The sequence below is a fragment of the Pecten maximus genome, chromosome 2 (genome assembly GCF_902652985.1).
Source record: "Pecten maximus chromosome 2, xPecMax1.1, whole genome shotgun sequence".
NCBI lineage: Eukaryota > Metazoa > Mollusca > Bivalvia > Pectinida > Pectinidae > Pecten > Pecten maximus.
The window spans coordinates 42,636,993-42,709,081 of record NC_047016.1 but is presented as its reverse complement, the minus strand read 5'-3'; the positions used below and the strand labels follow the sequence as shown (position 1 = coordinate 42,709,081).

Genomic DNA, 72,089 nt, shown 5'->3' with positions numbered 1-72,089 from the left:
GTCACATGAACACAGTTCCCTGGTAGTTATAAGCTTCTGAACTCTGACCCCTATCTGAGAGAGTGTCCTAGGCTCGGCTATAACCGGAACAAGGACATTAATCCTCGTCAATCAACCCCTATCTGATTATAATGATAATCGTTATAATTCCAACTTTTAACTTAACTCTAGAACACATGTCGTGCTATATGTTATGACCACCGGTACAGTTGAAAGATTCATTTATATTAAATTCGACTTTCCTGGAATCTGTGCTGAAACACATTAGCTCGTTCATTTATTTCACCAGCAGTTTTATATTATAAACACCAGCATTTAAACCTTGCCGTTCATCTTTTTTTAAAGATATTTCTTGTTTTAACCTGAAGTGTAAATATAAATATGACCGGGTCACTTATGGCAAATAAATATTTAATTTAATGTCAAAAAACTTTTGCTTTTACGTACAAATTGGCAAGAAAAAAATATTAACATGTTGACAAAAACTTGTTTTTTTGCCATTATATGTGACTGATTGAATTTTCATAATTAGGCTTAAGGGTACCTTTAAAGACAATTCTTTTGCCATTATGTAAAACGGCATCTTGCCGTTAAGGTCAAAACATTTGACATCAAGGACAAAAGATTTGCCATAGGTAATTTTTGTTACTTAGATAAATAAAAGATATGCCGAAAACAAAGTTTTACTAGACTGCTACCTACAGCGTGTCACTGTCTTTGCTCTACGAGTTATGTCCCCGAGGATCTGTTAAATTGACGAGGATTGGTCTATTTCTTGATTATTGACCAATCACACGCCGCGTAACATCTGTCAACGTAAAGCAGTCGCCAACATGGATAAAATGACGAAGTGTCTGATGTTGACACTTGTAATTGTTACAACACTGTTTATGCCGCTATCTCAGGGGCGAATTTTCGACCTGGATTTAAAGGTGAATATGAAGTTTAATTTCTTCAATTAAAATACAGTTAATTTATTGTTCCCCCAATGCCCCGATAAAAACAGGAGAGGGGATGAGGAGCTTATCGTGAAATGTTTATGGAAATGATCATGGTAATATTATTCAAGTTTGATACTAGGAAGGAAATTTCTTAATGACTATATTTCCTGGACTGTTTAGCCATACTGAATATATAATGTATTATTCATGAAAACCGACAAATTGCATATTTCAAGAATGTTACCTTATATAGACGGGTTATATATATACATATGAAAACTGGCATTGCCTGAAACATGGACATAGATCACGGGGCATGTCTACTGTAGTCTTTCATTAAAAATAGCCAGAAATACATGTCTTCATATATAGATATTTCTGGCTATTTTTTAATATAAGACTAGACATGTCCCTTTGCATAGATGTGGACAAGTGCACATGATAATCACAACTATAGGTATAGCTCATTTATATTTGTTTACATTTGCCCTCCCTAGACAAATCTGCTTTATATCATTATATGGCCAGATTTGCAGGTGCTCATTTCTTGTCGAATTATACACTGTTGATAACATAAAGGTATATTTGAGCTATATCAATGCTACAGACTTGGCATTTATAAGAGTACACATATATATAAACCCTAATTTTAATAAGACTGTATATTAATATAACACTCAAATATTTCAGGCAGATGATCGTCGAGAGATACCCCTGAGTACATTTGGCTTCCTCAAGAAAGGGACTCTGGCAGTCAATATGACTGCATTTGCTGTCATTAGTCCAGAAGATTTTGATTACAAAGATGCAGTGGTAATAAAGACTGAAGATAAAATATTTGCCATAGTTTCAGTCTGCTGTCATTAATTGTACACAGATTGCAAACAGTCACATGGATTGCATTTTGTATTGTCTAAGTTAAAAAAAAAATTTAATTGAAAAACAAGATTAAATAAATATTACTTTAATCATTGATTAATTGATCACAGCATTTTCATTCGAAGAAGTAAGTATTAATGGTGGTCACTGGTCAAGGTTTATATTGGTTAGAATTGACCACTTTTGAAATTAAAAAAAAGTACAATTCATGATATCTGTTGAATCTAATTAGTGAGCCCCTTGACAGATTTATTTTATTGATGAGGGGGACTGTGATATATCTAAGTGAGCCGCGGGTGGCTCAGCATTTATTTTGTTATATGATTTATTTTATCGCACAACAAGTTTTTTTTTTCTTCTGAAGTTTCCATTCAGCCACTAGATCTACTAACTAATTAATAAACCAGTAACTGTGTGATAGTCAGTTTCAATACATGTTTGAGTTCAAGGCATTCTGCTGTGCATGATAGTAAAGCATTTTAGAAAAGGTTTCACAATACTGGATCATAATACATAGTTTGGTGTCATTTTTTTTTCAGTTCGGGTTCACTCTCGACAAAAGTGGCAGCAAAGGAATTTCCAGCTATATGGTATGTATTATATATTCATATGTAGAAATGTGCTATTTTTAAAGAAAAAATAAATTGTTGGACTGAACTCAACTCTGGGCAAAATTAATACTGAGATAAAATCCTAACATTGTAACTTTTAACAGAATACATATGTACCTACACAAAGCCTTATTTCATTGTTCAATCAACTTTTTGAGGTAAGTTTTTAAAAGGTGTATTCTTACGCTTTTGAACTTGTTGCTGATTCTCCATGTTTTCTATGAACGGGATATTATTTCTACAGGAGGACAATCAGGGCAAGTGTATCCTACAGTCACCACCATCAAAACAGTACACAGACAACTCTGTCTCGATTGTGTTCTTCAAGATGAACTTCAAAAAGCTTGAGTAAGTTGACCATTATTTGATCTGGGACATAACTGCATCCAAGGTTCATTAACCTGAGCTGATGAACAGTAACTCCCTAATCCCAGCTGTTGACCCCCTTCACAAGCTATCTTCTAACCCATGCTATTGACCTCCTATATAAGCTGTCCTCTAACCCCGGGCCATTGACACCCTACACAAGCTATCCTCTAACTCCGGGCCATTGACACCCTACACAAGCTATCCTCTAACCCCAGCCATTGACACCCTACACAAGCTGTCCTCTAACCCCAGCCATTGACCCCCTTCACAAGTTGTCCTCTAACCCCGGGCCATTGACCCCCTACACAAGCTATCCTCTAACCCCGGGCCATTGACCCCCTACACAAGCTATCCTCTAACCCCAGCCATTGACCCCCTACACAAGCTATCCTCTAACCCAAGCCATTGACCCCTTCACAAGCTATCCTCTAACCCCATCTGTTAACCTCCTACACAAGCGAATGTAAAATCTCATCTGTTGATCCAATATAAAAGCTGTCCTCTATTCCAAACTGTTGACCCCCTTCAGAAGCTATTCTCTTAGCCCAGCTGTTGATCCCCTCCACAAACTGTCCTCTAACCCCAGCTGTTGACCCCTAAAACAAGCTATCTTCTAACCTCAGGTGTTGACTCCTACACAAGCTGAAAGGATTTAGCCCATATTTGGTGTGAAGCATATATAATCACTGAAATGTTCAGATGAGCGATGCAGACCCCATGGGCCTGTTGTTGATGTGTACTGAGCTAGTTTGAGACTTTGTTAATCTGTTTATTGATCTGGTAGTTAGACAAAGTTACTATTAGTTTCACATTCATGAAGAGATATCTTGATATGATTAATATTATACAATTGTGGCATTTCTTTTCTGTCTATATGAAGAATAATGGAGCAAAGATAACCAATACTGGCCGAGGCAAGAGGCTGATGTTGATATTGTTTTATTATCTGATCTCCATAAATCATCAAATTGATAGAAACCATGTACCATAACTGTTTAAGTATCAAAACCAGAGCACAGAATTGCCAACATCTGATCCCATTCCATTCAAACTGCACCAGAGTGTCATAAATACTGCATCTTGGATAAAACATTGTATTGCACTCTTCCGCAATTTTACGGAATGTGTTGACAAATCTCATAAATGCAGGAATTACATCATGAAACACTTGCAATATCATGTTTTATCACTGTCGCAGAGTGCAATTTGATAATAAATTGAATAACATATGATCAAATATTTTTTAATGCAGACCAATCAGCGTCTGAAACAAATTTGAAAAAATGTAATAAATATATTTAACTCATTGTGTATTTAAGATTAATGATATTGATTTAGAAATTTAATACTGCTTATGAGGGTGTTTGATCAGATGATATAACATTACACACTGCAGGATGACATTGATAAGAAGAGGGAAAGGCATCAAGACACTCATGATCACAGATGATCAACAGGTCATCAATAGTCGACTTGGACGTCCTGTCATGTCCAAGCCGAAGGTTCTCTTGGGAGACAAACATCTGGTCGGGGGTACTAAAACCAAACGTGAAGCTGCCAAATCGCCACAAGTCTCCACAACAACCTTAAACAGTGCAAATGTTCCCAAGCCTTCAGCCAAGCCTGATGTGAATGTTAAATCTGGTTCTACAGGAAAAAAAGAAGATGTGAAAGATACTTCTAAAGACAAACAATCAGATGTGAAAACTGGTTCAAACACCGAAAAGGATACGAAACCTGATTTAACAGATAATAAAAAAGATGCAAAATCGGCTTCAACAGACACACAAGGGTCCTTGAAACCAGCTTCAACAGACCAGACAGGAAATACTTCAGCTAAGAGTGAGCCAGTTACAAGACAAAAGATTAAGATGCAGAGGACAAAGGCTGGAGATTATTCTGCCTATGTAAGGGTTCTAATCTGCTGTTAATCATTGATAAAGTGAAAAAAAGTATATAAGAGCAACTTGGGGCTGAGTTTTTTTTTTACAACAACATATTAATGATTGGAGCTGATGACATTTTGTGTCTCTAAGGTAGCATAGTGTAATGGTTTCCAATTGCTATAAACCCTTGTCATATAAATGCAATGGGATTTCAACTAAACTTACCAACAATAATCCTTAAACGTTATAGATGTGCGTATATATAAGAGGTAGAATTTGCCTCCTTGTTTCGGAAAGCTAAATTGACCCTGACCCTGTGTTACAAGACTACAATTAATTTCATTATTCTCTAAATAACGTCACAGGTGGTGGTGGGGGAGGGGGGTATGAGTTGTACAAATAACGTCACGGGTGGTGGGGGAGGGGGTATGAGTTGGTCCCCGGACAACAGTTCTAGTTTATGTTGGTGTGTAAATTTTATGCTTTATATTTGACAGTTTGGTGTGGCTATAGATACAGACGAGGAAGAAGGTCTGTACAACCTATACTTCCATAACTGTTATAACTACCCCAAGGAGCTGACGGATATCCATCTCATGGTTAGTACCACTATCATTTATCTTCAGTTGAGTCATGCTCAAGGATCTTGAGTCCTTTTACACCAAGATAATGTTCAAATCCTCTAATCATCAATGAAACCTATCCTGCTTTTATAGTCACAAGGGTCATATGTGCAAAAATATCTAAACAACTTCTTCTCAAATAACAACAGCCCAGTGGTCATGATATCTATATTTATATACGATGAATATATTGAGCCAGTAGCATGCTGAGATGAAGAGCTGCCAAGTTTGTTGAAATGACCAAATTCAAGGTTTTGAATGTGTAGACATATATCGACAACGTTTTCTCAATTTTACGGTAGCATGCTGGATTTCTTCACCAGCATTTTGATGTACCCATCCACCTTCATGCTGTCAAATTGTAGTGAGAAATGACCCAAGTTTTAGCCCACCATCAGTGATGATGGTTTGCAGGTGGCCAACTTGGATTTTGACAGTTGAAGTACAGTACTATAATCATAAAAAGTGAAAAGTAGAGAATAGAATGATCTCCTTACATGAAAAAAATAAAGATCATTCAATGTTGGGCACTAAGATCCCTCTGGGATCTTTTGTTTGGAAAAACAGACATTTTAGTGAATTAGACAATATTACTTGTCCGAAATATAAATCTGTTGGTAATTTGACTCATTTGGAAAACATTGCTGTACTTTCTGTATCGTTATGAATTATACAGTAAATTCTTATAAGATATATATGAAGGGCAACAATTTTTGCAAATTTTTTATATACAGTGGATCTGACCCCCATCCCAGGGTCCTGATTTTATCTATATTTGGTCGGAAGAATCATTTCGTAAAGGGAAACCAGAGTTGTATAAATGGTGGGTCTGGCCCCTAGGGGCCTGAATGGCAGAGCCAAATTAGGGAAATATAGCAAATTCTTTAGAATCGGTCTTCTGCTGAAGGAATCAAAGAATTTAATCCAAATCTGGTCTGACATCCTTTGGTGAAGGGAAACCAATATTGTATGAACTTTCCCCATAATGTTACAGTTGAAACACTCATTCTTCTTTCCATGTTACAGTTGAAGATCACAGAGGCTAACGCCAACAACTACTTGTCTGCTGGGGAGATGCCTATACCTAAACTCTACTTCTGTCTCTTTGTTTTGTATGTTCTGACAGCCATCGTCTGGTCAACAATCCTGAAGAGGGGGAGGTAGGTTTATAAAGAGTCAGTTTCAGAACTTGCAGGAGACAGGTTTGTTTCATGATGAGTCTTTCAAGTACTTGTAGGAGTAACTGGGAGTTTACAGTCAGGAATGGATTTATCAGGAAATTCATTTGGGAACAAAAATGGCAATGATGTATTTGTATTTTGACTATTTTCCTATATACTTGCTCATAAAACCATGAGAAGAAGAGTACAATTTGGTTGTGGATTTCCAGTTAACAAACTTAATTATCTTGAAAGGCAGTTAATCTTTTGCTCAAATAAAAAAAAAACTCATTGCATAAGGTCACCAGAGATTAAGTCTCAAATGACCTATTGCAATTGCTTTTCGTCCGGCAGCAACCTGGGAGTGTTGTGCGCCAAAAACAACTACATTTTCAACTTCTTCTCAATAACCGAAAGTAGAATACTGGGATTAAGGGCTACTAAGTTTGTTCAAATCAATGACCTTGACCTACTTAGAAGGTCACAAACAACTTCTTCTCAGTAACCAAGAGGCACAGAACTATGATAATGGGCCAGTAGCATGCTGGGATGAATGGCTTTCAACTTAGTTCAAATGAATTATCTTAACTGTATTTCAAGGTCAGAGGGGTCAAATGTGTTAAAATCTTAAACGACTCAATTTGGACCAATATATAGCATTCTTGGATGAAGCACTACCAAGTTTGTTCAAATGAATTATCTACTTCAATGGTCATAAGATTCAAATGTTTTAAATGTTGGTTGAAAAACAAATTATATCAGTGTACATCAGATTTCTAAAAAACTTGATTTGATATAACACTTTACACATTACTCGTCCACAGTGATGATGTGTACAAGATCCACTATCTTATGCTGTCTGTGATCATGGTGAAGAGTCTCTCGTGTCTGTTCCGTTCTGTAAGTATCACCAATTCACCATCACGTGTCTGTTCCGTTCTGTAAGTATCACCAATTCACCATCACGTGTCTGTTCCGTTCTGTAAGTATCACCAATTCACCATCACATGTCTGTTCCGTTCTGTAAGTATCACCAATTTACCATCACGTGTCTGTTCCGTTCTGTAAGTATCACCAATTTACCATCACGTGTCTGTTCTGTTCTGTAAGTATCACCAATTCACCATCACGTGTCTGTTTCGTTCTGTAAGTATCACCAATTCACCATCACGTGTCTGTTCCGTTCTGTAAGTATCACCAATTCACCATCACGTGTCTGTTTCGTTCTGTAAGTATCACCAATTCACCATCACGTGTCTGTTCTGTCTGACATAAAGTATAGGTAATATATAGACTGTGCTTACCTCTACTGATATTGTAAACCTTTGATACTGACATACATTTACATATAGTTTTTTTTCCAACACCCATACTTCTTCCTGAAAAAACAAAATGGTCATATTTTCATTTTGTAGATCAATAGCCATTTCATCTCTGTGGAAGGATTTCATAGGGAAGCCTGGGCAGTCCTGTATTACATTGTATACCTGTAAGTATGAGAAGTAATTGTATTGACTTATGCAGTAAAGCATTTATTTCACAAGGCAGAGGATAAAGAAGAAACACTTTATATGATCATATTATCAAAATCGCTCTGAGCAGCCAACATTGATAGTAACAATGATAATTCTTTGTCAAAGATGAATTGTTTTTAAACGAACATACTTTTATTTTTAGGACCAAAGGGGCGCTGCTGTTCTCCACAATCCTTCTCATAGGTGCAGGCTGGGCCTTTGTCAAACACATCCTGTCTGTCAAAGAGAAGAAACTTTTCCTCATCATCTTACCACTTCAGGTAGGAATAAAGCCTGTAGCCACTGTCAAGGCAGTATATATCGACTGTAAGGTAGAACCTGTATATACTGATTATACAGTATAACCTGTCTAAACTGTACAATGAAACACCCTGTCTATACTGACTGTACAGTGGAATGTGTGGTCCACACTGACTGTACAATAAAACCTGTCCACACTGACTGTACAGTAGAACCTGTCCACACTGACTGTACAATAAAACCTGTCCACACTGACTGTACCATAAAACCTGTCCACACTGACAGTACAATAAAACCTGTCCACACTGACTACAGTAGAACCTGTCCACGCTGACTGTACAATAAAACCTGTCCACACTGACTGTACAGTAGAACCTGTCCACACTGACTGTACAGTAGAACCTGTCCACACTGACTGTACCATAAAACCTGTCCACACTGACTGTACAATAAAACCTGTCCACACTGACTGTACAGTAGAACCTGTCCACACTGACTGTACAATAAAACCTGTCCACACTGACTGTACAATAAAACCTGTCCACACTGACTGTACAATAAAACCTGTCCACATTGACTGTATAATAAAACCTGTCCACACTGACTGTACAATAAAACCTGTCCACACTGACTGTACAATAAAACCTGTCCACACTGACTGTACAATAAAACCTGTCCACACTGACTGTACAGTAGAACCTGTCCACACTGACTGTACAATAAAACCTGTCCACACTGACTGTACAATAAAACCTGTCCACACTGACTGTACAGTAAAACCTGTCCACACTGACTGTACAATAAAACCTGTCCACACTGACTGTACAATAAAACCTGTCCACACTGACTGTACAGTAGAACCTGTCCACACTGACTGTACAGTAGAACCTGTCCATACTGACTGTACAATAAAACCTGTCCACACTGACTGTACATTAGAACCTGTCCACACTGACTGTACAATAAAACCTGTCCACACTGACTGTACAATAAAACCTGTCCACACTGACTGTACAGTACAACCTGTCCACGCTGACTGTACAGTAAAACCTGTCCACACTGACTGTACAATAAAACCTGTCCACACTGACTGTATAATAGAACCTGTCCACACTGACTGTACAATAAAACCTGTCCACACTGACTGTACAGTAGAACCTGTCCACACTGACTGTACAGTAGAACCTGTCCACACTGACTGTACAATAAAACCTGTCCACACTGACTGTACAATAAAACCTGTCCACACTGACTGTACAGTAGAACCTGTCCACACTGACTGTACAATAAACCTGTCCACACTGACTGTACAATAAAACCTGTCCACACTGACTGTACAGTAGAACCTGTCCACACTGACTGTACAATAAAACCTGTCCACACTGACTGTACAATAAAACCTGTCCACACTGACTGTACAGTAGAACCTGTCCACACTGACTGTACCATAAAACCTGTCCACACTGACTGTACAATAAAACCTGTCTATACTGACTGTATAATAGAACCTGTATAATGGAATGTACTGTCCACACTGACTGTACAGTAGAACCTGTCCACACTGACTGTACAATAAAACCTGTCTATACTGACTGTATAATAGAACCTGTATAATGGAATGTACTGTCCACACTGACTGTGCAATAGAACCTGTCTATACTGAAAATACATTTATTTAAAACTTGTTTATACTGGCTATATCATGAAATGTCCTGTCTATACTTACTGTATAATAAAACCTGTCTAAAATGACCCTAAAAATTGCAAAATCTGTCTCTACTGACAATACATTAAAACCTCTCCATACTGACACTGAAATGTCCTGTCTACAGTGAATGTAAAATAAAACCTATCTATACTGAAATTTTTCCTGCAGCATTATTGGGCAAATGAGATGCGATATTGTATAAATAAAGGGCATGGCTCCCTTGGGGCCAGAGGGATGGAGCCCAGTAGAAGAAATAGAGATATATCCTATAACTCGCTACTACTTCTGAATGGCTGAATGAATTTTGATGAAATTTGGGTAAAGGAGATCCAATGTAGTATAAACAGATGTATGCTTCCCTGGGGCACACACAATAGAGGAAATATAGATAAATCATTTAAATTAGTTTACTCCTTGTCCTGAATGACTGAATGACATTTGACCTTGAGCATTATTGTGGGCAAAGGAGTTCCAACTTTGTATCAAAAGAGGACATTTGACCTTGAGCATTATTGTGGGCAAAGGAGTTCCAACTTTGTATCAAAAGAGGGAGGGACAGGGCCCAATAGGGGAAATAGAAAAAAAACCATTGAGAATCTTTAGAATGACAGGATTAGGTCAACATTTGGTTTGAACCATATTTAGCAGAGGCAGCTCAAAATTTAAAGTAGGATAATATTTGTAATATAACTTAAATGAGAGTATTTTGCCATGATGACTGTAATATCTAGGTGACCAATGCAGACCTAGGCCTCTTGTTCATGTTACATGCTTTTTTGGCTTAATTTGCTTTGAATCATCTTTGGAATCAGAAAGCTAAAGGTTTATTAGATGAAAGTGTTGACTGCAATGTATGGAACTACCAGGTGTGAGGCAGATCCTAAATGTGAAAACATTTGTATAGTATAATTTACAATGGTTTGCCATAACATTAATCCAGGTGAGTGATGCAGGCCTCATGGGTCTCTTGTATCTTTTGTAAAATCTGAATGCAACAGTCATGACTTTCTTTATCATAGTTTCTGGTCAATGTGGCTATGGTTGTCTTTTGTAGGTTATCAACCAATTTGACCATAATATCAATGTTTTGTAGGTTATCGACCAATTTGACCATAATATCATGGTTTGTAGGTTATCGACCAATTTGACCATAATATCAATGTTTTGTAGGTTATCGACCAATTTGACCATAATGTCATGTTTCGTAGGTTATCGACCAATTTGACCATATATAATATCCTGTGTTTTAGGTTCTGGACTTGTAGGTTTTCGACCAATTCGACCATAATATCCTGTTTTGTAGGTTCTGGACAATGTAGCCTTCATCATAGTGGAGGAGAGCCAGGAGGGCCAGTCTGTGTACACCATGTGGAAGGAAGTGTTCATCATCATTGACCTTCTGTGTTGTGGTGCTATCCTCTTCCCAGTTGTCTGGTGAGTGTGTGCTTTACAAAAGTGTGCTGCAAAACTGTGCAAGATAACTAAACAAAACTTTCTACATATTAATCAAGTGGTCTGATAGTGCCTTCTGCTATGTAGGAGTTTTGAATTTTGATTTTTTTTTTCATGGAAGGGATTTGTATCGCCTGGGTTGAAAAGTTTCTGTGCAAGTCCTACTCACTTTCTTTTTCACTAGACTGTATCTGTTAGCTTGATCACTCTTACAGCCATCAAGCATATGATTGACATGTAGTTTATAAAATGTATATATCTAAAGAAATGCATTATCAGTGGGGGGAAACACGTGGCCTGTAACAGATAAAACAAAAAGTCTGATAATGGCGGACAAAGGTGCCAAACACTTCTACACCATTTCTTGCATATTGTGAGAAATGATGTAGAAGTGTTTGCAATAACTACAGCATATAGTGATGTCTTTTGTGTATATCCATTGAGTGTTAAGCATTATGTGTCCCGTGCACTTATTAGATTGTTGATATTAATACAGTAAATAAGTTTAAAAGTATCAAACTTACCGCAAGCTGGAACCGTCGTCTGCCATTATCAGAATTTTGTGTTCCCATATCTGTTACAGGTCACGTGTTTCCCCCCACTGATTATGCCACTTTTGTAACAATATTTTCTATTCGACTGACTTCCTTTGTTTGGACGATGCATATTACTTCATTTCCATTAAAGTTGCAATGTATGTTTATGTTTTACAAACATTTGTAGACTTATTACTTGTTTCATTTTGTGTTTTCAGGTCCATACGTCACCTTCAGCAAAGTGCTAGAACAGATGGCAAGGCTGCCATCAGTCTTCAAAAGCTCAAGTTATTTAGACAGTTTTATATCATGGTAAGACAACATCAACATCTCAACTGACTAATATTGAATAATTATTAATAGTCCTCATTTAGGTAAAGAGGTTTGGGTACAATAAAACACATTTATTACACACTTACAATGATTCCATGGCTGAAGACTAGTGTTTATCTTTCCTGCCAAACTGGCCTCTCATTTGTATGTAAAATTTCAAACATGTAACAAATTTCATGTGACGAATGAACGCCTATAACATAGAAACATCGGGTAAAGAGCAATGCTAATTACCATATTACATACTGAGTCGTGGTCACCTGAGTGATGACAGCCTTCTCACACAATAGGATGTCACCTTTGTATACTACTGTATTGATAATTGTGTCCAGGTGTGTTGTCAATGCTGGTAAGATTGACAAATGAAGCAATTTATTGTTATACATTCTATTGAATTCAAAGTTTGGAGTTACTGTACTGTTTTATCAATAAAACTTAACCTACTGTTCTGGTAGTCATTTTTAAAATGTTGTCTCCATTTTGTCAGAGAAAAACTTTAAAGGGATATATTGTACAAGATGGAAATTGTCTGTTCTGTACCCATTAAGAACTCTTTTAAATGACCGTTAAAACTATTGTCGGCATCAAAATATTTTTCCTTTGGTCAATATGGACAAGCAAAATTGGTGGGATACCCCCGGATAACATAGAATTAGACAGTCTAAATATAGCGCCTTATATTAGGGAATCCGGAATTGAAGATAGCGGATCATTGATCTTAATATGCGAAATATATTTGGTACTTATAATTTCTACCAGGATTGCAATTTCATTGCTTATTAGACTTATTTTAGACTTATCAGGGCCACACTAGCGTTTGTAAATCAATGTAGCTGGATCTATAAAGAATTTCCATCAATTAAATACAGTCAAACCTGCTCTAATGACCCCCTGTATATAACGACTGCCTGTCTATAACGACCGGTTTTAAGATTCCCCGTGAGATTTTACTATATAACGACCCTCTGTATAGCGACTACCTGTCTAATGTGACTAACGACCGGTGATTTCGGAACGGCGGTCGCTAATTTGTTTTCTATAGCGACCGATTTCTGTCAGCCATCTTCTGCTCTCGGCAGTCATTCCTCATAAAATCCCAGGAAAATTCAGACACATTGACCCTGGCTTGATTATACAAACAAAGGACCACCACAACCCTGGCCTGAGTATATAAACAAAAGACCCCTACCACCTGTTAGCCTATAATTACTGTAGCTGCCCTGGCCTGGGGCTCAGTGAGAGAGGAGTCGGGCCACCATGCGTGTCGGTATTACATTACAACTGTGCACAGGTGGCTTCATTTGACACGGTCACTTAATTTTGTGATTACAACTAGGATACATCACTTCAATAACAAACACTGGTCATATCTGTCAACAAGATTTACTCACATGAAAGCCAATAATGCCTTTCTTAATCGTAGCTGTCGGTACTAGCGTTTGTACTGCCGCCATCTTTAATTAGTCAATACTAATAAAAAGTCGTTAACTGACACAAATATACGGATTTCAATTTGGGTCAAAAAAAAATATTTTGGTTTTAAGAAGTAAGACTATAACACAAAATAATTAGTAGTAACACAAATATAATTAATTAATTAATTATTGTGTATTCTTTTTCTTTATTTATGAAAGAAAGGGAGATAATTTGATAGATACATATAGCATTATTTCAGAACAAAATATTTAAAAAAAATTATCCATAAGACCATTTTGAGTTATATTTTGTGTTTGGGTCCACAAAATCATCAAATATTAAACCCTTCAGATTTATAAAGTTGATGCATTTATTTAACTTCTGACTGGTCTTCTGAATGCCCTGTTCAATGACAATTTATTTATGGCAGGTTTAAGTAAATTGGTTGGTGCAATAATTTTGACCTGTCTATAAAGGCAACCTGTCTATAGTGACCGTTTTTCTGCCTCCCCTTGGGCGGTCGCTATAGACAGGTTTGACTGTATTGTGCTTTTGTACAATTCTTATAAAAACATCCATACCTGAATGTGTGGAATTATATCCCTTCAACACTTGAAACAAAATATCAAATCATTAGTGAAGTTGACATTACCTAAAGGGACATAGCGGCCAATTGTGAAATTCCAGGAACAAAGTGAAATGAACTTTGAAGTGTCTTGTATTGGGCCAGATAAATGAGAAATGAATGACTGCAAAGCCTTTTTCAAATCAACGACCTTGACATACTTTTTTGGTCAAAATAGTCAAATGTGTTGAAATTCTTAATAGTATTAAAACCAGGGTCACGATATGGGGCCAATAGAGCTTTTGATCTTAAAATCAACAGGAACTAACTTAGTATTAATGTTGCATCAGAAGTATGTCTGAGAAACAGGCCCATTCAGCCTCTTGTTCATTGTAAATTCTCTGTTCTAAAATTACAGGTGGTGTGTTATATCTACTTTACACGGATAATAGCCTATCTTATAAAGGTAAGTATACAATGTATGTCACCAAGATAATAGAAAATTCTTTATGTTGTAGATATAACCAGTTGTTTTTGTTGTAGATAAATGCCATTCATTCTGTGTGTATTAAATGAATGTTAGCTAGTCCAAAGGATTGGTGAGCTTATGACATGGCACAGCATTCGTCATCTATCATGCGTCCATAAATTTTATTCACAGCCAATAACTTAATTATTTATTTACTGATTTACATGAAATGTGGTCAAGATGTTCAGTTCACAAAAGATACAAACTGTCTTGAGGTCAAAACTCAATGTCAAAGGTCAATGGCCAATTTCATATCTTTTCCCTTAGAAATATTTTCTTATGACATGATGAAACAAAGTTCATTGGAAATTGGAATAAAATTCCACCTGACTAAGGTTAAGGTCACAAGGACATTTTTTTGTATTTTATTTTTATTAATGATGAACATTTTGTTATGACACTACTAAGCAAGAAGTCCACTGACCAGATGTCAGGATCACCAGGTTAGAGGTCAAGGTCTTTGCACTGCTGAATATTATGAATTAAAACATTCTTTGGAAATAATTCAAACTTGGGTAGAATCGTCAGTATGGGATGGCAGTTTAATGGTATGCACATGTGTATCTGCCTTGACTGACCTTCTGTCGAATATGCTTAAAACAACTTCTCAACAATAAAAAAGTAATAGCCACTAGCTCATCATATTATTTTTCATTGACTCTCGGAGTGATTTTATATATCGTAGATAGTTACTGTTCATTCTAAGTGATGTAACCGGTGTTTTATGTTGTAGATAACTGTACCATTTCAATATGAGTGGGCTTATGACCTGTTCCGGGAGACGACATCTTACCTGTTTTTCCTAGTGACAGGTTGGAAGTTCCGTCCTGCATCCAACAACCCTTATCTACAGGTGCCCCAGGATAGTGATGATGAGTTAGAAATGGATGAAGTGTAAGTTTTTGTCTGAAGGTGTGGTGCTGAAATGTAATTTTTTAGCCAAACATCATCAGACTGTGAGCTTTTCAATTTGCCCTATGTCATCCTCCGTCTGTAAGCTATCCTTATTATCACTATCTCTTGAGACGTACTGAAAGGATATTCCTGAAACTTAATATGTATGTTTCCCTTGGTCCCATGATACATTTTGATTTGTCAAGTATTTTTCGTTTGTATTTGCATTTCCATCACCCTTTCATTTATTTAAGATTACATTTGTTTGTGATTGAGTTTGTTTTCAATTCCATGATAGTCCATAATTGTGAAAACCCTGATTTTTGCAGTATTATTAAAGTGATATTTATATCGTTAACATACACATGAATTTTAAACAAAAATGTATATATCTTAAATCAAACAAAACAAATCAAATAAGCATAAAGATTAAAGATTAAACAAGGATTTGGTTTATTTGCATTTAGCTAGAAAAAAGTGTGATGTTTGGGTTAAAAGATAGAGTTTGTCACTGTGCTTTAAAATTTAACTGATGTTTTTGCTTCACAGCGTGACAGAATCTGCTGCACTGGACACAGTAAAACGTGTAAACCAGAAGGAGGAATCGGGGACCCAACCTAAACAGCGGGAGAGCAGTCATGAATACGATTAGAAATGAACTCCAGACAGCGAGGGAGCTATCATAAATACGATTAGAAATGAACTCCAGACAGCGAGAGAGCTATCATAAATACGATTAGAAATGAACTCCAGACAGCGAGGGAGCTATCATAAATACGATTAGAAATGAACTCCAGACAGCGAGAGAGCTATCATAAATACGATTAGAAATGAACTCCAGACAGCCAGAAAGCTGTCATAAATACTATTAGAAATGAACTCCAGATGTCGAGAGAGCTATCATAAATACGATTCGATATAAACTCCAGACAGCCAGAGAGCAGTCATAAATACAATTTGATATGAACTTCAGACAGTGAGAGAGCTGTCATAAATACAATTTGATATGAACTCCAGTCAGCGAGAGAGCTGTCATAAATACGATTTGATATGAACTCCAGTCAGCGAGAGAGCTGTCATAAATACAATTTGATATGGCCTCCAGAAAGCGAGACAGCTGACACAGATATATCAACTAGGATTAAATTAAGTTGTAAATATTCACTCTGTACATTATAACTGTATTAATTTAAAGTGATTATCAATATATCTAACAGATGTCTTTAAGTGAAAAGACTTTTCGTACGGCTGTCAAATTTGACGGGGGTGTTATGGTATGGTTTCGTCCATCCATTATTCCGTTGTAAGGTTTTGTTTTCAGGAGATCTCCTATATTTTTCTTACCATTTCTTTGAAACTAGTTAGGATTAATTATTATGTTATACAGTTGTGTTACACTTAACGGTGTTTCTAGCCCACCATCATCAGATCGTGGCCTGATCAAATCGCCCTGCATCCATGGTATGTCCTTAAACAATGCTTGTTATCGCTATTTCTTGACAATACCTGACAGGCAGCCATCTTGGATTTTGAAAAAAAATTATGAAACTTTGATATTGCTATTTCTTAATAAGTTGTGGAAGGATATTTCTGAAACTTGATGTTTTGGTACCCCTTAGTCCCTAGTTGTACCAGTTCAATTTTGAGATTGACCATGGCCAGTGAGACAAAATGGCCGACATGACGCCATCTTGGATTTTGATAATTGAAGATAGCGTTATTTCATGAGAAGTACTGGAAGGATATTTCTCAAACTTCATATTTAGGTTCTCTTAGTTGCTAGTTTTGCCAATTCAGTTTTGAATCGGATCCAGAGAAAAGATCAGTCTTTCATCGGACCAATAAAAATGATTTAATGGTGGGTGCCAAGATCCCTCTGTGATCTGTTGTCATTTGACTATTTTTGTAAAAGTTATTGCCCTATGTCATTTTTGTTTGGAGATCTCCTTCATTTCAAGACTGATTTCTTTGAAATACTGTTATCAAGTTATATAGTTGTGTTTCCCTGAACAGTATTTTCATTTGATTATTTTTGTAATGATATTGCCCTTTGTTTATTTCAGTATTTGAAGTTCTTCTGGAGATCTCCCCTACATTTTTCGACCATTTTTTTCGAAACTTGGTTGGCTTTATAATCATGATATATATTTGTGCAAAAATTACTGTCCATTATTTATTACAAGTGCTTGAATATTGTTCGGAGATCTCCCCGTACAGTAATCCTCTGATTTCTCTGAAACTTGGTAGGCTTTATAATCATATATAATAGTTGTGTTAACTGAGTTGGAATCTAAATCCTGATAACTTGTATTCCTCAATTTGTTAGAAATCAAACACTGACTTTGAAGGTCAGGGCAATAACATGCCACATAACCACTCATACAGTGTAAGGTGATGTCAATCTGATTTCAATGCAAGAAATGTAGCATATAGCACTATATAACATTCGACGGGCAAATATTGTTCCACTCCATGATACTCTTGTTATTGTTTTAGTATAAGTGAATAATTTATGTGTTGATGAAAGTCAGAGCTGTACAAGTCTGGGATTATGTTTTTGTTGTTGGTATAACTAATAATTATTATAAAAGGGGAGTAATGGTTTGGGACCACAGTGTGATATGAGCCTCATTGGTATATTTAGACTTTCTCTAAGGAGAGAGAAGGAACAAATCTTGTGTAACTATGTATACATGTATAACTGGCTTGTGTGATGTCTGTATCGTGTGTGTGTAAAGTGTTAGTGTGATTGCTTATGAGCACTAATTTTTGATTTTCAATAAATGAGTGAAAGAAGTAAAAGGTGAAAGTTTGATTTATTTACACTATTGACTATTGTATTGCAATTTTTTTTTAAGCAAGTGTAAAATTCAGCACTTTAACATAAAAATTCCAGTTCTGGAATAAGTGGGTATATTATTTTTGTTTTTGTGATTGGCTGGCATAGAATTATTAATTGAGCATTCATTTAGGAGCAGCTCTTCTTAGCTTACCTCGCCTGAAGATTTAGAATCAAAATATATGGCTGGTAGATAACTTGAATGACGCCTGACAATCTGTACGAAAATGAAATTACCTTGATACATGTTCATGGTCAAAGGGTCAAATTTGTTAATACACCAAAACAAGTTCTTTTGATTAAAGGGACACCATCATTAGATTTTGCTCTTTTTCTTTGGGCAAGCATTTGCATACTTGAAATAAGACTATTGACAACATTATATACCACTCATTGGGAAAAAATTGACAATGACTTCAAGCTTCAAACTTTCACTGATGAACATCAATGTTTTGATCTGAGATAGTCGAATTATCACATCATTTTTGTGGAACCTGCTTTTCAATTAACTCTGAAGAAAGTAGAAACATTTTTCATGTTGAGTCGACATGCACCAGGTGTCTGACCATAGCTTCATAACTCTGAAATGGGACACACTTTAAATATATAATGAAGTTATGATTAGCTTATATAGTGATGTGATAAAAGACACTTAAAAGTATTAGTTCTATTTACGAATTAAGAATTTCTGCTTCTTCAACTAAAATCTTGGGTACACATGTATACATATAGTCTAACAAATTGTAAATGAGGTGATCCCATTTGTACACAAGTGTTCCAACCTTTGCTAATTGTACACATGTTGTAAGTAAGCTTGTTCGTAATAAGACATCTTGTCTGTAATTAGACAGCTCATTCCTAATAATGCCACATTGCATATTGTTTCCATTATGCATCAAATATATAAGTATCATGACACTTATGAGAGAAATAAGAATGAAATCTTTGAAGCCTATTGTCTACAATTTCTAAATGTTGCTGTTTTCTCTGTCACATTATATTATTTTATCATTGTGTGATTGATAGTCAGAATTATACTTATAATGCAATTTGCTTGTTATTCAAATAAATAGTTTATATTTTTGTCTGTGACGTGTGTATACTGTTGATGATGATAGGGCTTTTTATAGGTTTTTTTGTCATATTTCTATATCATCAAACATCTTAAGAAGGAAATACATACTTTTCAAACAAAAATGATAAATGTATTAAAGTTGTTATTTAATGATACAATATAATGAGTTTACTAAATCACCTTTCTGTGCTTCATGCTCAATCTTCCTATGTATACCAACAGATAATTAAAATCAAAGACATGCTATCTTTAAAACATATTATGTTCTATTGTATACATTAAATTAAACTTATGGATTGTATTTACATTGCATTGTTATAATTTATAAAAATCAGTGCTCACAATTGTTGGGTATCTTGTGGAACAAAAACTAGAATAAAAACATTCACTCTGAAGAAAACATCTAAATTGTTCATGATTCGAACATGTTATTATGTGTCATCGGGATTTCGGTGACGTGAACATACCCACTGGACTCGTACACAATGCTACAATCCAATGTTGACATTTTGCAGAGTTCTGCTGCTTTCTTAATACCACTCTTACTCTTCTACACAAAAACATATTACTAGTATCCCCTGCGAAATGCGTTTGCAAGGGATATTGACTTGGCCCATTAGAGGGCTTACCCGGGTTGTAACTTCTAAACCACAGGGACTTGAGAAATAGTTACAGTCTACATGTATTTGAACCTTCCCTAGTGTGTAAAGCACATTTTGAGACGTTTTGGGGCGAGAGGCTAGATTAAAATTTGGTAAAAATGACACCCCCAGTGTTCATATATAGGAATATCATACTTGCCAACTTTCCCGATTTAGTCGGGAATTTCCCGATTTCAGACTCCCTGCCCCGTCTCCCGATCGTATAGATAAAACATAGGGTATTCTCCCGATTTTGGAGAATATGTCTTGATAACCCCGTATGGAGCCCCTATTCATCTTGTTAGTTTCACTTAGCCCTATGACAGGTAACGCTTGCTGGCTGGTGAAAGACATATGTGTGGGGCATTGGTCAGTTAACTGACCTGCTCACAGACCGTAACGAAATTCTGACACTTCACTGACTGCAAGGTTGACAATACCCCGATAAATAAACAATTAATTAAAACCAATTAAGCTGAGGACGCGTGGTGATTGTTTCGTAGCAGGTCGATCATGGTTGATTAAACGCTTGCAAATGGCTTCGTATACTGCCTTTGATGTCAAGCGCATAAACGACCTCTACTTGCCAGTAAACAGACACCGTAATATCTCGGACAGAAAAAGTGAAAATAACACTGACAATGTTATCAATGGAGTATCGAATGTGACAGATTACTTATTGAAATGTTAACTACATTTAAACATTGGCTGATCTTTAAATAATTAGCACAAGGAAATAAATTCACAATAACGACCATTTGCCTAGTTGCCGGTAGGTAACATGTCGTTTCAATCACCGTATCATCATCATACTTAGTATCAATTAGCAGAGACTTATTTTGGCAGAAACTTTCCCAATTCACGTTTTGAAAGACAAAAACATGTCCACAAATACTCACTTTCTTAAACTAAATACTGTCTTGTTAAAAACTAAAAATTTAAGTATCAGTCCCGACCTACAAAGCACTATATAGTGAGTACAACTGCTAGTACAGCCCTTTTTATTTTTTTGTATCATTGTCTTTGTTTTAAACCAAAGGAAACATTTGAAATTTCATTCAGATATTATATTGTTATATTGTTGCTAGAAAGTGAGATCATTGTGATAATTTGCATCCATTGACTGACATCTATCTTACAACAAAGTTTTCATAACATATCTAAGTAAATACTTTTATTTAGAGTGAACAGTGAGTTAAAGAATTTCCAGAAATAATTAAAAATGATGTAATTTTGCATCTATTTATTTGTAACTTGTTGCTTATATAATTATCTTTCCAAACTTGAATAAAAAAATCATTGGCCAAGCTTGAAATAAGTCCCCCCCCCCCCCCCTTTTTCTTTATTTAATTGAGGGAAAGTGAGTGTTCATGCAAGGAATTTATTTTCCAATAGCAAATTATCTCCCCTTAGTTTTTGTTTGCTAAATGTGTCGCGCATGAAATGTGTTTTCCAGTCAAAAATGTCGCTCACGCACTTTTTCCCCCATGAGAATTTTAAAAGTTGGCAAGTATGGAATATGAACACCAGGGGTGTCATTTTTACCAAATTTTGATCTAGCCCTGGAGAATGTGGACAACTTTTATTATTAACATGCGTGTGTATGATGGTATGAAGTTTACAAACACCTTCAGTCGGTTCGAACAAAAATAGTTTCGAAGCTGTTTGAATTCTATGATTATTTCTCAAAAAAATTAATCAAAGGAGTTTGAATAGTCCGAGTCGATAAAGATGGGACATAGATATAATGCACAGTGAAAGGATGTAGTTTTCTGCTAGATTGCGGACTGTGACGGTGTGGTAAAGAACATTTACACACGTTAAAATAGAGAGAGCATTCATTTTTGTTAAAATATTCAAATGATTTTCTCTTAAACAAAAAGGCCTATGGTCATGATATAAAGCTGGCACGTTCAAGTTTCTGACATGGAACCTCAAAAAGTTTGCAAAAAGAAATGACCTTGACTCGTGTTCAAGGTCACAGGGGTCAAATTTGTTTAAACATCCGTAATACTTTTTCTCAAAAACCATAAGGCCTTGAAACGCAATATCTGGCCAACAGGTTTCTGGATGAAGCATCACCGAGTTTGGAAAAGAAATGACATTGACTAATATTCAAGGTCACAGAAGTAAAGTTTGTCTAATCATTCAAGCGACTTCTCCCAAACAAAATTGTCCAGGAGCACTGTATTTGGCTCGTAGGTTCCTGGGATAACGCTCCACCAATTTTGTGAAAATAAATAACCTTGAACCATATTTTAAGGTTCACAGGGGTCAAATTTGTTAAAACATTAAAACGATAAATCAAAAGAACACTAGTCATGATATCTGGTAGGTTTCCGAGATGGATACCCAAAGACTTATTCGACTGGTGAGTGTCAAAAACATTACGTGTGACTGGAGTGTGTCGGTAACATCATGTGTGACTGGTGAGTGTCAGTAACATTACGTATGACTGATGAGTGTCGGTAACATCATGTGTGACTGGTGAGTGTCAGTAACATTACGTATGACTGATGAGTGTCGGTAACATCATGTGTGACCGGTGAGTGTTGGTAACATCATGTGTGACCGGTGAGTGTCAGTAACATTACGTATGACTGATGAGTGTCGGTAACATCATGTGTGACCGGTGAGTGTCAGTAACATTACGTATAACTGATGAGTGTCGGTAACATCATGTGTGACTGGTGAGTGTCAGTAACATTACGTACGACTGATGAGTGTCGGTAACATCATGTGTGACCGGTGAGTGTTGGTAACATCATGTGTGACCGGTGAGTGTCAGTAACATTACGTACGACTGATGAGTGTCGGTAACATTACGTACGACTGACGAGTGTCGGTAACATTACGTGTGACTGGTGAGTGTCAGTAACATTACGTACGACTGACGAGTGTCGGTAACATTACGTATGACTGATGAGTGTCGGTAACATTACGTACGACTGATGAGTGTCGGTAACATCATGTGTGACCGGTGAGTGTCAATAACATTACGTATGACTGATGAGTGTCGGTAACATCATGTGTGACTGGTGAGTGTCAGTAACATTACGTACGACTGATGAGTGTCGGTAACATTACGTACGACTGACGAGTGTCGGTAACATTACGTATGACTGATGAGTGTCGGTAACATTACGTACGACTGATGAGTGTCGGTAACATCATGTGTGACCGGTGAGTGTCAGTAACATTACGTATGACTGATGAGTGTCGGTAACATCATGTGTGACTGGTGAGTGTCAGTAACATTACGTACGACTGACGAGTGTCGGTAACATTACGTATGACTGATGAGTGTCGGTAACATTACGTACGACTGATTAGTGTCGGTAACATCATGTGTGACCGGTGAGTGTCAGTAACATTACGTATGACTGACGAGTGCCAGTGACATTACATGTGATCGATGAGTGTCGGTGACATCACGTGTGACTGGCGAATGTCATTAACATCTCTTGTGACCGGTGAGTGTGAGTAACATCTCCTGTGACTTGACGAGTGTCAGTGACATCATGTGTGACTGGTGAGTGTCTGACATCATGTGTGACTGGTGAGTGTCTGTAACATCATGTGTGACCGTTGAGTGTCGGTGACATCACGTGTGACTGGTGAGTGTCTGACATCATGTGTGACTGGTGAGTGTCCGACATCATGTGTGACTGGTGAGTGTCCGACATCATGTGTGACTGGTGAGTGTCTGTAACATGTGTGACTGGTGAGTGACTGACATCATGTGTGACTGGTGAGTGTCTGACATCATGTGTGACTGGTGAGTGTCTGACATCATGTGTGACTGGTGAGTGTCTGACATCATGTGTGACTGGTGAGTGTCTGACATCATGTGTGACTGGTGAGTGTCAGTAACATCATGTGTGACTGGTGAGTGTCAGTAACATCATGTGTGACTGGTGAGTGTCAGTGACATCATGTGTGACTGGTGAGTGTCAGTGACATCATGTGTGACTGGCGAGTGTCAGTGACATCATGTGTGACTGGTGAGTGTCAGTAACATCATGTGTGACTGGTGAGTGTCAGTGACATCATGTGTGACTGGTGAGTGTCAGTGACATCATGTGTGACTGGTGAGTGTCTGTGACATCATGTGTGACTGGTGAGTGTCAGTGACATCATGTGTGACTGGTGAGTGTCAGTAACATCATGTGTGACTGGTGAGTGTCGGTAACATCATGTGTGACTGGCGAGTGTCAGTGACATCATGTGTGACTGGTGAGTGTCGGTAACATCATGTGTGACTGGTGAGTGTCAGTGACATCATGTGTGACTGGTGAGTGTCGGTAACATCATGTGTGACTGGCGAGTGTCGGTGACAACATGTGTGACTGGTGAGTGTCAGTGACATCATGTGTGACTGGTGAGTGTCGGTAACATCATGTGTGACTGGCGAGTGTCAGTGACATCATGTGTGACTGGTGAGTGTCAGTGACATCATGTGTGACTGACGAGTGTCTGACATCATGTGTGACTGACGAGTGTCTGACATCATGTGTGACTGGTGAGTGTCTGACATCATGTGTGACTGGTGAGTGTCTGACATCATGTGTGACTGACGAGTGTCAGTGACATCATGTGTGACTGGTGAGTGTCTGACATCATGTGTGACTGGTGAGTGTCTGACATCATGTGTGACTGACGAGTGTCTGACATCATGTGTGACTGGTGAGTGTCTGACATCATGTGTGACTGGTGAGTGTCTGACATGTGTGACTGGTGAGTGTCTGACATCATGTGTGACTGGTGAGTGTCTGACATCATGTGTGACTGGTGAGTGTCTGACATCATGTGTGACTGGTGAGTGTCTGACTTCATGTGTGACTGGTGAGTGTCTGACATCATGTGTGACTGGTGAGTGTCAGTAACATCATGTGTGACTGGTGAGTGTCTGACATCATGTGTGACTGGTGAGTGTCTGACATCATGTGTGACTGGTGAGTGTCAGTAACATCATCTGTGACTGGTGAGTGTCAGTGACATTATGTGTGACTGGTGAGTGTCTGACATCATGTGTGACTGATGAGTGTCTGACATCATGTGTGACTGGTGAGTGTCAGTAACATCATCTGTGACTGGTGAGTGTCAGTGACATTATGTGCGACTGGTGAGTGTCTGACATCATGTGTGACCGTTGAGTGTCTGTAACATCATGTGTGACTGGCGAGTGTCTGACATCATGTGTGACCGTTGAGTGTCGGTGACATCACGTGTGACTGGCGAGTGTCATTGACATTACGTGTGACCGATGAGTGTCGGTGACATCACATGTGACTAATCAATAATGTAACATGTGGCTGGTCAGTGGGTTTATGTGGTAAAAAGAACCATAAGTCAGAGTAGATAAATATAAATGATTTAATTTCCCTTTGTCTGATTACAATCAACCGGTGTGTGAATCTTGTTCATATCTGGTCTCATGAATGTGACATTTCTTCTGTCTCCGCATCAAGCATTTCCTTTGTCAAACCTGCTAATCTGTAGTACTCGGAATAGTTGTATTTTCGTAGAGGAAAATATTTTTCTAAATACCCTGTTAAAAAAAACAAAAAATGAGTTGATAAAGAGCTGGAAACAAACAGGTGTACATATAGAGGACAATTACCTGGATAAAATCGTCTGTCAGTGTTCACAAAGTCTACTGTTTTAATTTGAAAACTATAATTTAAAGGTGTTACAATTTCTGGAATACCTCATATCATAGATAGTATCCATACATCATTTAATGGTCATTGGTATCTTGACATCTAAGAATTAAACAATCTAATTTTTTTTATATTTATTTTATTTTTCAACAATCTAATTGTCTCCCTTTACTCATGAGATCCTACAGTGATCTTGGCATCCATCATTGAATACTGTCATTTTCTCCACTTCTCTCATTGTTCGTCTTTTACTCTTAATCATTGAAGTGCATAAGATTACAGAGAAAGGACTATCAAGAACCTTCTGAGAAATAAGGATAACAAACTTCAACTTACAAAATTCAAAATGGCCACCACTTTCACAAAGTGCTGAATGCCAACAAAGTGATCCCTTGACAGATGACAGAAAGCATGCTACTGAAAATGCTTTAGCTTTTCATCTTACCATAATCCTGGGCCTTGGCAACCTCAAACTGTAGGCGTTGGTGTTGCTTCTGACATACACCTGTGACTTTACTAGGCAGAACCTCGCCTGTCATGGGGTCCAAAAACTGCTGTAGAAGGTCCCTATTCTGTAACCATAGTAAATTATGTCAGAAACCATAGTAGCCATAGTTGTGTTTCAGATACAATAAAAAAGGATATCAACAATATATCAGCATAAAAAGAGCCTGGCAGAACAAGAGATTCCTGAGAGATCTTGGTGTTCACCATTGAACGAATTTACTGGTCCTATGAAAGATTGATCTTTTGTTCTCAACTTTTCTCATGTTTCCAATCTTGCTCTGAATCATTGGATAACAAGAGGCCCAGCAGACCTGAATTGCTCACATGGCAGCAAGTGGCAATAATGACAAAGTGACTATTTCCAATTTTTATGTTGACTGTAATATGTCAGTGATGTATCAGACAATGGTATACAATATTTATAACAGAGGTGATATGATTCTCTGATGCATTTGGTGAATCATAATGTAGGGTTTTGCATTGATGCATTGTCCGAGTCTGTTATGGTATTGAAATACCAACAAGAGGCTCATGGGCTTTAATGGTGACCTACAATCTATATACAATATATATTTCTGTCAATTTGACTCATTTTGGCCATGCCCATTACTCAGCCCCATAAAACTGCTATCCCATGCTGATATCCTAAATGATTAATAAATTCAATACATGTATTCCAAAAGAGCAAATTAACAAATGATGCTCAGAAGTCTCGTTTTTCTACACAAACTATAGTATATTTTACTAACTCCCGAAGGGGAAAGCTTATTGAAAAGGAAATTAAAATATTCTTCCATCTGTTTGGACCTTGAGAAGAAGATTGTTGAGATTTCAGTCAATTTGACCCCTAACTGTCATAGTACCTACCTATATATGTATGTACCCTGAACTTAAATACTGTACTACCTACCTTATAGCTTACACACAGGAACTGATCTCTACAGACAGGACAAGCATTTCCTGTACTGATTACATTTTTTCTCTGAAACAAATATGAAAAAATACAATTAAAAAAATAATTAACTTTGCAGTTTATACAAATTATCAAAACTATACAAAGATTGTTAGCGTTTTTAATCCAGAATTTGCAGAAAGATTGGCACTAATTCCTTTTTAGTAGTGAGTTTTGAAGGAATTAACCAATACATTTTACGTATTTTGCTCAATGTTATCATGAGGACCTGAATTATTCAAAGAAATAATTTTGTTAAAAGCAAGCACAAAGAAAATTCTTTTATTTTGAAGTAATGTATGTAAACGATAAGAGGTATAACAAGAGAAAATTAAAACTAATGTTTATTATGGTATACATGAAATTCATGAATACACGAATTTGTTCTTTGTTTGTTAATAATACCAACCACACAAGTTATCCTTGTTTCCGGAGCAATGTGACCTCTAAAGTTCCGTCTGTAGTGTTTCCACACAGGATCATCGCCATATGTGTCTCTGTATGCTGATCAAATCAAGGTATAATTATGTTATCACTATACATAACACAGTATATCACTTACACAGGTATAATAATTACACACAACACAGTATATCATATGTAATAATTACACACAATACAGTATATCACATGTAATAATTACACACAACACAGTATATCATATGTAGTAATTACACACAACACAGTATATCATATGTAATAATTACACACAACATAGTATATCATATGTAATAAATACACACAACATAGTATATCACGTAATAATTACACACAACACAGTATATCATATGTAATAAATACACACAACATAGTATATCATATGTAATAAATACACACAACATAGTATATCACGTAATAATTACACACAACACAGTATATCATATGTAATAATTACACACAACACAGTATATCATATGTAATAATTACACACAACACAGTATATCATATGTAATAATTACACTCAACACAGTATATCATATGTAATAAATACACACAACACAGTATATCATATGTAATAATTACACTCAACACAGTATATCATATGTAATAAATACACACAACATAGTATATCAAGTAATAATTACACACAACACAGTATATCATATGTAACAATTACACACAACACAGTATATCACATGTAATAGTTACACACAACAGTGTATCACGTAATAAATACACACAACACAGTATATCATATGTAATAATTGCACACAACACAGTATATCACATGTAATAATTACACACAACACAGTGTATCACATGTAATAATTACACACAACACAGTATATCATTTATAATAATTACACATAACACAGTATATCATATGTAATAATTACACACAACACAGTGTATCACGTAATAATTACACACAACACAGTATATCACATGTAATAATTACACAACACAGTGTATCACGTAATAAATACACACAACACAGTATATCATATGTAATAATTACACACAACACAGTATATCATATGTAATAATTACACACAACACAGACTGTATATCATTTGTGATAATTATGCATAACACTTTATCATATATGTAATAACAAGAGGCCAAAATGACTTGTATAGCTCACCTGCTGATTCAAAATCAAAGTTTATGGTGACCAATGCTGACTTTAAGTTCAACACCTCTACTGGCCCAATATCATGACCCTGGTCTTGTTGAAGTGCAGAATTTCAACTCATGTGACTACTCTGACCTTGAAAGCATGTCAAGGTCATGATTTGAAAAAGGTCTTGAATTCTTTCGTTTCACTATCAATATGGCCTAATATCATGACACTATGTATGACTTAGTTTTTGAGAAGGTAAGACTTGATCTTTTGGAATAGTATATGTCAAGCTAATACTTTGGAGCAAATTCAATAGACCTTCATTCTAGCACGCTACACACCAAATATCAAGTCGCTAAGATTCTCAGTTATTGAGAAGAAGTTGTTTAAAAGATTTTAGCATATTCTAGCCCTGTGAACTTGAATGTAGGTCAAGGCCATTCATTTGAAATAACTTGGGAGCCCTTCACCCAGCATACTAAAGGCCCAATATCAAGACTCTGGGCCGATTGCTTATTGAGAAGATGTTGTTTAAAGACTTGAGGTCAAGGGCCCTGGTGTGAGGAACTTTCACAGCACTCCACAGCAGGAACCTACAAGCCAAAGATGAGTACTTTGGGTCTATTAGAACAACTTGAGAAGAAGATTCACACATTATTTTTTTTACTGTGAAAATAAGTCAATGTATTTATGAGGAATCTTTATACCACTTTGTCCTAGGAACCTGCTGGCAAAATATCAGCCCACTGCATGGGCCTTCTGGAACTTGAAAAGAGGACTCTTTAACATTTTATCATAATTGACCTATGTGATCTTGAAAATAGGTCAAGGTCATTTACATGTATAAGGGAACTTTTATGTGCTTTTTCCCATTTTTTGCTTAAATATATTTTTTTTTTCAGTTGACAGACAGATGAACGAACCATGGAAGCTCACTCCTGTGCTATACTGTAAGCTCACTGGCACTTTGTGTCATGTGAGCTAACAACAAATAAGTCTAAATAAGTCTGCTGACTTTGTAGGTATAACTTATTTCTAGAATTGCGATTGTGAGCAACAGCAGAAGTCACCCTGACCAACCATCATATCAAGAACATGACCTGGACATCCTGAAATATTCTATGACTATGACGTACCTTCACATTAAAACCATGACGTACCTTCACATTAGAACCAAGATGGACGTCCACATTAGAACTATGATGGACGGCCACATTAGAACAATGATGGAGGTCCACATTAGAACCATGATGGACGGCCATATTAGAACTATGATGGACAGCCACATTAGAACTATGATGGACGGCCATATTAGAACTATGATGGACGGCCACATCAGAACTATGATGGACAGCCACATTAGAACTATGATGGACGGCCATATTAGAACTATGATGGACAGCCACATTAGAACTATGATGGACGGCCATATTAGAACTATGATGGACGACCATATTAGAACTATGATGGACAGCCACATTAGAATTATGATGGATGCCCACATTAGAACTATGATGGAAGTCCACATTAGAACTATGATGGATGTCCACATTAGAACTATGATGGAGGTCCACATTAGAACTATGATGGACGTCCACATTAGAACTATGATGGACGGCCACATTAGAACTATGATGGACAGCCACATTAGAACTATGATGGACGGCCATATTAGAACTATGATGGAGGCCCACATTAGAACTATGATGGAGGTCCACATTAGAACTATGATGGACGGCCATATTAGAACTATGATGGATGTCCACATTAGAATTATGATGGATGCCCACATTAGAACTATGATGGAGGTCCACATTAGAACTATGATGGATGTCCACATTAGAACTATGATGGATGTCTACATTAGAACTATGATGGATGTCCACATTAGAACTATGATGGAGGTTCACATTAGAACTATGATGGACGGCCACATTAGAACTATGATGGATGTCTACATTAGAACTATGATGGACAGCCACATTAGAACTATGATGGAGGTCCACATTAGAACTATGATGGATGTCCATATTAGAACCATGATGGATGTCCACATTAGAACTATGATGGACAGCCACATTAGAACCATGATGGAGGTCCACATTAGAACTATGATGGAGGTCCACATTAGAACTATGATGGATGTCCACATTAGAACAATGATGGAGGTTCACATTAGAACTATGATGGACAGCCACATTAGAACTATGATGGATGTCCACATTAGAACTATGATGGAGGTCCACATTAGAACTATGATGGAGGTCCACATTAGAACTATGATGGATGTCCACATTAGAACTATGATGGATGTCCACATTAGAACAATGATGGAGGTCCACATTAGAACCATGATGGATGTCCACATTAGAACTATGATGGAGGTCCACATTAGAACTATGATGGAGGTCCACATTAGAACTATGATGGATGTCCACATTAGAACTATGATGGATGTCTACATTAGAACTATGATGGATGTCCATATTAGAACTATGATGGACAGCCACATTAGAACTATGATGGAGGCCCACATTAGAACTATGATGGACAGCCACATTAGAACTATGATGGACAGCCACATTAGAACTATGATGGATGTCCACATTAGAACTATGATGGACGGCCACATTAGAACTATGATGGAGGTCCACATTAGAACTATGATGGAGGCCCACATTAGAATTATGATGGATGTCTACATTAGAACTATGATGGAGGTCCACATTAGAACTATGATGGAGGTCCACATTAGAACTATGATGGAGGTCCACATTAGAACTATGATGGAGGTCCACATTAGAACTATGATGGAGGTCCACATTAGAACTATGATGGACGGCCACATTAGAACTATGATGGAGGTCCACATTAGAACTATGATGGAGGTCCACATTAGAACTATGATGGATGTCCACATTAGAACTATGATGGAGGTCCACATTAGAACCATGATGGATGTCCACATTAGAACTATGATGGACAGCCACATTAGAACTATGATGGATGTCCACATTAGAACTATGATGGACAGCCACATTAGAACTATGATGGATGTCCACATTAGAACTATGATGGATGTCCACATTAGAACTATGATGGAGGCCCACATTAGAACCATGATGGATGTCCACATTAGAACTATGATGGAGGTCCACATTAGAACCAAGATGGACGTCCACATTAGAACTATGATGGATGTCCACATTAGAACTATGATGGACAGCCACATTAGAACTATGATGGAGGTCCACATTAGAACTATGATGGAGGTCCACATTAGAACCATGATGGATGTCCACATTAGAACTATGATGGACGGCCACATTAGAACTATGATGGATGTCCACATTAGAACTATGATGGATGTCTACATTAGAACTATGATGGATGTCTACATTAGAACTATGATGGACAGCCACATTAGAACTATGATGGACAGCCACATTAGAACCATGATGGATGTCCACATTAGAACTATGATGGACGGCCACATTAGAACTATGATGGATGTCCACATTAGAACTATGATGGATGTCTACATTAGAACTATGATGGATGTCCACATTAGAACTATGATGGAGGTTCACATTAGAACTATGATGGACGGCCACATTAGAACTATGATGGATGTCTACATTAGAACTATGATGGACAGCCACATTAGAACTATGATGGAGGTCCACATTAGAACCATGATGGATGTCCACATTAGAACTATGATGGATGTCTACATTAGAACTATGATGGATGTCCACATTAGAACTATGATGGAGGTTCACATTAGAACTATGATGGACGGCCACATTAGAACTATGATGGACAGCCACATTAGAACTATGATGGACGGCCATATTAGAACTATGATGGACAGCCACATTAGAACTATGATGGACGGCCATATTAGAACTATGATGGAGGTCCACATTAGAACAATGATGGATGTCCACATTAGAACTATGAAAACTTCCACATTAGAACTATGATGGATGTCCACATTAGAACTATGATGGAGGTTCACATTAGAACTATGATGGACGGCCACATTAGAACTATGATGGACAGCCACATTAGAACTATGATGGACGGCCATATTAGAACTATGATGGACAGCCACATTAGAACTATGATGGACGGCCATATTAGAACTATGATGGACGACCATATTAGAACTATGATGGACGACCATATTAAAACTATGATGGAGGTCCACATTAGAACTATGATGGACAGCCACATTAGAACTATGATGGACAGCCACATTAGAACTATGATGGATGTCCATATTAGAACCATGTTGGATGTCCATATTAGACACAATGATGGATGTCCGCATTAAAACTCTGACCTACCTTTACTCTGCAGGTATTGTTTACTTATTTCTGCATCAGCAACATTGTAATCTATTCCTTTTCTAGAATCCCGTTCAGGTTCCTTTTCATCTATTTGTTCATTTCTTTTCCTGAGACAAGCACAAGTCACGGATAAAGATCTCTGTTGTACTGCCTGGTAATACAAACAAGAGCTCTTTGAGAACAACAAAATGTGCCAATTGATGAATAACATTTTATGTACATGTAGATACTAAACTGAATCTATATTAAATAGTCGTCTTTCTGAAAGCTGAATAGATTTTGATCAAATTTGGCCTGGAGCATTATTGGTCCAATGAGGTCAAATTAATATATTGTATAAACGGGTGTGTGGCTCCCCTGGGACCAGAGCCCCAATAGGGAAATATAGGTAAATCATTTCAATTGCTACTTGTCCTGAACTATTGAATGGACTTTGATCCAATTTGCTCTGGAGCATTATTGGGCAAAGGCTTTAAGGCTGAAAGGATTTCTACAGATCAGGAGCAACTACAAAGGACAAAACAGGAAGTCAAACCGATTGAAAAGAGAGGTCCATTGGTCCTGTATCGCTCATCTGTTATTTAAGTAATTTTGACGAAGGCGGAAAGCATTCAAAGTTATATTACATATACTTTTCCCATTTAGGATATTTCCTTTAATTAACGTTCAGCTTTCTGGTTTCAAAGAAGATCAAAATAAAATTGAGGTCGACATTAAAACCTAATCATCTTATTATGTTTTATTGGGCCCTGCCCTTCCAGGTGAAACAGACCCTCCATATATACAAGAGTTCCCAGAGGGATCTTGATGCCCACCATTGAATGATCATAATCAGTCCTATGAAGACTTAAATTTTCTCTACTTTTCCCTTTTTTCCCCTCTTCCTCCTATGCATTTGATAACATGTGGAACCTACATAGGATTCTAATAAAGTTCAAAGAAGAACTTTCTGAAATATATCAATAATCTAGAAAATGCCTAAGACATAAATGCCCACACTGCCACTTGACACTCCAAAGTTTGGCTAGGATCACATCAGCAGTTCCTGAGGTTAGCTAGTTACATGGGATGGACATGGGTAACACTATATGCCCCCCTCCCATTTTTTCATGGCAAGGGCATAAACACTTCAAGTGTCAAAATCCAAGTTGTCTGTCAGCTACTGGGTTTTCCCATGGCCAATCAGACTCAAAATTGAATGGGTACCAGGGTGAGAAAATATCCAGGTCCAATGACCCAGGCTAGTAGCTTTGGCCAGTGGGCAGGTAACTACTGGTGACTACCTTACTAGCCTGATTGGAAAGTGCAGCATTTCTCGCATTTTATACTTTTTCCTTAGTAACTTCAGGCTCAGTTTAATTATACCAACATGTTTCACCTTTACTTTGGGCATACTTTTGAACCCCAACTGTAAATCTAAACAAGAGGCCCAGGGGCCTTAACGGTCATCTGACTCTAAATTAAAAACCTTCTATTATTGTAGTATGTATTCTCTGTAGCAAGTATATAGTGGCACTGTTGGCCATGGTGGCCATCTTGGATTTCTGACCGATCCAATAAATAACAACACTTGGCCAGAACCATCTCAGGATCATTTCTGGTAAGTTACAGCTGAATCCCACTGATGGAATTTGAGAAGAAGTTTGAAATAGGTGTTGTTCAGGAAAAACCATGATTGCGCAATCATGTTACAAAATGGCCGCCGTGGCTACCATGTCGAAGCTTTTACGAAGCCAAAAAATAACCACACTTTGTTGCCTCTCCTTCCTTAACATCCTCACCAATTTCCAGCTCAATCGCACCAGTGGAACTGGAGAAGAAGTTTAAAACGTGTTTTTCAAGACGGTTGCCATGGCGGCCATCTTGGATTTCTGACCGACTTGAAAAATAACAACACTTGGTCAGGACCATCACAAAATCATTTCTGTTAAGTAAGAGCTCAATCCCACTGGTGGAATTTGAGAAGAAGTTTGATATAGGTGTTGTTCAGAAGAACAATGATTGCGCAATCATGTTACAAATGGCTGCCGTGGCTGCCATGTCAAAGTTTTTACGAGGCTGAAAAATAACAACACTTTGTTGCCTCTCCTTCCTTAACATCCTCACCAATTTCCAGCTCAATCGCACCAGTGGAACTGGAGAAGAAGTTTAAAACGTGTTTTTCAAGATGGTTGCCATGGCGGCCATCTTGGATTTCTGACCGACTTGAAAAATAACAACACTTGGTCAGGACCATCTCAGGATCATTTCTGGTTAGTTAAAGCTGAATCCCACTGATGGAATTTGAGAAGAAGTTTGAAATAGGTGTTGTTCAGAAGAACAATGATTGCGCAATCATGTTACAAAATGGCTGCCGTGGCTGCCATGTCAAAGTTTTTACATAGCCGAAAAATAACAACACTTTATTGGCTCTCCTTCCTTAACATCCTCACCAATTTCCAGCTCAATCACACCAGTGGAACTGGAGAAGAAGTTTAAAATGTGTTTTTCAAGATGGTTGCCATGGCGGCCATCTTGGATTTCTGACCGACCTGAAAAATAACAACACTTCCTCAGGACCATCCCAGGATCATTTCAGGCAAGTTTCAGCTCAATCTCACCAGTGGAACTTGAGAAGAAGTTTCAAATGTGTTTTCAAAATGGCGGCAATTGTGGCCATCTTGGATTTCGGACCGACCCGAAAATTAACAACACTTGGTCAGGACCATCCCAGCATCATTTCAGGCAAGTTTCAGCTCAATCCCACTGGTGGAACTTGAGAAGAAGTTTAAAATGTGAAAAGTTTACGCACGGCGGACGGCGCACGGCAGACGGCGCACGGCGCACGGCGCACGACGACGGACGAAGCATGATGACTATAGGTCATCCTGACCCTTCGGGTCAGATGACCTAAAAATCTAGATCTAAATTAATTTCTGTCCTGGGGGCAACTAGGAACCAAGGGGAACCTACATGTGAAATTTAAGAAATATCAATCAAGTACTTTTCAAGAAATTAAAATAGAGTTAACAATCTTCAAATGTCAAAATACAAAATGGCCGACTGTCAGCCATTTTGTTTCCCCAACCTGATTAGTCTAACAAGAGGCCCAGGGGCCTTAACGGTCATCTGACTAAATTAAAACCCTTATATTATTGTAGTATGCATTCTCTGTAGCAAGTATATAGTGGCACTGTTGGCCATCTTGGATATCTGACCGACCCAATAAATAATAACACTTGGTCTGGACCATCTAAGGATCATTTCTGGTAAGTTAGAGCTGAATCCCACCAGTGGAATTTGAGAAGAAGTTTGAAATAGGTGTTGTTCAGGAAAACCATGATTGCGCAATCATGTTACAAAATGGCTGCCATTGCTGCCATGCCAAAGTTTTTACAAGGCCGAAAAAATAGCAACACTTTGTTGGCACTCCTTCCTTAACATCCTCACCAATTTCAAGCTCAATGGCACCAGTGGAACTGGAGAAGAAGTTTAAAATGTGTTTTTTAAGATGGCGGATATGGCGGCCATCTTGCATTTCAGACCAATCTAAAAAATAACAACACTTGGTCGTGATCATCTCAGGAACATTTCAGGCAAGTTTCAGCCCAACAGCACTGGTGGAACTTGAGAAGAAGTTTAAAATGTGTTTTCAAAATGGCGGCTATGGGGGCCATCTTGGATTTCGGACCGACCCGAAAAATAACAACACTTGGTCGGGATCATATCAGGATCATTTCAGGCAAGTTTCAGCTCAATAGTACTGCTGGAACTTGGGAAGAAGTTTAAAATGTGTTTTTCAAGATGGCGCCTATGGTGGCCATCTTGGATTTCGGACCGACCCGAAAAATAACAACACTTGGTCATGATCATATCAGGATCATTTCAGGCAAGTTTCAGCTCAATAGCACTGGTGGAACCTGAGAAGAAGTTTAAAATGTGTTTTCAAAATGGCAGCTATGGCGGCCATCTTGGATTTCGGACCGACCCGAAAAATAACAACACTTGGTCGGGATCATATCAGGATCATTTCAGGCAAGTTTCAGCTCAATAGCACTTGTGGAACTTGAGAAGAAGTTTAAAATAAGTTTTTCAAGATGGCGGCTATGGCGGCCATCTTGGATTTCGGACGGACCCGAAAAATAACAACACTTGGTCGGGATCATATCAGGATCATTTCAGGCCAGTTTCAGCTCAATAGCACTGGTGGAACCTGAGAAGAAGTTTAAAATGTGTTTTTCAAGATGGCGGCTATGGCGGCCATCTTGGATTTTGGACCGACCCGAAAAATAACAACACTTGGTCGGGATCATATCAGGATCATTTCAGGCAAGTTTCAGCTCAATAGCACTGGTGGAACTTGAGAAGAAGTTTAAAATGTGTTTTTTCAAGATGGCGGCTATGGCGGCCATCTTGGACTTCAGACCGACCCGAAAAATAACAACACTTGGTCGGGATCATCTCAGGATCATTTCTGGCAAGTTTCAGCCCAACAGCCCTGGTGGAACTTGAGAAGAAGTTTAAAATAAGTTTTTCAAGATGGCGGCTATGGCGGCCATCTTCGATTTCGGACGGACCCGAAAAATAACAACACTTGGGCGGGATCATATCAGGATCATTTCAGGCCAGTTTCAGCTCAATAGCACTGGTGGAACCTGAAAAGAAGGTTAAAATGTGTTTTTCAAGATGGCGGCTATGGCGGCCATCTTGGATTTTGGACCGACCCGAAAAATAACAACACTTGGTCAGGATCATCTCAGGATCATTTCAGGCAAGTTTCAGCTCAAAAGCACTGGTGGAACTTGAGAAGAAGTTTAAAATGTGTAGTTCAAGATGGCGGCTATGGCGGCCATCTTGGATTTTAGACTGACCCGAAAAATAACAACACTTGGTCGGGATCATCTCAGGATCATTTCTGGCAAGTTTCAGCCCAACAGCACTGGTGGAACTTGAGAAGAAGTTTAAAATGTGTTTTCAAAATGGTGGCTATGGCGGCCATCTTGGATTTCGGACTGACCCGAAAAATAACAACACTTGGTCAGGACCATCTCAGGATCATTTCAGGAAAGTTTCAGCTTAATCCCACTGGTGGAACTTGAGAAGAAGATTGAAATGTGAAAAGTTTACGGACGGCGGACGGCGGACGACGACGGACGAAGCACGATGGCTATAGGTCATCCTGACCCTTCGGGTCAGATGACCTAAAAATGACATGCACAACTAGTAACTAAGGGGAACCTACCAGCATTGTAAGATTGGCTTACAAAAAAGCTGTCACCATGTGTCTGGAGGTTACCGCTTTGAGAAGAAGTTTAAAATGTGAAAAGTTAACGCACAGTGGACTACAGATGAAGCATGATGGCTCTTACGTATACTCCAATAATATTAGAGGTTTACACGACAGGAAACTTTTGACAGGCTGTCATGTAACCTCTAATCACCACCGCGCATAAAACCTGTTGCTGTGACCCACCTAATTAAAGTCGTTTAAAAGTTATCTTTACTCACATTTCATATGATCTGACCTACCTTATTCTATTTATCTATCATAAATACACAAAGTCACACGTGTATCCATATCTATATCCAAGATCAGTGATTATTAGCCTCTTTTGTCGTTTAAGCGTAAGTCCCATTTGTATATACCGCCATACTTGTTTTGATTGTGACCTCTCGAGGTTATTTCCGGTTTATCCAAATATGGAGTTGAAATAGACGAAACAAACGAAACGCTGTGAAAATATTACGCTACGTTTTCCATTTATTTGCATTCCGTATTTTGTAATAACCAGGAACAGCAAAGTTGTTTCAGTGACCCAATATTTAACACAGTAGGTTGCAAGTGAATTATTGTGGATATAGTTATATTTAAGAGGTGTCCATCAACAGTTTGTGCATAAATGGATTGATACTCCATCAACAAGTAAGCGTACACATATTTGTTAACAAAAATTATCGTTTTAGATGGTTTATGACACTTTTTTCGTCTCGCCCTAGAATCAGGGCGCTGGCAGCTACAAGAAAAACACGCTGAGGGGATATGAGGTCGCAATATCCACCAATGTAATCAGGTGGAATAAGATCTCATATACGTATAGGAGTAGATGGCTCTAGGTCATCCTGCCCAAGGTCATGCAGATAACCTAAAAACATTGCCCTTGAATTTTTTTTTTATTCATTTTTATGGTAAGCGAGTAATTATTGTTTGAAAATGGTGTAGTAGAAATAATGTTAAAACTTAAATATAAAAGTACATGTTATTTAACCATTTTTTGTGAATATGATCAATAATATTTTCAATGATTTAGAGGAATTTTGAACAGACTTCGAATGAGATATTATTTTCAACCTTTTGGTCTTCCTTTGAATTTCTACTTCATAATTTAAGCGAGTTTAAAGGAAGTTGGCCCATGGGTTCAGCACATATACCGGTATATTTACATTTACACTGCAGCCCCACTATATAATTTTACCAAGCTCACTTGAAGGTTACGAGTCCATAACTTCCAAACCTTTATTTTGATGTCATTATTATTGTGACGTCATAATTGTCACGTCGGCGATAACGAAAGATGGCTGTTGAAAAAGCTGTTCCGTCTTTGACGATATCATTCTTGGATATAAGTCTTTTCAAATCGTTGTCAAATGTAAATATAAGCATTGGTCTACTTTCAGTTGGCAGTTATGGGCTGATGAATGCCAATTGGACACAGGCAAACTCACCTTGAAGTGCCAGCGCGCTTCATTAAATTTGCCTTTGTCCAGTTGGCATTCATCAGCCAATAAATTCCAACTGAAAGCAGTATGAACGTCATTATGAACGTGGTTTCATTAGATACTACAGTAGGGGTATCCGGCCCTAATTTACTGAGTTAGGGTTTTGAATCAATCTCAAAACGTATTGTTAATATAAGTATAAACATGTCACCTTTGAAATTACTAATTCTTGAAGAATTTGTGTGCACGCGTTAATGTGAATAGCACGAAACATCTTCTGTGCAAAAAAAAGCTGCAAGCCTCCAATGTCGAATGAAGTGTCTTATTGACTACGATTTCGTCCGATCTAAATCATAGAAATGTTTTATGGTAGGGTCCATTCGCTGTATGGGGGTTATTAGATTCTTGAAATGTTTTTTGGGGAAAATTGTGTTTAGATGCCATTTGATTAAAAAAATAACTCAAATTCAAATGTATATTTTCATTTGATCTCATCTCAATATTTCAGAAGCTAAATAAGGCGAGTTGTTGAAGTCTATACATAAATTATTCACTTCTTCTGAATGGCTTCGTCGGAGTTTCTAAAAAGGTCGATGTTTTCTGCAGATTTTTTCATATCAAAATAATTGCAACTGCTCCAATTACCTTATCATATAGTGTTTTTACTTTATATTTAGCCATTCCTTGCAGGCAGTGCAATTTGAATCATCATTTTTGCAGTTATTTTTTATATGATTTTGGGTTCAAGACATACGTAGGCATGCAACGGTGAATTGTGAATACAAAAGAGCTTTTTGTGTCGATTCCGACAATAATTCGTGTATTGATCACAATATTTTAAACAATCAGGACCAAACTGTTATTATGTCACTTGTTTATGGATTTCAATACGTTTAGATAATGCTATAGCTTCTTTGCGTATCATTTTAAGTAACAATTGCTGTCATATGAACTTTTCGTGTGACATCCGACCCCGTTTATGCCCCCATTCCCAGGGATCGCACAACCGATAAATTAGGCCTTCTGCGCAACAAAGACGCCCATCCTTTTGCCGATACATAGGAGTAGCTCCGCGTTTACATAGCAATGGAGACATTGTAGTTAAAAGATTTAGTCATAAAAAGAATAATTTCTTTTAAAATTATATAAAATATTCTATATCATAACGATTGAAAGTGTTTAGAGGACACAAGGAGTCATTTAGATGGGGCTTTGCTACCTGCCATGCTCTCGACAAACCCGGAGTCGCTGACTACACTGCTACCTAAACACCAAATTACTTATAATTTAGGATAAAATATTTCATAAATTGTGGAACGTGATAATTCCACAATATGAGAATACAGAATAGAATGTTACAGGCTATCATAAAGCCACACGCAGGATACTGGACTCGCAAAAATTAAAGCGTAAGTGCGCTGGACTTGATATAAATAAGTTTCACCACCAAGTGATTTACTTATAAGGTGGTAGTTTTTATAAATGTGATTTTCCTCTGTCTATCAATCATTGAAGTGAAATTTATATTTCCAGCAGAAATGGACACAGGTATAGTATAAGATTTGCCATAAGTCTTGTCTTGGTTCAAGAAACGGGGAGTTCAGTAGATTACGGTCAAAAACTAACATACTTTTGTTAATTTTAACGTCACCAGTTTCGTTTTATAATATACCATATATATCCAACAACGGACGTAGATATATATTTTAGTCCGTAATACAACTGTCATGTAATCTGTGATGTGTCATGTTTTCGTAAGTTTTGATATGGAATCGTACAAAATGGCCGCCGCATGTTGTTTGGGGGTCAAGGACGTTTCAACAACGTGTCTTTAACGGTTCGGCTATGACTCTGTCGTGCTCAATAAGCCTAGACTATAACAACTACATAACATGCTTACACGTTGTCTGAAATATATAAATGCACAGCAATTTGGCGATTTCTTTATGTTTTTCCCCACCCATGTGTTAAACAATAATGTTACCATTCATTATTCCAGTTCTTCTAAGTTCTATTTCTGATAAGATCAAATCCTATGCAATCTGGATCAAATGGATAGAGGGTTTTTGTTATCAAATTTCAATTTCTTCTTAGGTTTTAAATGTTATTTTAACTGTTGATAACAAAGTATTGGATTTTCATGCTCATAGTCTTCATTGTGCTGTTATCTATGTAGATTCTGCAGTGTAAAATTAAATTAAACACATATTCCACAAATGAACAAAAAACATTAAATGAAATGTAGTTATGTATCTTCTTTTGTTCTGAAATGTTATAGTGTAGTGCATGTTAAATTCATCTATAAAATTGTTTGAATTTAATCCCATTTAAGGTCTAGATGACTTGTAAATTAAGTCAAACCATGAGAAATTATAGAAATCATCAATTAGTTAGTCAAGACATATAATGTAAAATGCCACAATAACTCATAATAATACATATGTACCACATGATTTGTTGAAATCTTGACAGTCTTCAGATTTATAGATTTTAATGTTGTGATGACGTGTTTCTTCTCATTATGGAAATGCTTGTTAATATCGATCCTATATACACATGTCAAGCTTATTAAGTATGACAGGATATTTTAAGTTTGGCTAGTACTAGGTAAGGTATGAAGGATTGTACAAAAAATATTCTACATATTGGGTATAGATATAATGAATTTTATTTCACTTCATTTTAATTGGGTTTTACTTGAAATAAATACTTTGAAAATAATGATGTCATTATTGCAACACTATATATATGATGACATCATGGCATATACGGTACTCAAATACTTAAGTTTGATAAATGATGATTATGAATTTTCAATGTTTTGGTTTATAAATGTCTTATTAATATATCATGTATATAATACACAAGAGATTTACATTGAGACTTGTTTCTTATATTTTGATCAACAGTACTAGTCTGATTTTCATTGTAATGTTGATAAATAGGTGATGGATATTATTGATCACCAACACAGATTTCATAAATAGTAAATTTATGTCAGTGGCGTAGCTAGACATCATATGGATGCTTTGTTATAATATAAGACCTCTATCTCTCTTTTTTTTCTTGACTCATTTTTTTTTTTAAATAGAAGATGATTTGCCATAAAAACATATATGGTAGCTACACTACTCAGTCTGTTGTATATATTCATATCAACAATAAAATCAAATTTTAAAATCTGAATTCCTAACCTCAGTATTGCACCAAAAATTAAATGCATGAAATCAGCATTATTGCAACAATGCAATAATCAACAGGATGCCTTAAAAAAACTTTAAACCTGTATTGAAAGTCCTAAATTTTCTTGTTTTACCACATAAGAGACCTGAAATTGACATATATACTAGAAATTTTGCATTGAAGCGCTGTTTTTCTTTCAATATGAAGATTAAAAAAATGTTAACCTATATAGCTATATTTCAGCGAAGGATGAACATAATCTAATTACCGGGTACAGTTAAGATGAATGTTCATTAAATTTTAGTTAAGTTGAATATTAGATTTTAATTAGATTGCATTATACGCCCTGGGCTAAATCGTATGGGCATAAAACATGAGGACATCAGTATGTTGAGAGTTTGTCCATCGATTTATTAGTGTTTTGATGATACCAGATAGTGTGATTTGTTACATATTTAGGTAGATGATTGTACTGCAACAAAGAGAAAACAGAACATCACATTAGAATGTTCCATTGATGAATAAATTTCATAATTCATTTTATTTGTAATTCAAATGATTTTTAATTACTGATAATTGATTATGATTTTCCAAATGATTCCCAATGCCATAATCTCTCGCATTTAAATTTTCTGTATTGATCGTATGGAGCTTGTATTGGATATTCCATGTCTCTTCCAGATAGAACCAGGCACATATAACAGTTCTCTCCCTTGGATGCATTTGCTAATAAAGTAAGATACAAGATTTGATAAGGAATCAATTTTACACTGAAATATTTTTGTGTTTAACAGAAATATAACTTTCAGGAAGTAATCCAACCACTTTGATAGTATGTGATATATTATGCTTTCAAAAGCTTTTAAACTTTAATTTTTCATCATTATAGTTTTAATTTTCTTTAACTGGTTCATTACTGTATATAATCACTGCGCCTCTCGAGAGTTAATGTTCAGTCCCGATTCTTGCCAATTCTATAATTGAACATGAATTCCCAGTGTTTAAAGACAAAGTCTTAAAAAGTTGTATTTAATGAATGTGTATCAAATTTTAAGAAGTGAAGTTATATGTTAACAAGTGTTTATGAAGTATTATAAAGTTGTGTATTCAACAAATGTTTATAACAAGTTAAAAAGGTACACTATTAAGTGTTTATCAAGTCTTTAAAAGGTACATATTTAACATTACAGTTTGTGTTGAAACTACATTTCTGAGAGATTGATCCATGATATGTTAACACCCAAGGGCAAAAATATTGCCTATGGATACCAAGTTCAGAGTGTAATGTTGTAATGTAGCTCCTTCTCTGGCTGGGACCTCCACATGGTGTTCCTGAACAGCCATGGAAGTTAAGTTATGAATTTAAAAAAAAAAAATGGTTTAAACCAAGACAAGCAGTGGCAAATCTTTACTATAAAGTGTAATTATGTAATATATGTTCATCATTAAGTGTTTGATATTGGCTATACACACGGTAAGTTCATCCAATGTACAGTTTAACCTGTTTAATCCTGATGATGATGTTCATTCTGCAGTTGTTTGTAATTGTTTACTCTTAACATATGGAGGTTAAAACCTGTATAATCTATCGGACTGTCAGTCCTGAAAACTGACATTGTTTAACTGATCATGGTATATTAAAAGATTGATCTAATCAGACTGGCCACAAAATTTTTTCAACATGAAATAATTAGAACAAAATATGGGAAATAAGTTGAATTTCTGTTCAGAAGGTATAGAGGTTGATAAGATAGAAATAGAAATGGCTACATTTTCAGTGTGGTAAAGGTACAGTATACTGAAACCATTTTAATTCCCGTCTGTTGAAGGAATAGTATATTTCAATTTACAATTTGTCATTTGGGGAGTCGCGGGCATACAATATAAGGAAGCGACTCATAATCCATTATTCTGTCAACTGTGTAAAACTGAGTCATTACCAAGAAATTATAATTGCATTGTTATAAAGGTGTGATTAAAATTATATCCTGTACACTGTATATAATTGACTTCATCATAGCTAACTTGTTGATTATCTCCCCTTCTTTCACAGTCCACTGCATGCATGTCCAGCCTCTTTCATTGCTGTGTTGATCATGCTTGATCGGCCATGTATGTGGATGATGTGTGCAGTGGACTGTGGTAGCAAGTGATTTATTACCCACACTTTTCAATTGTGAGGAGTGGGAAGCTTGCAGTAAATAAATTTTAGCAGAAAACAATAGACATACATCATAACAATCGTACAAACATAACTTAGCCAAATGTTTTAATAGTGAAAAGTGTTGCCATAACATGATCACTGTTTTAGTGTTTACAGTATCGTAAGTACCTTTCACAGTGTCAATGTATAGAGATAATGCTGTCTACCATGTGGCACCAACTTAAGTCAGAATTACCTCAATGATGGTGGCATGTGCATTAAAATTACTTCCATACAGTGGCAGAGACATCAAATTTGAATGCAAATTGATGCACATATTTTTACAATATTCTGCATCTGTATAGTACATTATAAATTCCCAGTTGGGTCAGAATTCAAGAAATATTGATTAAGGGGGATTCAAGCAAATTGTGAATGCTTGCCTCAATATCTGGGTCTAATTTTTAGCTGATTAGAATGCATGTAGTACAAATCACAGTAATACATTCACCAAAAAAAGTCTTTTCAACATTGAAGATGCCCCCTCCCCCCCCCCCCCCCCCCCCAAAAAAATGAAAATGTAAAAAATGAATTGTGTTGCAGATTGCTAGTATTCTTTGTCAACTTTGCTTGTTTATTCTTTTCTTTGCTAAGACTTTTCTAAGGTATTGATAATAACACCACCACCCCATCCCACACCCCCACACCCCTCCCAATGTTGAAAAGTGATTTTTTGGAGCACCTTAGCCTGAATGTTTAGTATATAGGTGATGGCAATAAGTTTAATTAGATATTAAGATAAATTGGTACATCCTTTTGACTGACATATGTTTTCTGTTTCATCTCTTTTCAGATTGTGCCTATAAGAAAAGCGAGCCATTGTATGTTGTTGAATCTGAACCTTGGGGGTTTGGCCAGATATCACATCGTTTACACTTCCAAGATAACCAGATTACGGATGATATCTTTAAAACTTGACAATGGTAATAACTTAAAGATAAACTTGAATGCATATGAAATACAAGACTTTTAGAAAGTATATTTGTTACTTTGTGTGAAAATAAAGATGAACGTAGGTAAATACTAAATTGACATGACACAGGCACATTTCCCCAGCCCACTGGTACACTGGTCGCAAAATCATTCCATAAATACATGTGTAGTTTATAGTAACAGCAACATCTATGCTGAAATAATTTGCTACTTGAAAAATTAAATTTTACTGATATCAAAAAATAAGATGGGCATTTAAAGCAAGCGCTTATATATATGCAGCAATGTACTATATGGAAAGGTTAATTAATGGTTATGAAAGAGAATTGAGTAACACAGCATAATGCTTATTAAAATTTTATTAACAACAGTTGATCTAATCTAATGTTTACCTGTTCAAAAAATCCTATTACACCTTACGTGTAATTAACTTTATTTGATAAGTACGACAATACCTCCACTATTACCTTTGAAGCCACTGCCATGAGGTGGGAAGAGAGTATAGGTGGTGTTTGAGGATTGAGGTCACTCATGATGTGGGAAGAGAGTATAGGTGGTGTTGGAGGATTGAGGTCACTATTATGAGGTTGGAAGAGAGTATAGGTGGTGTTTGAGGATTGAGGTCACTATTATGAGGTTGGAAGAGAGTATAGGTGGTGTTGGAGGATTGAGGTCACTCATGACGTGGGAAGAGAGTATAGGTGGTGTTTGAGGTTGAGGTCACTGCTATGAGGTGGGAAGAGAATATCGGTGGTGTTTGAGGATTGAGGTCACTCATGATGTGGGAAGAGAGTATAGGTGGTGTTTGAGGATTGAGGTCACTCATGAGGTGGGAAGAGAGTATAGGTGGTGTTTGAGGATTGAGGTCACTCATGAGGTGGGAAGAGAGTATAGGTGTTGTTTGAGGATTAAGGTCACTCATGAGGTGGGAAGAGAGTATAGGTAGTGTTTGAGGATTGAGGTCACTATTATGAGGTTGGAAGAGAGTATAGGTGGTGTTTGAGGATTGAGGTCACTCATGAGGTGGGAAGAGAGTATAGGTGTTGTTTGAGGATTGAGGTCACTGCCATGAGGTGGGAAGAGAGTATAGGTAGTGTTTGAGGATTGAGGTCACTATTATGAGGTTGGAAGAGAGTATAGGTGGTGTTTGAGGATTGAGGTCACTCATGAGGTGGGAAGAGAATATCGGTGGTGTTTGAGGATTAAGGTCACTGCCATGAGGTGGGAAGAGAGTATAGATGGTGTTTGAGGATTAAGGTCACTCATGAGGTTGGAAGAGTGTATAGATGATGTTTGAGGATTGAGGTCACCAATGAGGTGGGATGAGGATATTGACGTCACTTTCATGACTCGTGAGGTTGGAAGGGGGTATATAGTTGTATGAGTATTGAGATTAATGTGACCTTACGAGGCGGGAAGAGAGTAGAGAGTATCAGTAAGGACTGAAGTCACTGTCTTAAGCTGGTAAGAGCCTGAACAGAGATACAGCTGTGAAAGGAGACGAAAACAAACTGTAACTAACCAACCAACCAAAAGCCCAATGATGTCCATATAACACACTTGGAAGTTATTGTCCTACCACAGCAGATGAACCTGTCCGTTCCCACATTCATTAGTGAGGACAAAGTGTGACCGTAAAGCTGCCAACCTGTAATGATTTGCAGCAGTGACTATGTACATTGATGTTAAAGAGCTGGATGGTCACTGGCAATCGTGTCCTAACTATTGCGCCACTCTGACAGGTGGCAGGTAGAATGGAAAGACTTTGAAACATGTAGTTTCCAGTTGCCAATTTCTGATCCCTGATGCATGAGTATTTCATGAATGGATTCTTCTTGAGTAGCCAGGACCAGACAGTGCAAGTGCAACTGTAAATCATTTGGAGATGAAAGAAAAAAAATTCCTTAGTTGAAGATGCAGGAAGTACTTCTCTGCTGTTGACTCCATAATGTAAATACGAAGATGGAGATAAAACCAGCAGTTGTGTCAAGGTTGCTGATGTAATGAGCGTACTGACCTACACTTTTAACACCATAGCAATATGTTTTGAATTGCCAGTGGTATTATAATATCATTTTATGGAATTATGAATGCTAATAAATTAGTTTTGATTGAGAAACGGAACAGTTACACAAATGTCTGAGGCAGTTGAAGCTCTATTTACTATGAACCTCTCCTCCCCTGCTTGCACCACTTTTATTCAGTATCTTCTGACTTATCTTACCATATGGGACTCTCCCTTGCTTGTCACCTTTACATATTAAGTCACTTTCCCATTGTATAGCTCTACTGATACTTAATGCCTTCCTTCTCTGTACCCTTTGTACAAATTCTGTCCCCGATCATCCTCTACTAATCCTACACTAGATAAGTTTTCTACTCACCATCTTTTACTGTTGCATGCCTATATCGAGGACATTTTTCGTTCTTGATTCCTCACCCCAGCCCCATCCCATTTACTTTGCCCTAAGTTAACCTCCATTACTGAATTAACTCTCTTCCTTCCCTCTATCCCCAATTTTTCCCTTTGCCATATCTTTCTAACACTTCTAACCATTTTCTGATTAGTGTAGTAGAAGTGTTATTTTGCTGTCTTCCCATTTGGTTGGTTCTGTTACATGGACATGGATATCTCAACTGGAGTGTAAGAGTTTGGCTTATCAGCATGAAGCTTGCAGATTGCTGGCCAGTCACACTCTAATATGAGGGTTTAGATATCTCTGTCCACAGAACAGAGCCATATTTGATTATTTTTCTCACTCACAAGTAAACAGATTCAATCCGTAATAAACATCAATCTTCTTGATCCATCTACATCTCCAAAGCCTCGGGTCTACCCTGTTTTAGGTAATTATCTCTTCCCTAGCAACAACCAGATCAACCAGTGAAGTATGTGAGGAAAGGCTTTCTGCTGAAAATATCTGCACAAAGCATTGCTTATGTTGAAAGTGTGGCAGAAAAAAGGATGTGGTCCAGGGACAGATAATCAGAAAATCACAGGAAATTGGGCTTAGCTGAGTTGGAGATTGCCATGCCCTCTCCCTGGGATTTTCAAACATTTCTGTTTATGGAACATATTTTAATCTTGATGCAAAGTCTGAAAACACTGCTGCTACAAAAATGTGCTGTATACATTAAATTTACCTTATGTTGCTCTTCCTTCTGCTTCTAAATACCTATCCTGCCACTTGCTACAACTCTCGACACACTAACCATCATAGTTTAAAGATCTTTGCAAGAGCTTGTTTTGTGCTAAAAGAAAAGACTCCTACACGGCAAATAATACCACATTTCACAACAAAAATGTATTTTTAGAACACTATAAAAATATACAAAAAAAAAAAAAAAAATAGGAAACTGCTAATGCAGAAGTGCTACAAAACTTGAATACAACTTGCAATACAGAATTTCTCGAGGATATATTTATGGACACGTGACCCAACAGTAGGTTTTGAATCATACAGGGAATCGTGCTACATGTACAAAACTAGGATTTTATTACTAGTATTTTATGTAGATTGGAAGGGGGTGAAGTGGGGGCATATTCAAGGAAACGTGTAACTGAAAGTAAACGCATAAGGGGAAACCAAATGAAAGTGTCGTGCTATATATAGTATATAGCAGTTACGATTACTGCAACAATATGTTAAAAAAAAAAAAAAGGCTATCGAGGAAGGGGGGGGGGGGGGGGGGGGGGGGGGGGAGATACCAAAATGATGAGGTGATACTGGAAAATGTATATGGCATTCTAACATACACAGCTGGGTGGAAGTGGGTGGTATAGATTACAGAAGGAAATTGAAGGGCAGTGTACTAATATGATCATATGAAATACTGTTATTAATTTATTAATGTAGCATATATGTATATATTGATAGGGGTGGGGTGCTTGTTATAACAATAGACAATTCATAAAAACCCAATGTTGTAGAATACATTTTCTTGAATATAAAAAGATTACAAGCTTGTGTGCCACATTATCAATTAATAGAATACCTTCATATTAAAGTATAGGATTGATATTTTATTTCGTGATGAAGGAGGGAAGTAACACTTGATATAGGGAAAAAGAAAATAAGTAAATAACAAGGGGGAGGCAACTCGATATAGGTAAGGGATAACATTGGGTAAATATAAAGTGAGAGGTGAATTTCATAGTATAGAAAATGTGATGTTCAATAAAGAAAAGAAAAATTACGTAATTAATGCACAGTATGGAGTTGGCACTATAAATAATTAATTCAGCATGAAGGGGGGGGGGGGGGGGGGGGGGTGATTATAATTAAACAGGATTGATGGCAAGAGGTTCTGAAAGGAAGGAATGATGACTTTCCATAAAGGGAGAGAGGTGATATTGAATATTGGAAGGGGAGTAAAGATGTTAACAAAAGGGAAGGACAGTATTATATATAAAACAAGAGGACTGGAACTTAAATAAAAAACAAAAGTCATTGCTCTATATATATAGATCTCTCTATACGTAAACGAAACCTAGCATATATAGGCAGAGTCAGGTAGGCAGTTCCATTTACATGATGTAGGCAATCAATATATTTAGCAGGACAGGTCCTGTGACATCTTGCATGTAGCAATTTAGCTGAAGCATAAAGGGAGTGTAACATATTTATATATAGAATATAGTATATGGAGAGGATGGCATTTTATATTAATGATATGGGGATTGGTAAATCATTTTATAGAGGATTAGGAATTCCATAGATAACTAGGATCAATGTTTTCGTATAAAGTAATGGTGGCACTATACAGAGTGTAATTGGGGTGGGGGGGGGGGGGGGGGGGGGGGGGGGGGGCATTTCATATATCATTACATATATAGAAGGGAAACATTAGAAAGAAGAAAGTTGTTAAGATTCTAACCGTGCAAAAAGGACAATAGATAAAATTCTTGTTTCCTATTTGTAAGAAACCAATGTATAAAAAACATGGGGATTTGGTAGCATTGTATATATATATAGATATAAATAATTGGTGGCATTATATATATAAGTGCTTGGGAAAGTTTGTTTTTAACTGATATAGAAAGGAATAGTGAATGGTATGAGGGCATTATATAGACCCATAGGAACAAAGGAAAAAGTTCTTGGTTTTTGAATAATTAATGTTGAACAAAATTACTAATGAGCATAAAAATGTTACTGAACATATTTCCATTAGCATGATAGGTCTGGTTGTTTTCTGTGTTATAAAGGGATTTATAGGACTTCATGCAGGGAAGGAGATCATGCACTTGATATATGAGGGAAAGGGTGGTTGGGTGGCACAGTGCTAACAAGTAGGGGCCGTGGTTCGATTCCCAGATTGGATATGAAAACATACAGGGGCGCCTACCCTACCACATGAGTTTTTGTTAGGTAATCCAGTTTATTCCCACAGTAAGATAAGTTGATAAAACCTGTTTTACAATTGTTGTGAAATTAATAATGTATAGCAGTATGGCATGGTAGCACATAATGTGGAATGTAGATCGCTTTGTAGTAGCTGAAATAAAAAAGTTTTTTCTGTATGTGGGTGTTATGTTGTACATTGACTCACTGCAACAGGCAATATTATAGATGGTTATAATATACCAAAATGTTGGAAATTTTGTTATACAAACCAGTAATATTTTACTAAAAATGTTAAGTTGTTTATCAAAGTCTGGTATGCTCTTGTAAATTCTCTGATGAAAAGTCCGTCACAGATTCGGTGTTTATTTAATAAAAAAAATGTTTATTTGTGAAGATGAAGTTTTTTGCATGGCAAGGGGGTGAAGGGACTAAATTGTTTGAATATTTAACAATTTCAGAAATTTGGATTGTATGGTTGAAAATTCTTAATAGTACATCAAACAAAATTCTTTTGTATTACCAGTTTCTAATGAAAATTCCTGAAATAGATATTCATTAGCAATAAAACACAGTAAAGATGATGGTATTTGCTGCATTGGAGGGCTGTGGCTACCAATATGTATAATAGAGGATTTTAAATGAGTGTGTATCGTATGGAATATTTTAAACTTCAATAATTTTATGTCATGAGCAAATTATTGAATGTTTTTAATAAATTCCATATACATGGTCATGAGTGTAAGATTCTGTTTGTAACATAACTTATATAATCTCAAGCTCATCACACACAAACTACCTATATTATACTCGTCGCATACAAACCACCTGTATTATACTCATCACACAAACCACCTGTATTATACTCGTCACACACAAATCACCTGTATTATACTCATCACATACAAATCACCTGCAATATACTCATCGCACACAAACTACCTATATTATACTCGTCGCATACAAACCACCTGTATTATACTCATCACACACAAATCACCTGTATTATACTCATCACATACAAATCACCTGTATTATACTCCTCACACAAACCACCTTTATTATACTCCTCGCACAAACCACCTGTATTATACTCGTCACAAACCACCTGCATTATACTCATCACACACAAATGAACTTTTTCTTATCACACAAACCACCTGCCTTATACTCGTCACACAAACCACCTGCATTATACTCGTCACACACAAACCACCTACATTATACTCATCACACACAAACCACCTGTATTATACTCCTCACACAAACCACCTGTATTATACTCATCACACAAACCACCTTTATTATACTCCTCACACACAAATCATCTGTATTATACTCATCACACACAAATCATCTGTATTATACTCATCACACACAAATCACCTGTATTATACTCATCACACACAAATCACCTGCAATATACTCATCACACACAAACCACCTGTATTATACTCATCACACAAACCACCTTTATTATACTCCTAGCACAAACCACCTGTATTATACTCATCACACACAAATCACCTGTATTATACTCATCACACACAAATCACCTGTATTATACTCATCACACACAAATCACCTGTATTATACTCCTCGCACACAAATCACCTGCATTTTACTCGTAACACAAACCATCTACTTTATACTCATCAGGCACAAACCATCTTATACTGTAAACCCACAAACCATTATACTCATTATACTCATCACACATAAACAACTACACTACACTTGTCACATTATACTCACCTACAGTACATCAGACACATAGTATAGATGGGCTCTGCTTGATGAAGATGATCCAGATGGATTGTGAGATGAGTATAATGTAGATGGTTTGTGTTATGAGTATAATACAGGTGATTTCTTTTGATGAGTATAATGCAGGTGGTTTGGTTGTGACGAGTATTATACAGGTGGTTTGGTTGTGACGAGTTTTATACAGGTAGTTTGTGTGAGGAGTATGATACAGGCGGTTTGTGCGATGAGTATAATGTAGGTGGTTTGTGTGACGAGTATTATACAGGCGGTTTGTGCGATGAGTATAATGTAGGTGGTTTGTGTGACGAGTATTATACAGGCGGTTTGTGTGATCAGTATAATACAGTTGCTATGCGTAATTATCCTTATAGAATATCATTCCTTAGTATGTGTGTGATCAATATTATGAGAGAAAAAACTAAGAAAAGCAGTTGTTCATAGTGTTTAGAGGTGTTGAGATGAGAATTACTTAACTTGGAATTTGTGTTAATAAATTAGGATAAATTTTTAGTCTCTTGTAACCCGCTTTTCTTTGTGTTCCAGCCTCCTATTGACCCACACCAACTACTGAAGGCACTTAGCTCCTTGTTGACACAAAATGGGGCAATAAAGGGACCCACCGAGTCCACCCGAATATGCAGGTGTGTATTTTGGCTTGATATAGGAGTTAAGATTATTTGATTTTGGAAAAAAAAAACTGAAATTAAAAAAAAAATATGGTGAAATTAAAAAAACAAATGTGAAAGATATAATTTAATAATTGATCTTAATGTAAATAGTTGGTACATTAATGTGGTTGCTTTGCAAAGTTTTCATGAATATCTTGTAATAAAACTTGCTCTCGTTTTTCAGTTTAATGCGAGATGTCACCAAGCTAGCGAGTAAATGTGTATACATTAATATTCTACGGACCACAGAGACTCCAGATGTCCTAGAGAAGTAAGTTATGGATTAAGTTCTGTTCACAAATATCAGGATAGTGTTCTCTAGAAACCACTATTTATACTCCTGACAGTCCTTCTATCTGTCTGAGTAATTTTTCCAGAAAAGTCCTCCTATACTTTAAGTCCTATAGTTTTCATCATCACGCAAGTGGAGCACCTACAGCACAGGGCTTATTTTTTGTGTCCACCTATATTTATGGCAGTTAGTACAACCACTCCAGTTTTCATTTTGAAACTTCATTGATGTAGTCATGCAGCAGCATACAATGGAGATGTGCACACATATTGGGTCTGGGACTGACTGGTGGCCATCTTGGATTTTGACAGTTGAAATTTATTATTGATATATTTCAGAAAATTTTCTAAGAGCTTTCTTAGGCTTTATATGTAAGTTCTTCATTTTACCAAATGCTTGAGAGAAAGAAAAAAAAAGGGTAAAGTAAAGAAAAATACAGTCTTTAATAGGACTGATAAAGATCATTCAGTGGTAGGTGCCAAAATCTTAATCAACAAGTGTTAGGAGTTGGAATCAGTGTAGGACAGAGTTGGAATCAGTGTAGATTTTAGTCAGCCTTTCTGGCTAGTTATGATTGAGGTTGTCAAACCTAGGGTATCTATACCATCCTGATTCTCTACAATCTGTTGTAGGTTTTGAAGAAATAAATGTGTTTTGGTAATGATTCACTAAAAATGAAAACAGAAGACTCAGCAAGCAATATATGAATGATTAGTAAAATGACTTGTAAGATTACTAAGAGAATTTGTTGACTTGTAGATTTATAGATGTTGGAGGATGGGACATTCTCAACGTGTGGTTGGAGGATAGTAAAAACACAGAGAACACCCCCATCCTTGTAGAGTTGCTTAAGGTGTACCAGCAGCTCCCAATCACCGTAGACCTCCTCAAAAAGAATGGCGCTGCCAAGACCATCAAACAGTTACGCAAGTCTGAGGATGAAAGTAAGTAGTAACAATGTAAATATAAGAAATTACAACTTGTTTCTTCAAAAGGTCCCCGAGTCCTGTGTTCACATTTGGATTTTACTCATTATAGGTCACTTAGTCGTGAAAGATCAATGGGCTTATGCCATAGCTTGATGTCTGGCGTCTGTCAACTTCTCCCAAAAATCGCTACTTGTCATGAAAAACTGAATGGATTTTTTAAATCACTGCTAGTCATAAAGGACAACATTGGATTTTGCCCAAAGGTCAGAAGCATCCTTTGAGGAATAGAAAACAACTTATGCATAAATGATGACTTTAGCCCCCGTGGAGCGAGAGGGATTGGGGAGCAGTAAAGGAAATAGAAGTTAGTTTGCGTGCTCCACCCAAAGGACTAGATGATCAGATGGTCAAATGATCACTTTTACTATATACCGTATTTGACCTAATAAGGGTGCGGTAAATTGACAGTGGGGGCGCCCTTATTAAGATTAGTTATTCTGAAGTTTTATGAAACAGACTATACCTTATAGCAGAATACCCAAGGCTGTGGAAACGGTAAAATATTCAGTCATAAAAATATTCCAGATGAAGATATCTATTCATTATCATATGTTAAGCTTAAAGATCACTTGAATATTCCTGTAAACTTGTAAACCATGCCGGCTGATCTTTAGACCAGAGAACGCGTGTTCCACCATTTATGTTCAAATGGAACTCTTTTGTGTTCTATTTATAGACACAGGTGATTTCCCAGATCATATCAGACATCGTTTTCTTTGACTTAGCTTTCTGTTCTGAACAAAAGTTATTTATCAACAAGAATGAAGTCTTTTACTTTATCTTCAAATAAAGAGGGTAAGTTATTATTTGTATGTGTGTTTATTTTCGGGTGCTCTTTGCACTGACATATTATCTGTGTGTGTAGGAATAGACAAAATGTGGCGAAAACTTGTGTTCCAGTTACTTAATTTGCTGAAGAAAATAGAACACATAAAGTAGCAAAATATTTCACAATAATTATTACTTTTGAACACCATTTTGACACTCAGTCAAAGATTTCTTTCCTTGAAAAAAGGTAGGGGTGCCCTTATTAGGTCAAATACGGTATATATACACCATGCAAAAAATTAAACAAAAAAACGTGTTGCATCCCTAATTAAGATAAATTATTAGGTGACCTGGTTACCCGAGTGAAGCTCATTAACCTTTTCCAATCTGCTGTTGATCGTCCGTCCTTAATAAATCTTCACATTTTTGACTTCTTCTCCAAAACCTTCCTGGGCCAAAGGTCGACCAAAATTGTATGGTCCCCATACCTGAGGGGTAGATTGACTGAAATTTCAAAAATCTTTTCCAAGACCCTAAATGTGGTAGGCCTAGTATCAAATTCTTATCATGGATGGAAGGATTTTAACATGCTTTATCAAATTGGTAAGTATCCTGGCCCCTAGGTGTTGTGTTTCCCCTTGGAATGGGCTTAACTTCACTATAATTTTTACAGGAAATTTACATCTCACATTTTTTTAGCCTTTCCATTGGCACTCTTGTTGAATTATATATATAAAGCATCAAATTAGCATGTATGATTTTATATCTATATTATATTTGAACACTTATACATTTGTTTATAAATATTTTTTCAGTGTTGAAGTCCCTGTCTTCAGAAATTGTTGAGAAATGGATGAATAAAATCAGAGAAAACAGTAATAACAAGGAGGCTGTGGAGTCAAATGGTAGGTTTGATATACTGGAGTGAGTTTTCATTCCTATATCAGAGATATTTTTACTATGTAATAAATGAATATGATCAATGAGGTGTGCTATAGCTCACGATATCCTTGTGAACAAATAACAGTAGATGTGAATAACCATACCTGCTTTCACACAACATTCTGAAAACAAAAAAATGACTGGGGACCGATTAGCTTATTAGATCAGTGGACCAAAACGGTACCCAGACAACATGGACCAAGGCAGAGTCATATTTTCCAGTCAACATTCTGAAAACCTTCATAATCTAGCAGAAATCTTAATTTCACCCAGCATTTTAGTTGACCATCATCAAATCTGTGCAGATTGCCATCGGCAATCCTTCTTATCTGTACATTTTCCATCGGTAAACAATCCTTGTTACCACTATTTTTTAGAAAATATTCAGTGAATCTTTCTTACATTTCATATTTCATAATTTTGACAATTTAAGTTTGTTACCAATATGAATATCCAGGGTATTTGTCTCCTGAAAAATTATATACTGTTCATTTTGTTGTAGAAAAAATAAGGAAAAAGAAGAAGAGTGAAAAAAGTGAAAAAAGTGACAAAAGTGACAAAAGTGATAAAAAAGACAATGAAAAGGACAAACAAAAGGAGAAAGATAAACATAAACATGTGTCGTCATCATCTCACCATCATCATCATCACCATAGTAAGGAGAAGGGCGAGAATAGCATACACAAGGAAGAAAAATCTGACTCTGTCAGTGTAGACAATCTTAGTACAAACACTGCCACTGGCACGGTCACGCCAGGAAATGGACTTAAAATACACATCAAACTAAAACGCAATGATGATAGTGTTAAACCACCTGAGCAGAAGAGGCCTTCTACTGTGAAACGACCAAATGTCAAACCGCGTTCTAGTGGTAGGTGTCAATTGTTTGTGAAAATTCAACAATTTTCTTTATACTGAGATGTGTCCAGATCCAGTGCTCTTCAAAACTGGAGGGAAAAGGCACAAGGGCATCTTGTTAATTCCTATTACATATTTTGTTTTTTTTTTCAGCAAAATTGCAAACGGCAATGAAAATCGGATGACTGTTCTAAGTTAAAATGAAAGTCTTCACTATATAATATAACCCTTCTATCGATTAAGAGTAGAATGACTACTTACTAGGAGTTGGTCAAGTATGTGACTCTGTACTGTTACAGGTGTGATAGAGGACAGTGGGCCAGTAGTAGCACCAAAGAAAAAAGTACTGACACAGACAGCGTCAGACAGTAAACCTGCAATCAAAAGACCGGGGTAAGCCAACTTTATATAGTCTCTAAAAGAAATATGTATGTAGTTATTTTATAAGGTTAAGATCATCTGGCCCAAGGAATCGCTACTAGTCATGATGAAGAAATATATTGAGTTTTTAGGAAATTTACATAAATAGCCACTCTGAGGATGGAGGGTGAGAGCTATAGGGTAAAGTCCTTTGAATCACTACTAATCATGAACACCTAGATGGATTTTGAACAAATTTGGTCAAAGTATCCTTTGGGGAAGGGGAAAACTTTTGCATAGATTATGGTGACTCCAGCCTGTCTTGAACCTTCAGGGCAGGGGCCAATACAGGAAATAGAGGCAAGCACTTAACATTGCCACTAGCTAGTCATAAATTTGGGGGAAGAGGTACAAAAGGAGTTTTCCAATAGTCGCTAAAATATCAAGTTGAGTGATGCAGGCCCCTTAGGCCTTTTGTTATTATTGATAATTGAGGTATTAAAACTAATTTTGATACACTTTTCTGCCAGACCTGACCAAAAGATAAAAGAAGAACCACCATGGAAGAAATCTCGTCTACATTTAACGACACCGGTCCCATCCAGCTCTCCGACGGATAAATCTCCAACGATAGTGTCACCAGGAGACATACATAATCAGATCAAATTCCCTTTCCAGAAACCAATTAAATGTAAGTTTATCATAGTGTTATGTAAACATTTGCTGCATAACTTCTATGCTAACTTATTTAAAAGCAAAGTATGTGATATTCTTTACCATAACATTGTATGAGTAATTGGCCAGCATGATGTTTTAGTAGTCTAGATATTTAGATAACTGGCCTGTTCTACCATGTAATACAGCTGGGACATCAAAATTGGTATATGACGTCACATGATTGTCACTGTAATAGATACATATACTTATATATAGATATACTCTTATATAGAAATTAATTTGAAAGTTTATGCTGATACATTCTACTAGATATGAGTTATCTTGCACATGTGTCAGTGATCATGCCTTATGAACTATATCAGACTTGTTCCATTCTTTTCTATGCCACTCGCCTCAAGGCTCATGAAATAAAATTGAAACAAAAAAACCCATCTTTAATCAATTCCATATGACATAGCCACTCATTTGAGATCATCTATATACAGTATATATTTGCACCTGGACTGAATATTTTGAAAAGTCCTGTATAATAATCTATTTTTACATCAGATTGTTTGTTTATTACAGCTGAGATGCATGAAGACAATAGTTTTATAAATGACATCATTAGACCAATAGGGAGGATCAAGAGGAAGCCACGCCCTGGGGTGAATGGAACCACGCCCACTAAAACTATCCCAGGCATACCCACCACACCTCCATCACCTGTATCCCCCACCACGGCTCTCAAGTCTACTCTTCCTTCTGTACCCTCAGTAAGTACTTCTCGATACTGTAGACAGATTTAGATTTACCAAGTTTTAAGCTGTCGTAACTTTATGAAATTTCTTTTGGCAAGATTTTTTTTGTTTTTTTTTGTTTGTTTGTTTGTTGTTTTTTTGTAATGTTCTAAATTAAGGATACTATTGTTGGATTTGAATGATTTTCTTTGATTTTATAATCCTGACTATAAAAAGATTTTTTCTGAAATGACTTGGTTGATTCTTTACAGTTTTACAAAGAAACATTAGAAACAAGTGAAACCAATGCTGTAAATGGTACCAGCCCAACAGAAATAAGAAGTCCATCCCCCACAGAAAAGATGGACACCACAGAAACTAAAGAAAATGCCGACAGTAATATGGAAACTGATGATAAAGGCAAGTGTAACTTAATATCAAATAATTAGAAACATTCCTCTACTCCGATATCGATAGATATCTCAGTCTACTCTGATATCGGTAGATATCTAAGTCGACTCTGATATAGGTAGATATCTCAGTAACCAGACACTAACACAGTCCTATATTTTAATACCAGTAGATATCTCAGTAACCAGACACTAACACGGTCCTCTACTCTGATATCAGTAGATATCTCAGTAACCAGACACTAACACGGTCCTCTACTCTGATATCAGTAGATATCTCAGTCTACTCTGATATCGGTAGATATCTCAGTAACCAGACACTAACACGGTCCTCTACTCTGATATCAGTAGATATCTCAGTCTACTCTGATATCGGTAGATATCTCAGTAACCAGACACTAACACAGTCCTATATTTTAATACCAGTAGATATCTCAGTAACCAGACACTAACACGGTCCTCTACTCTGATATCAGTAGATATCTCAGTCTACTCTGATATCGGTAGATATCTCAGTAACCAGACACTAACACGGTCCTCTACTCTGATATCAGTAGATATCTCAGTCTACTCTGATATCGGTAGATATCTCAGTCTACTCTGATATCGGTAGATATCTCAGTAACCAGACACTAACACAGTCCTATATTTTGATACCAGTATCTCAGCTCTAGCAGTTCATGTGATTCTAGTTCTAAATACACATGAATAAAACTGAGTCTGTATTTTAAGTTGACAAATGCTATCTAGCCAGCAGCCATAACACATAATTTCAGCTGGGCACTTGTTAATTCTTTCATCTTTTATTCTGTCCATATGCACCCCTCACTTTCCCCTTTCCCAAGATTTGGCATCATTTTGAAAACACAGTCACAGTTTCACATAAGACCTAATCACTCTAATCGGGATGTGATGGAGTGAAAAGAGGATAAACTTTAATATTTATTTCTGTATTATAAAGTCTTCATATAATCATGTGTACCATGCATTTGTTGTAGTAAAGAGGTTTTGAGATTTGAATTTGGACCTCTTGTTATTGCTTACATGATTTTAAAATGGCGTTTTGTAATTAAAACTCAGAATCCAATACTGAAACAGAGACTGAAAATAAGGAAAATACAGAGAATGCAGTGGATGATTTTGGAGCGAGTTTACAATCAACCGAGACCACAACCAAAAAGAAGAAGAAGAGACTGAAAGTATCGTGGGCAGAAGAAAGCAAACTTCACCAATATCATTATTTTGAAATGGATGAAACAGAAAGAGGTAAGAAATTTTTCTGAATAAATTTCAATTCAGCCCACCAAAGTCAGATGATGGGCTCTTCAAGTTGCTGTTTGTCTGTAGTCTTTGGTCCGTGGTCTGTCCATAAACAACCCGTGTTATGGCTATTCATTGAATAGTACTGGAAGGATTTTTCTGCAACTTCATAATATGTAGGTTCCCTGGTAGGCACCAAGATCTCTCTGGGATCTCTTTTAGAAAAAATACTGAAATTTTAGTGAATTTTGGAGTTGGCTTAAAACATAATATACTGACAAAGCAGGACAGGCGAGACATAATCATGCATAATTCTTATATGGAATAAACAGGCATCACCACAGTTACATACCAGAAATGAATGTTTTACATTATAACTGTTTCTTAGAAGTTTTCTTTATTTGCCTCTACAGAAAATGTCAACAAACCAAAGGAGAATTTTGATGATCTTAAGAAGCATGAGATGATGATGGACAGAAGGGTGAGTAGTTTATTGCTGTACAATTGTTTTTTAGCTCATCTTGTTCAAAGGTCATGACATGGTGCAACGTCTTTTATCTGACAACTTTTCGTTTAAATTGCTACTTGTTTTGAACAACTGACTATATTTTAATCAATTTTTGTCAGAAGCATCCATAGGGAAAAGTATACATATTGCATAAATGTTGACTGTTCCCCTTGGGGCCAGAGTGGCAGGGCCCATTAGGGGAAATAAGAGATTAATCTTTAAATCTCTTCTTCTCCTGAATAACTGAATGGATTTTAGTGTTGAATATTATAAGGCAAAGAAAATGAAGGGGTAGCTCCCTTTGGGAAAGTAATTGTATATCCTTTAAATTGCTAATAGTCCTGAATGACTTAATAGAATTTGATGAAATTTAATCTGGAGCATTATAATAGATTTTGATGAAATTTAATCAGGAGCATTATCAGGCAAAGGTGAACAAATAATGTGTTTTATATACAAATGGTGTATTTCATATGAAGATTTTCTTGTCATCAAAGGAATGAAGAGAAAAGTAGAGAAAAAACAGTATTACATTGAACCAATTCTGATCATTCAATGCTTGATCTTTCGCTTATATCAATGTTTCTCTTTCAAAGGTTGCTGAATCGGCCAAAAGATTTACAAATGACAACATGCAGGAAGCTATTCCTGTAAGTATTTTACCTTTTATCTCATTGCTATTGAAGCAGATATCTAGTGTCGATCACAGATGGTTTATTCAGTAAAGAACTTCGCTAACATATATAAAGGAGTTTGTCTCCTATATGGTTATGTATGGAAAAGACGAAACACCAATTATCCGAGGTAATAGCTGGTTAAGGCTGTGGAAAAGCAACATTTCATCACCTGTCTTATGTTTATTTAGCCAGGGTAATGGCTAAGTTTGTGACTTGTGCCCTGACCAGGCCTCAAACTCTTTATCTTCGGTGCCTAATTGCCAGATATACCCGCAGCTTACACCACTCCACCACAGCGGGTTATGTTTTTTTTTTTCTTGTTTACAACCAAATACATATTACAGTATATAAATAAAAACAAGTGTTATGAAAGTTAACCATTCAGAAGTTTTCACCAGCTTCTCTGTGACTTAATGACAGCAAACCTTTCTTTAGTTTTACAACTCATGATCCCTGGTTTTTACGTATTTGCTTCCTTCAAGCTCCTGCCACATTGTGAGTCAGGTGACTAAATCTAGCCAATCACAATCATAGAAAAAGAGGATAAAAAGTAAGTGTTAATAAGGATGGTGACAACTTTTGTGTTTCAGTGGAGGATGCCTTTCCTGATATCTGGTCTCCCCCCACCTCCTACTGAGAGAGGTTCCCAGAGTGTGGAGAAAGATGTACAGAAGGAGAGGGAAGGTGTGGTCTTACAAGCACTTTTCTTCAACAAGGAGATGTGAGTTTTGCCTACTGTATACCTATCTCTCCCCAACCCCCAAAGTCAATTTAGCATATATATATACTGGCCCCTGTCTGTCTGTCTGTCTGTCCTTCCATCCATCCAGACAACTAACTGTACTTGTGAACCTATTTCAAAGAAACTACACAGGAATGACATGTGTATGTACATCAAGGGACTTAACTAATTAATTGATTGATCACCTATTGTAATGATCAGTTAGATGGATGTGTTTTTCCCCACTTTGGCCAACAAGATATACATAGCAGCCAATGTTTCTGTGTTTGTTTTTGAATGGTATAGCCTAACATTACTCACAGCTTTCTAATCAATGTTAAGGCAAAGTAGTCCTAAGATTGCTTTGACTGGTAGTAATATAGATGATCCGCAGATTTTTACTCCAGGCGATCGGTAGCTTTTCACTCCAGACGATTGGTAGATTTGTTGCGACATACTCATGTGTTGGTTATTTTATACACAATGTAAATGTTCACTATTCCAAATATCAGGAGATGTTATTCTCTGTAGGCACCATACATAATCTGGATACAATGTTGGATACTGGACTCGCTTAATGTCTTGCTGCTGTCCCAGTAATTATATGTTATAAGAATCATCATGTTCCTTTTTACAGGCTCCCTGATGGACCAAGTGAACCAGATGTAGAGTCAGTGGAGCCTTCTGATCCCAAGTTCATTCCACTCGAAGATGTAAGAAACGTCTTATCATAATTCTGACCAAATATTTCTATGTTTACAAGATGGCCAACAATTATAAGTAATATTATAAGCTATGAAAAATTACCTTAATTTTTCTTAGCTCGTCTCATTAATAAAATGAAAGCCCCAGATCAAGAGAGAGAAAAATTACCTATACCTAAATGTAAGGTCAGTGGGGTCAAATTTTTAAAACGTTAAAACAATCATGATATCTGGCTTGTAGATTCCTGGGATGGTGAACAGCAAAACTTGTAGAAGGGAATGGCCTTGAACTGTATTCATAGAGGTCAAATTTGTACATGATAGACTTCTGATTAACTGATAGGTCTAAAATCAAGCTGTTTTGATTAAAAGAAAGACAGAGAATCATGAAAGAAGAGAATATTAGGCAAGCAATGCAGGCCCATTGGGTCTCTTGATACAGTTTAAAATATCTTTGTGGATCCTTCTGAATTATTAAGCAACTTCTCAATGACTGATAGGTCCAGAAACATGATATTGGGTCTGTAGCATTCTTGGGTTAATACCCTGGATACCATGTATGTCATGTATGTAAACACATGTAAAGGTTTTTGTGTTTTGTGTTAATCAGGAGACATCGGGAGGTGAAGAGTTTATTTATAATTATGACAACCCTGGCCAGAAAGCTGTCCCAGAGGGTCAGGCTCCATTCCAGCTGCCTCCAGATGTGGCAAATATGCTGGCCAACTTCCACCAACAGGCTGCCAACGCACAAACACCGATGGACCCTAACAATCCAGTGTTGGCTAATGTCCAGAATCTTCTGACATCCATATCGGTAAGGTTATAAAACATGTATGATAAAACTATCTTCTGACCTCCATATCGGTAAGGTTATAAAACATGTATGATAAAACTATCTTCTGACCTCCATATCGGTAAGGTTATAAAACATGTATGATAAACCTATCTTCTGACCTCCATATCGGTTAGGTTATAAAACATGTATGATAAACCTATCTTCTGACCTCCATATCGGTAAGGTTATAAAACATGTATGATAAACCTATCTTCTGACCTCCATATCGGTAAGGTTATAAAACATGTATGATAAACCTATCTTCTGACCTCCATATCGGTAAGGTTATAAAACATGTATGATAAACCTATCTTCTGACCTCCATATCAGTAAGGTTCTAAAACATGTATGATAAACCTATCTTCTGACCTCCATATCGGTAAGGTTATAAAACATGTATGATAAACCTATCTTCTGACCTCCATATCGGTAAGGTTATAAAACATGTATGATAAACCTATCTTCTGACCTCCATATCGGTAAGGTTATAAAACATGTATGATAAACCTATCTTCTGACCTCCATATCGGTAAGGTTATAAAACATGTATGATAAACCTATCTTCTGACCTCCATATCGGTAAGGTTATAAAACATGTATGATAAACCTATCTTCTGACCTCCATATCGGTAAGGTTATAAAACATGTATGATAAACCTATCTTCTGACCTCCATATCGGTAAGGTTATAAAACATGTATGATAAACCTATCTTCTGACCTCCATATCGGTAAGGTTATAAAACATGTATGATAAACCTATCTTCTGACCTCCATATCGGTAAGGTTATAAAACATGTATGATAAACCTATCTTCTGACCTCCATATCGGTAAGGTTATAAAACATGTATGATAAACCTATCTTCTGACCTCCATATCGGTAAGGTTATAAAACATGTATGATAAACCTATCTTCTGACCTCCATATCGGTAAGGTTCTAAAACATGTATGATAAACCTATCTTCTGACCTCCATATCAGTAAGGTTCTAAAACATGTATGATAAACCTATCTTCTGACTTCATTTACCAGTAGTTACACTAACACTCTTCATTATAATTGCAGGGTGAAACCAAGGATCCTTCTAAGGCTGAAGCAGCATTGGAGCAGCTAAAGACTGTCCTCAACAACCCAAGTGAGTAGTGTGGGCATGTCTAAATTATCTACATCCTCTGTGAAACATACTTGCAGGGGATATTAAATTGAAATATTTGTAATTCAAATTACAGTGATTTGACATAATCACTTAGATGTCCAGGTGAGCGATGCAGGCTCCATGGGCCTTTTGTATCTCTTCTCTAGTTTTGCCCATTTGATTTTGAGTCTGTTCAGAAAACAAAATTGCCGACAGTTGAAGTTTAGTATTGTTGGTATTACTGTTTCTTAATTACGGAAAGTTCTTAGATTTTATATGTAGGTGCTCCTTGTTATCAGTCTTACATCGAATCAGTAAAGATCATTCAATGGTTGGTGCCAAGGTCTCTCTGGGATGTCCTGTACACAGAAAAGACAATATTTTTTTAGACCAGTATTTGTGAATTGATATTTTCAGTATAACCAAATGCAAATTCTTGTTATTGAGACTAAAAAAAAAATTGCTAACTGTTAAAAACTAACTCACATGAAAGTAGCTGTCCTTTGACCTAGTTAAGTTGTGTTGTAGGTGTGATGCCCGAGACCCTGGGTATGGGGATCTCTGGAGGGATGTCCATGAGTGGAATGCCACCAAGATTAGGTCTACTTGGAAATGCCCCACCAGGCTTCCCCATGGGTATGGGAGGACCCCCAGGAGCCCCCAGATTTCCACCTCCAGGTAAGCTTAAGATCTACATAGACTACTTTTAAATATAGTTGTGATTTTATTTTGAATTTCTGTGCCAAAATCTGACATGGTGCTGATTTCAACATTTGGTCTGTGTTTCAGGACCAGGCATGGGTGGGCCACATTTAGGCCCTGGGGATCATGATGACTGGGGTGAGAATATGGTTGGTGGCCCCCGTCCGGGTATGAGGGGCCGTGGCCGACCAGGCATTCCAATGAGAGGTGGCAGGATGCCAGGGCCACCACCTGGAGGACCAGAATTTGGGCCAATGGGACCAGAATTTTGTGGAACTGATGTACCACCTCCAGGATATATGGGACCAAGGGGTGGCCCTAGAGGAAGGGGCATGAGAGGAGGGCCAGGCCGCATGAGAGGAGGTATATTAATTATAATTAACTTCTGAAAATTTTATACTTAAAAAATAACTTTCAAAAATATGAAAATTTGCTAAATGATTGATGAAGAAGCTACATATATCAAAATGATTTGTGTGTTAACAGGTCGACCAGATTTGCCAGTCTGCCGCCACTATGCTGCAGGAGGATGTCGGAGGGGAGCTACATGTATGTTCTTACATCCTGGTCCTCCAGTATAGCCGCAGGGGATCTTAGTGTGAACCTTATTCTTCCAATTATAACTGCCTGCCAAAGGTTGTATGTAGATTTCCAATTACTGAACAAGAGCCTGTCAGGGTCCAGGGATGTATGGAGAACGAGACCCTTCCGGATCCAGGGATGTATGGAGAATGAGACCCTTCCAGGGATGTATGGAGGTTTCCAATTATTGAACGAATGGCTGATACGGATGTGTGGAAATTTCCAATTACTGAACAAATGCCTGATAGGGATATGTGTGGAAATTTCCAATTACTGAATGAGTGCCTATAAGGGATGACTGCCTACAAAGGACAAATGCTTGCCAGGAATGTGTGGAGATTTCTAATTATTGAACAAGTGCCTGCTTGGGTTGTGTGGAGATTTCCAATTATTGAACGAGTGTCTGCCATGGATGACTGCCTGCCAGGGATTTGGAGATTCCTAATTACTGAATGACTGCCTCTGCAGAGATATATATGTGGATCTACCTGTCAGGAATCCTTGTGATAACTGAAGATGGACAGCGTGGTTGCTGGGAATTTGATATGATATATACAGATGTGATAAGAGATATATATGTGGACATTAGATCAGCAGTCATGTGATGCCTGTTTGTAATTACTGCACAAGATGCAGATTTTGACTGAAGTTGAACTGACAGTGCTAAAGAAGGAGTGAGAATTCTTGTATTAAGCATGAACTCAGCGGTGCATATACACTGAAACTGCCAAAATGAACCTTTCCTGGTAATGTGTTGACTTATTCAAAACATATACATTACTGTGAAATATAACTTTTCCTCAACTACTGGATTAATAGCAGATGTGCCTTAGGTCTAAAAATCAGGATGGTTTGGCGAAAGAAGGACACAATTGTCATGAAGCAGTAGTTAAGGTGTGAAGAAAAAAATGTTTTAATTTTTTTCATGTACAAGCCAAATAAATATCTCAGGAATGCAGAGAGTATTTATTATTAATATAAATGTTTAGAATAATTGAAGAACAAACAATAGGCATAACATAAGCTGATGTACAGTTAAGGCAACACTGACTGGACAGCATTTTTAGCTCACATGGCACAGAGTGCTAGTTAGCTTATGGTATATATGGTGCAGGAGTGGGTGTCAGTTGTCTGTTCTTCCGTCCATCTGTCAACTTCTTCTAGAAAACTATAAGCAACCAAGTACTGATATTTGGCCAGGGGGTACATGGGAAAGAGTACAAGAGGCCTATAAGTTTAAAATTCATTTGCAAGTCTTTTCATGTCTAAGAGCCAGTAAGTATCTGCTATATATAATGCTTTGAAATTCCTTCACATCAATGACCTTTACCTATTTTCAATGTCAAAGGAATCAAATATGTTAAAATGTCCAGCATACATGCCATACCTCCCGGCGTGAGACAAAATCTCCCTTATTTTCAAGTCATTTATTTCCTCCCGGCAGGAGAGCCAAAATTCCCGTATTTTGTAATTCCCTCCGGTATTTTTGCCGACGCCATTTTTGTTTACAATTCAGTGTTTTTCTCGCGAGATTTGGCTAAATTTAGCGATCACGTGATCCATCTGTTCACGTGATCACTCAATCAAAATGGCGCCTGTTGGAAACGGCTTTCACACGAAGCTCTGGCTAGTGTAATGTTTGCGCTAGAATATCTATCACCATGAAATAAAGGCAAGTCGCTTACAAACAATTTTAACCCCCTTAGCTAACAGACTTGAATTATGGTTTGTTTTCTTTTAGGACCATACTTTGATGATGGTAATTGATACAGAGTCTGGTCAGACGCAAAATCACACGTGTTTTTCATTTACCATGTGTATCGTTGATCAGTGATAGCAAGATGAAATCCGATAATTTCTTTTAGAAAACTATCAAAATTAAACATCTGTTGGTCGTTACAAAGTGGTCAATCATGTTGTTTACAATGACTGTACAGTCCATGACAGAGACAATATACAAAATCTAGAATGATCGTGATAAGATGTACTGCAGTCTCCTAACATTACATCTTCCGTTCTCATAATTTCATGTATACACTTGCACACTTGGAATATTTTTATATCTAAATGGTCCAACATAAGGTATCCCACAGGACATTTCATGGTGATTTTTACAACTTCGGAGTGGATCAAGCTTTCTAATTTTAAGAAAATCCAAACTGATAAATGAATAACTTGCTTGTCTTAATCTTTAGCTACATGTAATTATAATATACCCTTTTCAAATGCTGTTATGCAATATGCATAAAGCTGCGAAACTTTTTGTGTTGCATAAAAAAAATCGGAAAAAAATTCATATCATCAGAATCTGAATGTATACTTATTGCATTTTTTACCTTACACAACTTTTTGTTGTTTGCATATACAATATGATTAATATCTAAAATAAATACAAATATTCTTTATCACTTTCAAAATTAGTTAATTGCTAAAAAATTGAGTAAAAATGTCGATATTTATGTCTCCCTTATTTTAGGCAAAATTCCCTTAAAATAATCATCAATCTCCCTTATTGGTCTCCCAAAAATATGGCATGTATGGTCCAGCATCTTCTTCCAAGTTCTAGAAGAATCGGAGGCCCGATATTTTCCTAGCAGGTACCTTGCATTTGGACAGGGAGGTATAAAGTTTTCTGATAGAGGCCAAATTGTTGAACATTCATTTGTAAAACTTCTTATATTAGACCCAGTGTTCTTGTCTTTGGCTCGTAACTCTAGGTCCCTGCTATGAAACTTCTTTGTATAACCGGTAAATGACCAGAAATTCCAAAAGACCCATATGCCTGATATTTTGCCTGCAGGTGATAAGGACTAAGTGCTAAAAAAATGCAGCATGCAAATGACCACAGCCTATTTTCAAGGTCACTAGGAAAATATGTGACCACGTACACTATGCATATACCAGCAAGTTCAACAACACGCTTCAAATTTCTACATGTAATGAGTTTGGCATTGTTTATTATAGATTCAACAAAATCACCAACACAGGTAATTTTTGGTGTTCAATGCCATTACTGAATTAGAAAACGCATCAGTGAATAATATCACCTCTGTTAGAAATATTGTACACCATTTTACTGAAACTTCATTAACAGATTATGGTCAACATGAACATTGGGAATAGTATTTTTGCCATTATCCATAATTACTGGCCATGTGAGCGATTCAGGCCCTCTATATCTTACACATATACCTAGTATTATTAGCTCTCCAGCACTGAGTGAGTGTATGTCTAGTTCAACTTTTTCGTTTATACAGCTTCTTCACAATAACTAAAATGCTTACAATCATATTTGACTGGTAGGTTCCTAGTATAAAGCCAAGCAAAGTTTGCGAGAAGGAAAGGCCTTGACCATATTCAAGGTCATAAGGGATCAAATTTGTAAATATTCAGCAACTATAGTGGTCCGTGGTAAAGACCAAATCATTTGGAACTCCTCGGGGAATCAGTTGTTGCATATTTCTATGACACTTAATGAGTTCAGGATGGAAAAATTAATTTCTTCACAAAAAGAAATGACCACTAAGTTAACCCCAATAATCCCACCTACCCATATGGTTAAAGCTAATCAAAACAAGGCCTGGTATGCCAAGTAAAACCACAGCCTTTTCAAAGTCCTCAACATTCCTGAAAATAGAGTGATTATAATCAGTAACCATCCTGCACGAATGCAAAATTACTTAAAAACGACCCATATTCAAGGCCAAAGGAGTCATATTTGTTTAAACACTCAAAATACTCTTCTCATTTATCAAGGAATTTGCATTTGACTGTTAGATTCTCTGGGTAACAACCAACATAATTTGCAAACAAAAGACCTTAACCGATATTCAGGTCTCGACCCAAATTTGTTAACGTTTTTCCAGATCAACAAAAAGGTCTAGAATCAAGATATTTGGCTGTTAGATGTTCTGAGAGGATGCTATTGTTAGGACCCTGACATGTACATATAGTGACAGACACTGTTAGTTTTTATCGCTCGGCCCATCTGTCCGAAATACTTTTGTGTTCGCTTCATAACTTTGTCACCTATACTAGTCATTGGAACTTCATTCTTTGGGTATGGGTTCACCTTGCTGAGGCAGGGCTTCATGTATCAAAAGTAGGTCACTACGACCTACATTTTGTCCTTTGGCCAATATCAAAGAAAGGTTTGTCTGGGCTCTTTCTCATACACTACTTGTTGCTGGAACTTCATACTTTGGGTATGGTCACCTGTGCATTCTTGGGATATAATTTCACATCCGGTAGGGGACAATAATCCACAGAATTGTCTTATTTGTCCTTCAAAGGTCTAGGTCTCAATTCAGCTTCTCATTGTACCCTATGTAGTGAACTACAGAAAATTGTGTTCATTCCATAACTTCGCAACTGGTCATGATCAAGTCTTGCCATAACCAGACATGCCTGATACTGTCAATATCACGATCATCAGTGTTGTTCCACTTTGTTGATCTGCAGCTCCTTCAAAATCACTCGACAAAATCCAACAAACAGGCGTTTCTTATTCAGGGCATGGAGATGTGCAATGCAGAGTCTTCAGAAATGCTTTCCATCCATGTCATCTAGTTATTGCTAAGATTTTACAGCAAACATAAAACTGCCAGGAAATTATTGGTTTTTCAGTGTCAAAATATTTGTGGGAGAAGAATTCAAATACATGTACTGTGAATTTGCTGTCAAAGTATTTTATTTCATGCTACACAACTAAACATGAGGATTGGTTATCTGTAAGTGCATCAAGCTGATAATACAAACAGTGCTGGTTTAATCACAGTGTAGTATATAAACCTAATTTCATCCTTGATTTATTCTGCTGAAATGTTGATATTTTGGTTGATTTGGTCAATTCAGTATTAAGTTAAATCAAACTAGCGAT

At 36.9% G+C, this 72,089-nt stretch overlaps 3 protein-coding genes and 1 long non-coding RNA gene across 4 annotated transcripts; 3 read left to right on the top strand and 1 right to left on the bottom strand.

Moving 5' to 3' along the window:
- The first annotated feature begins 824 nt into the window (after positions 1-824).
- On the top strand, positions 825-19,892 carry LOC117322151 (protein GPR107-like). The gene is made up of 15 exons (XM_033876917.1): positions 825-932; positions 1,632-1,754; positions 2,360-2,410; positions 2,676-2,779; positions 4,197-4,707; positions 5,184-5,285; positions 6,336-6,469; positions 7,294-7,369; positions 7,885-7,958; positions 8,147-8,264; positions 11,256-11,386; positions 12,159-12,252; positions 14,673-14,720; positions 15,517-15,677; positions 16,227-19,892. The coding sequence occupies exons 1-15, from the start codon at positions 834-836 to the stop codon at positions 16,327-16,329; spliced, it is 1,929 nt and encodes a 642-aa protein (XP_033732808.1). The 5' UTR covers positions 825-833; the 3' UTR covers positions 16,330-19,892.
- A 5,698-nt stretch (positions 19,893-25,590) lies between these two features.
- On the bottom strand, positions 25,591-40,317 carry LOC117322150 (28S ribosomal protein S18b, mitochondrial-like). Its single transcript, XM_033876916.1, has 6 exons — positions 40,181-40,317; positions 33,271-33,424; positions 27,764-27,858; positions 27,313-27,384; positions 26,341-26,467; positions 25,591-25,783 (listed from the first exon to the last, which is right to left on the bottom strand). Exons 1-6 carry the CDS (start codon positions 40,241-40,243, stop codon positions 25,668-25,670), a joined length of 627 nt encoding a protein of 208 aa, XP_033732807.1. The 5' UTR covers positions 40,244-40,317; the 3' UTR covers positions 25,591-25,667.
- A 644-nt stretch (positions 40,318-40,961) lies between these two features.
- Positions 40,962-68,168, top strand: LOC117322148 (serine/threonine-protein phosphatase 1 regulatory subunit 10-like). The gene is made up of 21 exons (XM_033876915.1): positions 40,962-41,378; positions 46,149-46,278; positions 53,944-54,041; positions 54,253-54,339; positions 55,120-55,304; positions 56,933-57,022; positions 57,562-57,930; positions 58,217-58,310; positions 58,808-58,968; positions 59,523-59,710; positions 59,947-60,094; positions 61,165-61,350; positions 61,758-61,825; positions 62,449-62,502; positions 63,120-63,250; positions 63,888-63,963; positions 64,565-64,771; positions 65,857-65,926; positions 66,455-66,604; positions 66,716-66,991; positions 67,115-68,168. The coding sequence occupies exons 2-21, from the start codon at positions 46,276-46,278 to the stop codon at positions 67,207-67,209; spliced, it is 2,736 nt and encodes a 911-aa protein (XP_033732806.1). The 5' UTR covers positions 40,962-41,378; positions 46,149-46,275; the 3' UTR covers positions 67,210-68,168.
- LOC117322149 lies at positions 46,753-49,950 on the top strand. Its single transcript, XR_004531466.1, has 2 exons — positions 46,753-46,812; positions 47,008-49,950. It is a non-coding gene; the product is annotated as an uncharacterized LOC117322149 (long non-coding RNA).
- Positions 68,169-72,089: the final 3,921 nt, after the last annotated feature.

Excerpts from the sequence above, each read along its gene's own strand:
- LOC117322151 (XM_033876917.1), top strand. The coding sequence starts at position 834 with ATGGATAAAATGACGAAGTGTCTGATGTTGACACTTGTAATTGTTACA. Across the intron at positions 933-1,631 it reads TTTTCGACCTGGATTTAAAG|GCAGATGATCGTCGAGAGAT; the intron begins GTGAATATGAAG and ends CAAATATTTCAG. Across the intron at positions 12,253-14,672 it reads TTAGACAGTTTTATATCATG|GTGGTGTGTTATATCTACTT; the intron begins GTAAGACAACAT and ends CTAAAATTACAG.
- LOC117322150 (XM_033876916.1), bottom strand. The coding sequence starts at position 40,243 with ATGTTTCGTGCTATTCACATTAACGCGTGCACACAAATTCTTCAAGAA. Across the intron at positions 27,385-27,763 it reads AAACAAGGATAACTTGTGTG|AGAAAAAATGTAATCAGTAC; the intron begins GTTGGTATTATT and ends TATTTGTTTCAG. Across the intron at positions 26,468-27,312 it reads TCCTGTGTGTAAGCTATAAG|AATAGGGACCTTCTACAGCA; the intron begins GTAGGTAGTACA and ends CTATGGTTACAG.
- LOC117322148 (XM_033876915.1), top strand. Across the intron at positions 58,311-58,807 it reads CCTGCAATCAAAAGACCGGG|ACCTGACCAAAAGATAAAAG; the intron begins GTAAGCCAACTT and ends CTTTTCTGCCAG. Across the intron at positions 59,711-59,946 it reads CTCTTCCTTCTGTACCCTCA|TTTTACAAAGAAACATTAGA; the intron begins GTAAGTACTTCT and ends GATTCTTTACAG.